Genomic DNA, 72089 nt, shown 5'->3' on the forward strand with positions numbered 1-72089 from the left:
AGGAAAGTTGGCAGGGATCTCCAGGGAGACCCTCACACCCACTCTTGTGTTGGATTCTCTTTCTCATGTGACCTGGGTGTATTGATTGGCTTTTCCCTTCATCTGACCCTGGCTGCAAAAATTGTGCTGAAATGTCTTGGCGGCATGCTTCCCTGAGACTCATGCTGGTAGAACACTTCCCCTCTTATGTGCTTTTCCTGATTTAAGTGGAAACACACGAGAGGTGGAATCAATTCGCTGAGTCCATTTGCATATGGTACCCTAGCAGCCAGGCCTCTCCACATTTCCTATCTGCCAAGTTCCCTCATGTACCAGCAGGAGAACAGGGGAGAAAGAGTGAAGAGTCATCTTATGAGGATCCAGGACACTTGTTTTGCTACTGTCTCTACTGCTATCTCACCAAATCAGGGTCCCTTTATTTTCTAATATGCGTAAAGCTGAGAAGCCAATGAAACCAAAGATACAAACACCTTTTGTCACAACAGCCATATCTAGCCAGCTGCAGAAGTGTATATACAATTGATTCTTTGGTGGCCAAACACACAATAGAAACCAAATTTTCAACCTATTTTGGATGCATGTGTTATTTAGTGGCTAAGTCTTATCCAACTCTTTGAGACCCCATGGACTGTAGCCTGCCAGGCTTCTCTGTTCATGGGACTTTGCAAGCAAGAATACTGGTGTGGGTTGCTATTTCCTCCCCCAGGGGATTTTCCCGACCCAGAGAAAGAACCTGCGCCTCCTGCATTGCAGGCAGATTCTTTACCAATGAGCCATCTGGGAACAGTCTGACTTAAAGGATCATGAGGGTAAATCAGTAAGTTTTCCCAGGATGATCACACCTAATGATTGCAATGTTCCTTGTATCAATTCTAAAATTTTACTTAATTTTATTTTATTAAAGCCTTTTGTGAAAAACTTTCCTTGCATGATCATGACCGCTCTTGTGGGTTTTACAGAAGTAATACCATGAATAGGTTGTTGCTAAAGGGTAATTTAGTCAGCATTCTCATAAATCACACATGTTTTCTGTCTGATTTGCCAAGAAGGAAATGTCTCAGGACACAAAGAGCGTCCTCCATATTTTAGTTTGATTTCTAGGCCTAATTATGTTTGCTTAAACTCAACACAGTTGTGATTCCACAAAGAGGATGTTGTTGTATGATGTTATTTCAGCTTTTTAAAATGTCTAAAGTTGATTTCCTTTCCTGGAAATTGAACTCCTACTGTCCTCCAAAGATATAGGCATCTAGGGGATCTTACTTTGATCACATATGAAAGAAAAGATTCTGTCATACAGAGTGAAGTAGGCCAAAAAGAGAAAAACAAATATCATATGTTAACGCATACATGTGGAATCTAGGGAAATGGTACTAATGAACCTATTTACAAAGCAGAAATAGAGACAGGGAGGCAGAGAACAAACGTATGGACATCCAGGGAGGAAGAGGAGGTGAGATGAATTGGGAGATTGGGATTGATGTATATACACTACTATGGATAAGATAGGTAACTAATGAGAACCTGCTGGACAGCACAGGGAACTCTACTCAATGCTCTGTACTGACCTGAATGGGAAAGAAATCCAAAACAGAGGGGATTCACAAAGTGAATAACTGGTTCTCTTGGTATACAGCAGAAACTAACAAAACATCGTAAAGAAACTATATGCCAATAACAATTGATTAAAAATAAAAAGTAAAATTAATACTCCTAAAATGAGACAAAAAAAGGAAAAGATTTAACGTGAAGTTGATCAATTTAACCATAGCCTTTTGCAAAAAATTATAATGGAATATATAACTAGAATTACCAAATAAGAGCAATAGATTAAAAAGGGCCAACTCTTGTCAGTTCTTCCACATACACAAGCTTACATCCTCTCCCAAAAGGCATCAGTTATTATCACAAAAGATTTTCAAATCCTGTCAATTTCTTTTGAAATGCATTGCACAACTTCTCAGACCTTTTCATTACCAAATTCTATATCAAACCTTCAGTATTTTTTGCAAGCTTGAACTATTACAGCATCTTGTATTTCCTCTGTCGTCTCTCACCTATTAATCTATCCAACTCCTAAATCCTCACTTTTGTTAAGTTTCCTAATTAAAATATCCATCATCATCTCCCCAGTCAAAATCTTCTCAACACTGGTTAATTCCAGTGTACCAGATCCACAACTGAGGAAGTAACGTGATGATGGGTGACAGAGCAGTTGCCAGAAAACAGACAGGGTCTGCATTTTCCATGACGAGGGGGAACTGCCAGAACTCTGAGCTGCAAGGCTTCAGGAACCAATGTTTCATTTCCTTGGTCTTAGTCATGTTCAGAAACATGAACTCAAACTCCAGGAACTGCCCCGCTGAGATCATTCCAAGAGTCAAAGAGTAAGGAGAGGTCACGGTAACCGGAGTCTCATATTACAGTTTGAAGCCAAAAGTTAAGAAGAAAAGGCAGATTACCAGAGTAAAGCCTTTTTCTTGCATCTCCCAGATGTGCCCAACCAGGAGGGTATAGGGTAATGCTATTTTTGAAATCACATCCACGGAAATAAGGGTTGAATAGTACAGCACTTGCTCATGCCCTTTCGTTCTTAGAAAGTGGACAAGAAAATATTTAATTTTTCAACGAGAATACATATGGAAACCACCTGGAAAACTGGGACATATGCTTACTTAGTGTGAGTCAGCTGGGGCTGCCACAGCAGAATTCCACACATGGGGTGGCTTAAAAAGCAGAGATTTATTTTTCACAATTCTGGAGGCTGTAAATCAGATTGAGGTGTTGGGCAGGTTTCATTTCTTCCAAGCCTCCTCTCCTTGGTTTGCCAATTCAGGACACACAGATGTGGTTTTGATCCCTGAGTCGGGAAGATCCCCTGTAACAAGAAATGGCACTCCATTCCAGGATTCTTGGCTGGGAAATCCCATGGGCAAAGGAGACTGGCGGGCTGCAGTCCATAGGGTTGCAAAGAGGTGGACATGACTGAGCAACTGAGCACTCAGCACGCACAGCTTCCCACTATATCCTCACATGGTTTGTGGGTATGTGTGTCCCATTCTCTTTTTATTTTTTATTTTATTTATTAGACTTTTTATTTTGTATTGGTGTATAGCCAACTGACAGTGTTCTGATAGTTTCAAGTGAACACTGAAGGAACTCAGTCATACATATGCATGTATCCATTCTTCCCCAAATTCCCCTCCCATCCAGGCTGCCACATGACGTTAAGCAGAGCTCCCTGTGCTATACAGGTCCTCGTTGGTTATTCTTTTTTATTTTTTATTGAAGGATAATTGCTCTACAGAATTTTTTTGTTTTCTGTCAAACCTATCAGCCATAGGTATACATATACCCCCTCCCTTTTGAACATCCCTCCCATCTCCCTTCCCATCCCACCCCCCTAGATTGATACAGAGCCCCTGTTTGAGTTTCCTGAGCCATACAGCAAATTCCTATTGGCTATCTATTTTACATTTGGTAATGTAAGCTTCCATGTTACTCTTTCCATATATCTCACCCTCTCCACCCCTCTCCCCATGTCCTTAAGTCTATTCTCTATGTCTGTTTCTCCATTGCTGCCCTGTAAATAAATTCTTCAGTACCATTTTTCTAGATTCCATATATATTTGTTAGAATACGATATTTATCTTTCTCTTTCTGACTTACTTCACTCTGTATAATAGGTTCTAGGTTCATCCACCTCATTAGAACTGACTCAAATGCATTCCTTTTTTATGGCTGAGTAATATTCCATTGTGTATATGTACCACAATTTCTTTATCCATTCATCTGTCAATGAACATCTAGGTTGCTTCCACATTCTAGCTATTGTAAATAGTGCTGAATGAACAATGGGATACATGTGTCTTTTTCAATTTTGGTTTCCTCAGGGTATATGCCTAGGAGTGGGATTGCTGGTTCTTCATTTTAAATAGGGCAGTGAGCACATGTCCATCCCAGACTCCCTAACTATCCCTTCCCCCCTCCTTCTTCCCAACAAATTGTTTTCATGGATTTACAGTTTCATCAGGTAGATGACAAATGACATTATCAGAGAGGAAAAAAAGTCTCAGATCCCTCATACTAGTATTTCAGGAGTCAAATCTTACACCTGTTGGGGTGAACAGTAACTTCTCACTAGTTATCTATTTTATACACAGTATCACTAGTGTACATGTGTCAATCCCAATATCCCAGCTCACCCCACCCCCTCACTCTTGGTGTCCATATGTTTGTTCTCTACATCTGTGTCTCTATTTCTGGTTTTATGAGGACATCAGGTTAGGTTAGGGTCCACACTAACGGGCTCTTCTCATTTTACTTTTATTGCCCCTTTAAACGTCTTATCTCCAAATACAGCCACATTGTAAGGTGTTGGGGGTTAAGACATATGAACTTGGAGAGGATACAAATCAGCCCATATCATGAAGTTAGAGGTGGTGCTATCAGAGCTGGTATCCTGAAATAAAAATCATGCCAAGATGGGCATCAGTTATAAAACAGACTCAGCTTGAAGCATTCAAGCCTTGAAGGATGTGTCCCTAAGATTTGCCTAAATTGTCCCAAATCTGTTTTTATTTTCATAATCTCAGAGGCTAAATCATCAAAATGTCATATGGTAATATGATTGTAGTGCCTTGATTAGCCTTCAATGCTAATGTGTTTATAGAATTCCGTTTGGGGGTATTTGATTCATGAGTTTTTAAATTCCTAAGCACATGGTGCATATTTCATTATCATGGTGTTATTACTGTCAAGTTTCATTGCACTACGATGACACAATGTGTCCTGTATGAAAATAATTATTTTAAATGTGTTGAGGCTTGCTTTATGGCTTAGGACTTATCTGAATTTTGTAACTGTTCCTTGTGTATGTGAGAAAAATTGTATTCTTTGTTAGATGCAAAATATGTCCATTGAAATCTACCTGATTAACTGTGTTAGCAAAGCATTCCATTTGTGTGATGTATGGGTGTCTATGTGTGTCTGTGTGTCTGGCTTACAAATACTACTGATATGGGCAGTGAAAATGTCCTAATATAATGATGAATTGGTCACCATTTCCTTATAATTAGTTTTAAATCAGGGAGAGATAATTCTAAGCATAATCAGAAAATACATATTTTGATGCAATTTTAGGTGATAGTGTTTAAAATTATCTCTCTCTCATGAAGTGACACTTTTTGTCATTCGTTAGTAATATTCTACACTTACTGACATTTTGTCTTGAAACCTTTTTTGTTTGATATTAGTAGTCATCAGCTTTCATTTGGTTAACATTTGCCTGGGGTATCTCTTTTCACCCTTTACTTTTGCTATTTCTGTCATTTCAATGTCCTTGCCGGGAGAAATATCAATAACCTCAGATATGCAGATAACACCACCCTTATGGCAGAAAGTGAAGAGGAACTAAAAAGCCTCTTGATGAGAGTGAAAGAGGAGAGTGAAAAAGTTGGCTTAAAGCTCAACATTCAGAAAACGAAGATCATGGCATCTGGTCCCATCACTTCATGGCAAATAGATGGGGAAACAGTGGAAACAGTATCAGACTTTATTTTGGGGGGCTCCAAAATCACTGCAGATGGTGACTGCAGCCATGAAATTAAAAGATGCTTACTCCTTGGAAGAAAAGTTATGACCAACCTAGACAGCATGTTGCAAAGCAGAGACATTACTTTGCCAACAAAGGTCCATCTAGTCAAGGCTATGGTTTTTCCAGTAGTCATGTATGGATGTGAGTGTTGGACTGTGAAGAAAGCTGAGAGCCGAAGAATTGATGCTTTTGAACTGTGGTGTTGGAGAAGACTCTTGAGAGTCCCTTGGACTGCAAGGAGATCCAACCAGTCCATTCTGAAGGAGATCAGTCCTGGGTGTTCTTTGGAAGGAATGATGCTAAAGCTGAAACTCCAGTACTTTGGCCACCTCATGCGAAGAATTGACTCATTGGAAAAGACTGTGATGCTGGGAGGGATTGGGGGCAGGAGGAGAAGAGGACGACAGAGGATGAGATGGCTGGATGGCATCACCGACTCGATGGACGTGAGTCTGAGTGAACTCCAGGAGTTGGTGATGGACAGGGAGGCCTGGCGTGCTGTGATTCATGGGGTTGCAAAGAGTTGGACACGACTAAGCAACTGATCTGATCTGATCTGATGTGGTATTTTAACCTTTTATAGTCAGCAGATAGCTAAATTTGGTGTCTTTTTAATCTTATAGCAGAATTTGTGCCTTTTAACATATGGGTTTAAATCCTTCATCTTTTTAAATTTTTAGTTATTTATTTTTGTCTGTGCTGCGTCTTCACTGCTGCGTAGGCTCTTCTGTAGTTGCAGTGAGTGGGGCTACTCTCTAGCTGTCGTGTGTGGGCTTCTCATTTCGGTGGCTTCTCTTGCTGCAGAGCTCGGGGTCTAGGGCATGTGGACCTCAGTAGTTGCAGCCCCAGAGCTCTAGAGCACATGGTTGTGGTGCATGGGATTAGTTGCTCCTTGGCATGTGGGCTCTTCCCAGATTAGGGATGCAACCTGTGTCTCCTGCATTGGCAGGTAGATTCTTTGCTGGGGAAGCCCAAGCCCCTTCATCTTTTTATGTTACCAATTGTTTAGTTGTATTTATCTGAAAATATTTTGTTATGCTAATATTTTAGTGCTCTTTTCTTTTTTGCTTTCATTCCATTCGTCGCCCACATGCACACTCATTTTACCGTCTTTTGTCTGTGTGCTGTGTTTGGTCTCTCAGTCGGGTCTGACTATTTGAGACCCCATGGATTGTAGCCCACCAGGCTCCTCTGTCCGTGGGGATTCTCCAGGCAAGAATACTAGAGTGAGTGGCCACGTTCTCAATACTGGAGTGGGTTGCCACCCTCCTCCAGGGGACCTTCCCAACTCAGGGATCGAACCTAGGTCTGCCACATTGCCAGCAGATTCTTTATCATCTGAGCCACCAGGGAAGTCCAAGAATACTGGAGTGGGTAGCCTATCCCTTCTCCAGGTAATCTTCCTGACCCAGGAATCGAACCGGGCTCTCCTGCATTGTAGGCGGATTCTTTACCAGCTGAGCTACCAGGGAAGCCCCATCTTTTGTCTACTGTTGGAAAATGTATACACTATTTTTATTCTTTTAAGAGTTCTGCCAATCCTCAAATTCATAGCAGTTGGTTTGGCACCTTTTTTTGTTTCTGAGGTTGTTCTTGGCTAAATTACCTTCCGGGAACCCCGAGGGCTCTGAGTGGAACATCCTTTTCTCCAGAGAGGATCTGCCTTTGCTTCTGTTTAGTGCCAAGGCCACTACCCGATACCACTGTAATTTCATTTTCTTAGCTGGGAATTGTCATGGCCCTGCCGGCAGCGACTATTCACACCCCAAGTTCTAATGAGGTCTCCCTTTGGGTTACAATTTTTCTGAGTGGAAACGGTTGTTTTGAGTTTTGGTTTCTTGTCTGTCTGTTTGTTCTCTGTCATCCGGAGCCTTGTGGAGATGAGCAGATTTCCTCGCTGACGCTCTGCAACAGCAGGCAGACCCTGACGTGTCAGGTTCATCTCCCTTCCTCTTCGTGCAATGTATTAATCTCTTGTTCTCCTCTTTGCTGTCCTCAGGGATTCTCCCAGGTCTGTCCATTCTTATAACCTGGATTCAGTCTCCACTAGGGAAGCTTAACCCTTTAGTTTCTGGAAAGTTCAGCAGTGCTTGTACAATATGCTCGTTCTCATTTATCCGGCAACTAGTTTATTTTGCAATAGCAGAAGTTTTCTAGTTTCTAGACCACCATACTGATGGAGGCAGAAGTGTAAGAAGCAGACTTTTTTGATGATGAATTCATGTTGATGTATGGCAGAAACCAACACGAGATTGTAAAGTAATTATCCTCCAATTAAAAATAAATACTTTAAGAATTAAAAAAAAAAAACAGTGTAAGAAGCACTTTTCATCAGGTTGGATATTAAATCTGATCAAATGCCTTTTCATCCTCTATTGAGAGAAGTTTCCTCCCCTTCCATCGACTAATTAATTATTAATAGCAAATTACTTATTCATTATTCATTAATAATATTTATAGAGAATTTACAATGTGCAAGGCACTGTGCATTGTGGCTTATGTGGTCTATCTTATCTAATCTTCAAATCCTCAAAACCTTGAAAGGAAGTCACAGATCATTATTCTCCAGAGATGGGACTGGTTTCCAGGCATTTCTTGGCCAAGACCTTTTATTTCCACAATAATCCACACAACTCAGTGAAGGAGAAATGCAGAATGAGATGGCCTCAGAACCAGTAAGAGCCTGAGAAAGCTTCCTTGAGATACTGACAGGTGATTGTTTCCAGCTCATCTGGAAGGCTGTTAGGATGCCATCTGCAATGTACAAGACTGTAAATGCAGACAGAATCCACGGCATTTCCCACCCTTTCTGGATTGGTGAGTTAGTGGAGGTTCCATGTGGTTGTGCAACTCCAGATAAAATAGCAAAATAAACCTGAGATTGTGACAACCTGACTCTGCTCTTATTGAGCCCAGATATACTTTTTTTCAGGCTTCCCCAGTGGTCCAGACAGTAAAGAATCCACCTGCAATGCGGGAGACCTGGGTTCAATCCCTAGGTTAGGAAGATCCCTTGGAGGAGAACATGGCAACCCACTCCAGTATTCTTGCCTGGAGAATCCCCATGGACAGAGGACCCTGGCAGGCTACAGTTCATGGGACTGCAAAGTGTCAGACATGACTGAGTGACCAAGTACATACTTATTTTCATAGAAGTGTACAACTTTTGTGCAACTGTTCATCAGCAGGAGTCTTATGCCTTTGGATTCTCTTTTTCATCACTATTCAAAAAATGTTCCATGGCTCCATTGCCAGAGAAAATGTATTCTTTTAGATTATAGACAATCCTCTCTTGTTACACGCTATCTTTTGCTAAGGCATAACTCAGTTATTTATGTGGATATTTATTCGCTGGCAATGGCTTTGATCCCAGACCATGTTTTAATCCAATTTCATAGCCAGAAGAAAATAAAGAAGTGAACCAGCCTATCATTCACTCTTTCATTCAATCCATCCTGAGCCCTCTTCAATATGCCCAGGCTGGAAATACAGGAGGAGACAGACTAAAGTATTCCTGCCTGCTGCAACCATAGACTCTAGGAATATGAGGCAGACACATATAAAATGATTTTTTTTTACTTTGCAAAGAGCTAGATGAAAACAAGAAGGGAATGAACCTAGAGAGTGTCATGTGCTAAGTCAATTCAGTTGTGTCCAGTTCTTTGCGACCCTATGGACTGTAGCCTGCCAGGCTCCTCTGTCCATGGGATTTCCCAGGCAAAAATACTGGAGTGAGTCACCATGCCCTCCTCCAGCAGATCTTCGTGACCCAGGGATCGAACCCACATCTCTTATGTCTCCTGCCTTGGCAGGCGGGTTGTTTACCACTAGCGCCACCTGGGTCAAGTAAGTCAGAAAGAGAAAAACAAATACTGTATATTAACATATATATGCGGAATCTAGAAAACTAGTACAGATGAACCTTTCTGCAAAACAGAAATAGAGACACATATGTAGAGAACAAATGTATGGATACTGGGGGAAGCAGGCAGGATGAACTGGGAGACTGAGACTGACATATATACACTATTGATGTGTGTCCGTACCTGTTCAGTTGCTTCAGTCGTGTCTGACTCATTGTGACCCTATGGACTGTTCCTCTCCAGGCTCCTCTGTCCATGGGATTCTCCAGCCAAGCATATTGGGATGGGTTGCCATGCCCTCCTCCAACACTACTGATACTATGTATAAAACAGATAACTAATGAGAACCTACTGTATAGCACAGAAAACTCTACTCATTGCTTTGTGGTGACCTAAATGAGAGAGAAATCCAAAGGAGAAGGCAATGGCACCCCACTCCAGTACTGTTGCCCAGAAAATCCCATGGATGGAGGAGCCTGGTAGGCTGCAGTCCATGGGGTCGCTAAGAGTCAGACATGACTGAGCGATTTCACTTTCACTTTCCACTTTTATGCATTGGAGAAGGAAATGGCAACCCACCCCAGTGTTCTTGCCTGGAGAATCCCATGGACGGAGAAGCCTGGTAGGCTGCAGTCCATGGGGTCGCACAGAGTCGGACACAACTGAAGCGACTTAGCAGTAGCAGCAGCAGCAAATGAGAGAGAAATCCAAAACAGGGGATATATGTGTACCAAGAGCTGATTCATTTTGTTGTACAGCATAAACTAACACAACATTGTACAGAAACTATACTCCAATAAAAATTAATTTTAAACACACACATACACACAAAGGAAATAAGGGAGACTGAGACGGTAATGGAAATCATTTTAGAACAGTCAGGAGTGATCTCTCCAGTGAGGTGACCTGTGAACTGAGAGATGAGACGGAGCTAGGAAACATGCCAGAGATGGCACCTTCCAGGAAGATCTTCCCTTGCATGCTGGGGTCTGGCTGTGACATGTGACAAGTGTCTTGGTGTTACAGAATTCAACCACGAATGTAGGATCAAAGGTGCTGACACTGCTGAGCAGTGGAGGGGACCTTTGACTGTACCTGTGAGTCGCTAGCATATGACTTCTTCATGGAAGGCCAGATGTGCAGTATAGCAGGGGCAGGGTGCAGGTGGGGGTGCCTCTTTGGTTTCTTTGGGTAGAACCTATGTCTGCAAGATCAGCTTATAACTGGGACTTCCCTGGTGGTCCAGTGGCTAGAACTCCAAGCTCCCAATGCAGGGGGCCCAGGTTCAATCCTTGTCCAGGGAACTGGATCCCACGTGTTGCAACTAAGAACTCATATGTCACAGCTAAAGATCCCACGTGCCACAGCTGAAAAAAAAGACACAAAAATCCACATGCCACAATGAAAATCGAAGACCCTGTGTGCAGCAACTAAGGCCCAGCATGCTCAATGGATTTGGTTGTGTCTGACTCTTTGTGACCCCTTGAAATGCAGCTCACCAGGCTCCTCTGTCCCCGGGATTTTCCAGGCAAGAATACTGGAGTGAGTTGCTATGTCCTCCTCCTGGGGATCTTCCTGACCCAGGGACTGAACCCAGGTCTCCCACACTGTGGCGTTCAGCCAGGCCTCTTCCTTCGTGGGTTTAGGAGGTAGAGTGCAGGTCTCTGAGACAGAGTGTGTGCAGGTTGATGCAGTCAAACTCACCCTGTAGTTAGTCAGTCATCCGCCAGACCTGTCACCACCTTCAGTTTTCAATCTGGTCTTTTCCCGCCACATGATAAACACACCATAGCAGGACTTGTTATCTCAAAAGAGAAGAAATCACAGGAAGTCTAAATTTGTGTAGACCTTTTGTGTTGCTGCTTTTCTAGCAGATGTCTTTGTACATCTGACTACCGTGCAACAAGAATGTCCATAAGTCAGCTCTGCAGTGACAGATCTCTGAGCACTTCCCCAAGTGTGATTCAAAGAGAGTAGAGAGAATCCACGACTAGAGATTAGGGTTGGGGTTTTTTGTTTGTTGGTTTTTTAATAACATAACAATCTTTATTGAAAACTGCAGTATTAATGGCTTCCATGGTAGCTCAGTGGTAACAAATCCACCTGCCAAGGCAGGAGACGCGTGCTCAATCGCTGGGTCAGGAAGAGCCCCTGGAGGAGGAAATGGCAACCCACTCCGGTATTCTTACCTGCAGAATGGCATGGACAGGGGAGCCTAGAAGACAACAATCCGTGTGGTTGTTGTTGGCAAAGAGTCGACATGACTGAGCAACCAGGCACACAATATTAATATATACATTTCTTGTTACGATAAACATGCTTTTAAGAAGTTTAAGTCTGAGCTCATCTACTTGTCAGACTGCATAAAATATTAAAATGGCATGAATTTACACATAATGGAATTGGCTCAGGACGGTCATTCCATTGCTTTGTACTGACTGACACCTTAAGTTCAATGCAGAGGTGAAGACAATGCTGACTGAAGTACTAAGACAAGATCCTTTCAGTTTCCTGATGTGGATGAAGTGTGATGATTTCTTCTTCAAGAAATGTACATCCTAATTCCCACAAGAGGGTGAGCCCCCTGTCCAACGATGAGAGACCCTGCATGTGTGTGACCTGTGCCTCCTGGGAGACCAGCCCTAGACTAGTCTGAACCTGACCAAGTTCCGTCTACATGGTAGATTTAGACCTCTCCAAGTCCTGTCTACACTGATGATGTTTAGATGAGACTGTGTGCTTTCTGCAGTGAGAACATTTAGACCTGACCTTGTACTCTCTGCACTGGGACATGGAGACCAGGGTAGAGACCAGGCCTGGCCTCTGTCCTGGAAAACTCCATGCCTGCATTTGAATGTCAGCACTCAGATGTCTGGGGTCTGGGGCTGGGTGGGCTTCTCTGGGTGACCATACTCTCCTCTGCGTGGGCTTCCCTGGCCCTCCCCGGGGGTTAGCGCTGTGGTCGGGCTCCTCGTCTGTTCCCTGCCAGATTCACCTTCCCTGGGGCTCCTGGAGACCCCTCAGGGGCTACCTGGTAATCATTCCAATTTCCCATCACATTCAGGTTGAGTAGGGAGGCAGGTTCACCTGGTGAATTGATTCCAGGGTGCAGGAATCCGGCAAAAAGTCAATGGGCAGCAGGTGAGGCTGCGGCTGTGGTCTCCTTCCTGTCGACTCTCTCCTCCTAAGAGAACTGAGCTGCCCAGCTCTCCTGTTTTCTCAACACCTCCGTGGGACAAGAAAGACAGAGCCTGCCAGAACCAAGGCAGTGTGTTCACCTCTAGCATGAGCTTTCAAACCAGCAAAAAAAATCACACAGAACCAAAGTGAAAAACAGGAGGGGCCTGACTTCTCAGGGACAATTGAGGGGAGATGAGATGGACCCTACACTTCTTTCTGGGGTCCCCAGAGGTCCCAGGGACCTGGCTTGTTTATACATTGCGGGCCAGCTGATCATAGCCATGGTGTCCTGACTGAGGGGACGCATGACCCCAGGTGGGGCTCTGGGGACTGCGTGAGTCTCACCTGTCTGCATGGGTCAGGTCATGTGTATGGAGGGACCACACACATACAAAGATATGAAAATGGGCCGAACACATGAGAGCGTCACTTGTGTTTAGGAATTAATGCTTTACAGTGTTCACTTTATATCAGCCTGTGCCTGTCTGCCTCTTTATCCCCGCAAAGTTCACCCTCCCTGGGGCTCCTGGAGACTCCTCAGGTGTCTCTACCTGGTAAGTATTCCATTTTCCAGCACGAGCATGGCGGGAAGGGAGGCAGGTTCACCTGGTGAGTTGATTGCAGGGCACACGGATCAGGCAAAAAGCCAATGGGCAGCAGGTGATGCTGCTGCTGTGATCTCCTTCCTGTCGACCATCCCTACTCAGCAGAGACCAGACCTGCCCTTTGCCTTTCAGCCCTGTGTCTGGCGTGTTTTCTCCACACCTCGGTGGAACAGGAAAGAATCAAGCCTGCCAGAACCAAGGTAGTGTGTTCAACATTTATCATGACAGCTATAAAACAGTTAGTATCGCATAGAACCAAAGGGGAAAAAGGAGGGCTTCCCTGTGACAAGAGTGGGGAGAGGAGAACGGCCCTACACTTCTTTCTACCATCCCAGAAGGAGCCCACTCGTTTCCACCTTAGGGGCCCAACCAGCAGAGACCTGATGTCCTAACCAAGGGTCGTGGGACCCCAGGGGCAGGGTCTGGGGATTGTGTGGGTCTCACCCCATCCACGTGGGTCAGGATCCTGTACCTGGAGACTATATATCTGCTCTTTACCTGTGTGCCTTGTCGCCTCTGAGACTCCCAGTGTCTGAACTGAGGGTGTTGCCTGATTAACCTGTGGTCCTTTTTCTTCTGTTCACATTGTTGCATTCACGTGAGGTCAGGCACCTTTGGGTGGGTCGCTGCTCTGTGTTCTGCTGAGTGACAACCTTTGGAGGTGCCATATAAATATCACAGCATATCACATGTCTAATTCATAGGTCACCACTGTCTGGTTTCCCCAAGACCAAGCTCAGGTCATTTAATTTGTAATTTAATCTTTATTTTATAGTGAAGTAGAATTGATTTCCATTGTTTCATTGGTTTTAGGTGTACAGAAATTTGACTTGATTTTTACATATAAGTATATCTGTTCTTTTCCTGTTTTTTTCCTCATATAGGTTACTACAGTTTTTTCAGTTGAGTTCCCTGTTCTATTATTCAGTAAGTTCTATTTGATTATCAATTTGATAAACATTAGTGTTTATATATTAATCAAAATTCTTAATTTATCCCTCCCTCCTAATTTTCTGGTGATAATCAGAATTTGGTTTTCTCAATCTGTGAGTCCGTTTCTGTTTAGGACATTAGTTCATTGGTATGAATTTATAGATCTCACCTGTGTATGCTATCTTAGGCTGTTTGTCTTTTCCTCTCTGACTTACCTCACGTGGTTTGAAAGTTTCTCAGTCCATCCATGCTGCTGCCAATATCATTATTTCATTCTCCTTAATGGCTGAGTAGTAGTCCAGTGTATAGATATACCACGCAGTCTTCATTTTTCTGTCAGTGGATCATTTTTTGTGGATTCTATGTCTTGGCTGTCGTTAATAGTGCTAGCCTGAAAATTGGGGTGCACATGTCATTTCGAATGATGGATTTCTCCAGATCTAAACCTGGGAGTGGGATTGCAGGATCATGTGGTACCTGTATGTTTAGGGTTCAAGGAAACTCCATGCCGTTTTCCATAGCGGCTTCACCAGTTACATTCCCACCAAGACTGTACGATCCCCTTTCCAGGACCCCTTTTCTGTACATCCTCTGCAGTATTTATTCTTTGTAGATCTTTTCAATGATGGCCATTGTGACCAGCGTGAGGTGATACTTCACTCTAGTTGTGATTGCCATTGACTGAATGATTACTGATGTGGAGTGTGTTTTCATGTGCTTTTGTTATTTTTTTGTTATGTGCTTTTGTTATTTGTTATTTTACACCTTGTGAGTACAATTTACTTCTTGAATCTGCTTTCCTGAAAGTTGTCGCTGTATGGAATTCTTTTCCAATGATTTACCCCAGGACATTTCTTGAGGGCGGGTGTCATTGACAGCCCTTTCAGACTTGTGACTGTTAAGAACCCTTCAGCACCTTTTTTATGGTTTATATATTAATCTGAACCAGCTAATAGCTCTCTGCCCCCTGAAACTTTCTTCTTTGGTAACCATAAGTTTCTTTTTTAAGTCTCTGAGGCTGATTCTCTTGTAAAAAGTTCATTTGCGTCCATTTTTAGATTCCACAGAAATGAAATCCTATGATACCTGTCTTTCCTTGTCTCACTTAGTTCACTTAGAATGATCATCTCTAGTTTCTTCACTGTAACTGGAAATGGCATTATCTCATCCCTCTTTATTTCTGAGTATTACTGCATTGTGCATATGTACCCCGTCTTCCGTATCCATTCATCTGTCCTTGTACACTTAAGTTGCTTCCCTGTCTCTGCTATTGTACCTAGTGCTGCTGTGATCGTTAGGGTGCAGGACTCTCTTAAAATTTTGGTTTTCCCTGGATCTGTGCCTAGGTATGGAATTGCTGGGTCACTTGGTACTTCTCTGTTTAGTTTTTATGTTTAGTTGGAGAACCTCCATATTGTTTTGTTATGTTATGTTATTATGGAGAACCTCCATCATGTTCTCCCTAGTGGATGTACCCATTTATATTCCCACTAATGGTGGTAGGGTTTTCTTCTCTCCACACCTCCTGCAGAATTTATTGTTGTAGATTTTTTGAGATGGTCATTCTGATCAATGTGAAGTGATACCTCATTAGACAACTGACTTGCCTTTCTCAAAGAACTAATGATGCTAGAATCTTGTCTTGTACTTCATGGCCATCTCCATGACTTCTGTGGAGAAATGTGCATTTAGATCTTTGGCCAATTTTTTATCGGATTGTTTTTTGATATTGAGATGTACAAGTTGTTTGTATGTGTAGAGAGAAATTCCCTGTGGCTATCTTCATTTAAATGAATTTTTCCCATTCTTGGTTGTCTTTTTTCTTTCACTGATGGTTTCCTTTGTTGTGCAAATGCTTTTAACATCTATTAGGTCCCATTTGTTTATTTTTGTGTTTTATGTCCTGATTTTTAGAGGTGGATCAAAAAAGATCTTCCTGCATTTTATGTCAAAGTGTGTTCTGCTTTTTTCCCTCAAGAGTTCCACTGTATCTGTCCTTTTATTTAGACCTTTAATCTACTTGCAGTTTATTTTTGTGTATGGTGTTAGGGAATCATCTAATTTCAATCTCATTTTCGTGCTAAGGAAGCTGCCTGGTGTCCTCCACAGTGGCTGCTCCCAATTTCCATTCCCAGCATCAGAGTAGGAGGGTTCCCTGTACTCTACACCCTCTCCAGGATTTACTGTTTGTAGTTTCTGCTTATGGCCATTGTGACGGGTGTGAGGTGATACCTTGTTGAAGTTTTGATTTGCACTTCTCTCATATTTAGTGAACGGAGAAGGCAATGGCACCCCACTCCAGTACTCTTGCCTGGAAAACCCCATGGACGAAGGAGCCTGGTAGGCTGCAGTCCATGGGGTCACTAAGAGTCGGACACAACTGAGCGACTTCACTTTCTCTTTAAACTTTCATGCATTGGAGGAGGAAATGGCAACCCACTCCAGTGTTCTTGCCTGGAGAATCCCAGGGACGGGGGAGCCTGGTGGGCTGCCGTCTATGGGGTCGCACAGAGTCGGACACGACTGAAGTGACTTAGCATAGCATAGCATATTTAGTGAAAGTGAAAGTCACTTTCACTTTTCACTTTCATGCATTGGAGAAGGAAATGAAAACCCACTCCAGTGTTCTTGCCTGGAGAATCCCAGAGACAGGGGAGCCTAGTGGGCTGCCGTCTCTGGGATCGCACAGAGTCGGACACAACTGAAGCGACTCAGCAGCAGCAGCAGCAGCATCTTTGCATGTGATTTTTTAAGTATGAGTTAAACTTACTCAAACTGACTTCTTGAATGATTTCCTTGCTTTAGTATTTTCCCAATGACCTCCCCTAGGATGTTTCTTGAGGGCAGGTATTTTTTACTTACAGCCCCTTGGGCCTTGTGAATATTAAGTCCCCATGAACAATAGTTTCAAAGTTGTTGTTATGAGAAATGGCCACAAGGCGGCAGCATGTCTTTATGCCCAGTTCTGGTTACTGGGAGAACCACCAGAGCCTTGGGAAAATCCTGTTCCTGGACTGTCAGTTAGAGTGGAATGTGCCATAAAAGGCACTTAAAGCTTGTAGCCCATTCCTTCTTCCTTCCTTACCCCTGTCACCTGGACAAATCCTAATTCTTGCAACAGCACTCTGGGGAGGGTGCTTTCATCCATATGTGGGGTGACCCTAAGGAAGGAGGCTGGAGGCGGAAACCCCAACACCAGGAGACAAGGGGCCCACTGGGCTTTTCAGAGTTCTTCCAGCCCAGAGGTTGCACATCCTTTGGATGCAGTAGGTGTAGTTTCGCTGCAAGAGGACGTGCCTGCATCTGGAGACTGTGGGCTGATGCAGAGGGGAAGAGGCTCGCCAGGTCCATGGGGCAGGGCTCATTGGCTGGCACACCCTCCCCAGCTCCATCAGCCCTGTGACAGCCTATCCTTGGGAACCAAGCCTGCCCAGGCTTCAGGGATGTGACAGCAGCCCAGGTCACCGAGGCCTGAGGGGAATAGAGATGACATTCACTCTTTGTAATTTGTATTTTGTATTGGTATGTAGGTGACTTACAATGTTGTAGGGTGTTTTTGTTTTTTGTTTTAGGTGGACAGCAACATAATTCACTTACGCATAGACATGTACATGTCATTTTTGGGGTTCTCTTCCCATATAGTTTATTATGCAGGGTTGCGTAGGTCTCCTCGTTGGTTATTTATAAAGAGTGGTGTGTGTGTGTTCATCAGCACCTGCTCATTTCTCATCGCCCACCACATTTCCCTTTTGGTAACTATAAGGCTTTGCTATGTTGTGAGGCGTTTCTGTTTGGTAAAGGAGTTCATTTGTATCCATTGTTAGAATTTACCACCAAGTGATATCATATGGTATTTGTCTTTGTCTCGCTTCACTTACTATGATCGTCTCTACTTCCTTCCCTGTTGCTGGACATGGCGTGATGTCACCCTTAGTATGGTGAGTAATGCGGCACTGTGTGCATGTACCCCATCTTGTTTACCCATTCATCTGTCCTTATCTGCTTAAGTCGCTTCCATGTCTTGGCTGTTGTATATAGTGCTGTCATGAACATTGCATGCAGCTTTCTTTCAAAATAATGGTTTTCTCTGAATCTATGCCCAGGAATGGGATTGCCGGGTCCTATGGTATAGGAGCGGTGGCTGCGCGGGCGCAGGAGGGCCTAGAAGATCTATCCCACGTTGAAGGTCAGGAAGGGCAGCGGTGAGGAGATACCCCTGGTCCAAGGTAAGGAGCAGCGGCTGCGCTTTGCTGGAGCAGCCGTGAAGAGATACCCCACGCCCAAGGCAAGAGAAACCCAAGTAAGAAGGCAGGTGTTGCAAGAGGGCATCAGAGGGCAGACACACTGAAACCATACTCACAGAAAACTAGTCAATCTAATCACACTAGGACCACAGCCTTGTCTAACTCAAAGAAATTAAGCCATGCCCATGGGGCAACCCAAGATGGGTGGGTCATGGTGGAGAGATCTGACAGAATGTGGTCCACTGGAGAAGGCAATGGCAAACCACTTCAGTATTCTTGCCTTGAGAACCCCATGAACAGTATAAAAAGGCAAAATGATAGGATACTGAAAGAGAAACTCCCCAGGTCAGTAGGTGCCCAATATGCTACTGGAGATCAGTGGAGAAATAACTCCAGAAAGAATGAAGAGATGGAGCCAAAGCAAAAACAATACTCAGTTGTGGATGTGACTGGTGATAGAAGCAAGGTCCATTGCTGTGAACAGCAATATTGCATAGGAACCTGAAATGTCAGGTCCATGAATCAAGGCAAATTGCAAGTGGTCAAACAGGAGATGGCAAGAGTGAATGTCGACATTCTAGGAATCAGCAAACTTAAATGGACTGGAATGGGTGAATTTAACTCAGATGACCATTGTATCTACTACTGCAGGCAGGAATCCCTCAGAAGAAATGGAATAGCCATCATGGTCAACAAAAGAGTCCGAAATGCAGTACTTGGATGCAATCTCAAAAACGACAGAATGATCTCTGTTCGTTTCCAAGGCAAACCATTCAATATCACAGTAATCCAAGTCTATGTCCCAACCAGTATCATTGAAGAAGCTGAAGTTGAACGGTTCTATGAAGACCTACAAGACCTTTTAGAACTAACACCCAAAAAAGATGTCCTTTTAATTATAGGGGACTGGAATGCAAAAGTAGGAAGTCAAGAAACACCTGGAGTAACAGGCAAATTTGGCCTTGGAATACGGAATGAAGCAGGGCAAAGACTAATAGAGTTTTGCCAAAAAATGCACTGGTCATAACAAACACCCTCTTCCAACAACACAAGAGAAGACTCTACACATGGACATCACCAGATGGTCAACACCAAAATCAGACTGATTATATTCCTTGCAGCCAAAGATGGAGAAGCTCTATACAGTCAACAAAAACAAGACCAGGAGCTGACTATGGCTCAGATCATGAGCTTCTTATTGACAAATCCAGACTTAAATTGAAGAAAGTAGGGAAAACCACTAGACCATTCAGGTATGACCTAAATCAAATCCCTTATGATTATACAGTGGAAATGAGAAATAGATTTAAGGGACTAGATCTGATAGATAGAGTGCCTGATGAACTATGGAATGAGGTTCGTGACATTGTACAGGAGACAGGGATCAAGACCATCCCCATGGAAAAGAAATGCAAAAAAGCAAAATGGCTGCCTGGGGAGGCCTTACAAATAGCTGTGAAAAGAAGAAATGTGAAAAGCAAAGGAGAAAAGGAAAGATATAAACATCTTTATGCAGAGTTCCAAAGAATAGCAAGAAGAGATAAGAAAGCCTTCTTCAGCGATCAATGCAAAGAAATAGAGGAAAACAACAGAATGGGAAAGACTAGAGATCTCTTCAAGAAAATCAGAGATACCAAGGGAACATTTCATGCAAAGATGGACACAATAAAGGACAGAAATGGTATGGACCTAACAGAAGCAGAAGATATTAAGAGGTGGCAAGAATACACAGAAGAACTGTACAGAAAAGATCTTCATGACTCAGATAATCACGATGGGATCACTGACCTAGAACCAGACATCCTGGAATGTGAAGTCAAGTGGGCCTTAGAAAGCATCACTACGAACAAAGCTAGTGGAGGTGATGGAATTCCAGTTGAGCTATTTCAAATCCTGAAAGATGATGCTGTGAAAGTGCTTCACTCAATATGCCAGCACATTTGGAAAACTCAGCAGTGGCCACAGGACTGGAAAAGGTCAGTTTTCATTCCAATCCCAAAGAAAGGCAATGCCAAAAAATGCTCAAACTACCGCACAATTGCACTCATCTCACATGCTAGTAAAGTAATGTTCAAAATTCTCCAAGCCAGGCTTCAGCAATACGTGAACCGTGAACGTCCAGATGTTCAAGCTGGTTTTAGAAAAGGCAGAGGAACCAGAGATCAAATTGCCAACATCCGCTGGATCATGGAAAAAGCAAGAGAGTTCCAGAAAAACATCTATTTCTGCTTTATTGACTATGCCAAAGCCTTTGACTGTGTGGATCACAATAAACTGTGGAAAATTCTGAAAGAGATGGGAATACCAGACCACCTGACCTGGCTCCTGAGAAATCTGTATACTGGACATGGAACAACAGACTGGTTCCAAATAGGGAAAGGAGTACATCAAGGCTGTATATTGTCACCCTGCTTATTTAACTTATATGCAGAGTACATCATGAGAAACGCTGGGCTGGAAGAAACACAAGCTGGAATCAAGATTGCTGGGGGAAATATCAACAACCTCAGATATGCAGATGACACCATCCTTATGGCAGAAAGTGAAGAGGAACTAGAAAGCCTCTTGATGAAAGTGAAAGTGGAGACTGAAAAAGTTGGCTTAAAGCTCAACATTCAGAAAACGAAGATCATGGCATCTGGTCCCATCACTTCATGGGAAATAGATGGGGAAACAGTGTCAGACTTTATTTCTTGGTGCTCCAAAATCACTGCTGATGGTGACTGCAGCCATGAAATTAAAAGATGCTTACTCCTTGGAAGGAAAGTTATGACCAACCTAGATAGTATATTCAAAAGCAGAGACATTGCTTTGCCAAGAAAGGTCCGTCTAGTCAAGGCTAGGGTTTTTCCTGTGGTCATGTATGGATGTGAGAGTTGGACTGTGAAGAAAGCTGAGTGCCGAATAATTGATGCTTTTGAACTGTGGTGTTGGAGAAGACTCTTGAGAGTCCCTTGGACTGCAAGGAGATCCAGCCAGTCCATTCTAAAGGAGATCAGCCCTGGGATTTCTTTGGAAATAATGATGCTAAAGCTGAAACTCCAGTACTTTGGCCACTTCATGCGAAGAGTTGACTCATTGGAAAAGACTCTGATGCTGGGAGGGATTGGGGGCAGGAGGCGAAGGGGACGACAGAGGATGAGATGGCTGGATGGCCTCACTGACTCAATGGACTGAGTCTGGGTGAACTCTGGGAGTTGGTGATGGACAGGGAGGCCTGGCGTGCTGCGATTCGTGGGGTCGCAAAGAGTCGGACACGACTGAGCGACTGATCTGAACTGATGGTACTTCTCTTTAGTTTTTAATGAACCTTTGTTCTGTTCTCCTTCATGGATTTCCTACTTTTATTCCCACCAACAGGGAGGAGGGTTCTTTTTCCTCTGTATCCTCTCCAACATTTATTGTTGTAGATTTTTTTGTGCTGACCATTCTGACCTGTGTGAGGCGATACCACATTGTTCTTCTCATTCACAGTTCTCCAATACTTACAGGTGCTGAGCATCTTTTCAGGTGCTTTATGGCCACCTTTACGTCTTCTTCAGACAAACGTCCATTTAAATCTTGTGCCCCTATTTGCTTGGGTTGTTTCTTTGATACTGAGGTGCATACGTTGTTTGTACATCTTGGACATGAATTCCTTGTCGGTGTCTCTGTTTACCAATATTAATTTCATTATGAGGGCTGTCATGTTTATGGTTTCCTCTGCTGTTACAACACTTTTAAGGTCCCATTTATTTTTGTTTTATTCTTCATGATTCTAAGAGGTTGGTCAGAAAAGGACTTGCTGCATTTTATGTCAAAGCGTGTTCTGCTCTTTTCCTCAAGACTTTGATTGTAGCCATCTTTTTATTTAGGTCTTTACTCTATTTGGAGTTTATTTTTGTGTATGCATCAGGGAGTATTCCAATTTCATTCTCCTTATCATTTCTTTAAAAATCTGCACACCATTCTCCATAGTGGCTGTTTAATTTACCTTTTCACTAACAGTGTAGTATGGGTCCCTTTTTTCCAGTTTTTCTAGAATTTATTGTTTGTCAACTTTTGGACTGTGGTGATTGTGAATTATGTGAGGAAATACCTCATTGGAGTTTTGATTTGCGTTTCTTTAATATTTAGCAATGGTGACATCTTTTAAAGTGATTTTTTTTAAGGGAATGAGTTAAGCTTACCACCTGAAATTGGCCACTTGGACACCTGCCTTGCTTTGAATTCTTTTTCAATGACCACTCCTAAGACATCCCTCAAGTGTACGTGTATTTTTCTTACAGAGCTTGAATCCTTGTGAATATTACATGCCCAGCGGCACAACTGGAGAAGGCAATGGCACCCCACTCCAGTACTCTTGCCTGGAAAATCCCATGAACAGAGGAGCCGGGTAGGCTGCAGTCCATGGGGTCGCGAAGAGTCGGACACGACTGAGCGACTTCACTTTCACTTTTCACTTTCATGCATTGGAGAAGGAAATGGCAACCTACTCCAGTGTTCTTGCCTGGAGAATCCCAGGGAAGAGGGAGCCTGGTGGGCTGCCGTCTATGGGGTCGCACAGAGTCGGACACGACTGAAATGACGCAGCAGCAGCAGCAGCAGCGGCCCAACTCTTCATCATGTAATTACAGAAAATGGCCACAAGGTGGCAGCACTTCCTTATGGCACACGGTTTTGGGGGGTCTTTTCTGGGGGGGCTGGTTTACTGTAATTTCCTTGCTATTTTATATTGGAATAGAGCTGATTTCTGGTGTGGTATTTGTTTCCAGTGTACAGGAATTCAATTTAGTTATATATAGACATTTATCTATCCTCTTTCAGGTTCTTTTTTGCATATAGGTGATTATAGTGTGTTCAATAAACTTCCCTCTGCTTTACAGTAGTTCCTTTTGAGATCATCTTTGATATATATTAATGTGTATATGCTAATTCTAAACTCCTAGTTTCTCACGCCCTTATCTGGAGGCTCTGCTGAGGGCAAAGGCACTCTAGGTTCTTTGTGGAGGCACACTGCCTGCCACACGCTCGGAGCTCCCTCATCCCCGACGTTCCAGCCTTGGGACCCAAGCCAGTCAGGCTCCGGGGATGTGACCACAGCCTAGGTCACTATGACCTGAGGGGAACACAGTCAGCGTTTCTTTTTATTTTTCTTTTGATGTTTTTAACTTATAATTTGAACTGGAGTATATAGGTGAATTACAATCATGTGGGTCGTTATTTTTTTTCTTCCTTTTCAATCCAGGATAACTTGATTCACTTCTACATAGATGTATATACATTATTAGATGTATATACATTATTTTTCGGGTTTTTTTATGTGTAGGTAATCACGCAGTGTTGCATATGTTTACCTGAGTTACACAGAAGGTCCTGGTGACTTTATAAATAGTAGTGTGCATATACAAGTCTGAAGCAGCTCGTTTCTCCCTCATCCATAGCCTTCTATGTTGGAGAGCAGTTGTTTCTTTTCTAAGTCTGTGAGGCTGTGTCTCTTTAAGAAAGAAGTTCATTTTCATCCGGTTTAGATTATATCTAGAAGTGATATCATATGATGCTTGTCTGTCCCCGTCTCCCTTACTTCACTTCAAATAATCATCTCAACTTTCTTTTCTGTGACTGGACTTGGCATTATTTCCTACTTCTTTATGGTTGAGAAATATTGCAATGTGTATAGGTACCCCATCGTGTATCCATTCATCTGAAATTTCTGCAATTAGCTTGCTTCCAAGACTTGGCTGTTGCATCTTTGGCCATGATTGCAGGAGTGTCTTTTACATTTTTTTTATTTTCTCTGGATTTATGCCCATGCATGGGATTCCTGGGTCCTAAAGTACTTCTGTGTTATTTTTCAAATGACCCTCCATACTGTTCTCCATACTGGATGAACCTATGTACATTGCAATCAACAGTTCAGGAGGGTTTCCTTGTCTCTGCACCCTCTCCAGTATTTATTCTATTCTAAATAATTTTACTTGCTCATTTGTCTTTGGTTGCACTAGGCCTTTTTTGCAGAAATCCAGCTCTCTCTTTCTGCAGTGAGCAGGGGCTACTCTCTAGTTTCACTGTCAGAATGAGGCTCCTCACTGTGCTGGCTTCTAGTTGCAGAACGCGGGCTCTAGAGCACCAGGCTCCAGGAGCTGCGGTGGGAGGCCTCAGTAGTTGTAGTTCAGGGGCTCTAGAGCGCAGGCTCAGCAGTTGTGGCACATGTGGGCTTAGTGGCCCCACTGATGTGGAATCTTCTGAGACCATGGTTCCAAACTGTGTCTCCTGCATTGGCAGATGCATTCTTAACGCTGCACCACCAGGGAAGTCCTAGCATTTATTCTTTAAGATGTTTAAAGACAACCATTCCGACCAGTGTGAGTACTTAGCTCCTTGGACTCTGATTTGCGTTTTTCTAATAATTAGTGATGCTGAGAATAGTTTCATGTGCCTAAGTGCAATCTATAGACCTTTCTGAGAGAATTAACCATTTCAATCTTTGCCCCATTTTGTTCTTGGTTGTATGTATTGTTGATATTAAGTTGCACAAGCTGTTCCTGTGTTTTGGAGATGAATCCCTTCTGGGTATCTTCCTTGGCAAATATTTTTTCCTATTTCAAATATTTATTCCTGATCTCAAAAATAGCAGAATAATCTCTGTTTCCAAGACAAATCATTCAATATCACAGTAATCCAAGTCTATGCTCCAACCAGTAATGCTGAAGAAGCTGAAGTTGAATGTTTCTATGAAGACCTACAAGACCTTCTAGAACTAACACCCAAAAAAGATGTTCTTTTCATTATAGGGGACTGGAATAAAAAAGTAGGAAGTCCACAGATACCGGGAGTAACAGGCAAGTTTGGGCTTGAGGTACAAAATGAAAGAGGTCAAAAGCTAACAGTTTTGCCAAGAGAACACCCAGGTCATAACAAACACCCTCTTCCAACAATGCAAGGGAAGACTCTACACATGGACATCACCAAATGGTCAATATCAAAATTAGATTGATTATATTCTTTGCAGCCAAAGATGGAAAAGCTCTATTCAGTCAGCAAAAACAAGACCAGGAGCTGACTGTGGCTCAGACCATGAACTCCTTAGTGCTACATTCAGACTTAAATTGAAGAGAGTAGGGAAAACCACTAAACCATTCAGGTATGACCTAAATCAAATCCCTTATGATTATACAGTGGAAGTGAGAAATAGATTCAAGGGATTAGATCTGATAGAGTGCCTGAAGAACTATGGACGGAGGTTCGTGACACTGTACAGGAGGCAGTGATCAAGACCATTGCCAAGAAAAAGAAATACAAAAAGGCAAAATGGTTGCCTGAGGGGGCCTTATAAATAGCTGAGAAAAGGAGAGAAGTGAAAGGCAAAGGAGAAAAGGAAAGATATACCTATTTGAATGCAGAGTTCCAAAGAATAGCAAGGAGAGATAAGAAAGCCTTCCTCAGTGATCAGTGCAAAGAAATAGAGGGAAACAATAGAATGGGAAAGACTAGAGATCTCTTCAAGAAAATTAGAGATACCAAGCGAACATTTCATGCAAAGATGGACACAATAAAGGACAGAAATGGTATGGACCTAACAGAAGCAGAAGATATTAAGAAAAGGTGGCAAGAATATACAGAAGAACTATACAAAAAAGATCTTCATGACCCAGATAATCACAATGGTGTGATCACTCACCCAGAGCCAGACATCCTGGAATGCGAAGTCAGGTGGGCCTTAGGAAGCATCACTATGAACAAAGCTAGTGGAGGTGATGGAATTCCAGTTGAACTATTTCAAATCCTAAAAAACGATGCTGTGAAAGTGCTGTACTCAATATGCCAGCACATTTGGAAAACTCAGCAGTGGCCACAGGACTGGAAAAGGTCAGTTTTCTTTTCAATCCCAAAGAAAGGCAATGCCAAAGAATGCTCAAACTACTGCACAATTGCACTCATCTCACACACTAGTAAAGTAATGCACAAAATTCTCCAAGCCAGGCTTCAACAGTACATGAACCATGAACTTCCAGATGTTCCAGCTGGATTTAAAATAGGCAGAGGAACCAGAGATCAAATTGCCAACATCCACTGGATCATCAAAAAAGCAAGAGAGTTCCAGAAAAACATCTATTTATGCTTTATTGACTATGCCAAAGCCTTTGACTGCGTGGATCACAACAAACTGTGGAAAATCCTTAAAGAGAAGGGAATACCAGACCACCTGACCTGGCTCCTGAGAAATCTGTATGCAGGTCAAGGAGCAACAGTTAGAACTGGACATGGAACAACAGGCTGGTTCCAAATTGGGGAAAGAGTACGTCACCCTGCTTATTTAACTTATATGCAGAGTACACCATGAGAAACACTGGTCTGGATGAAGCACAGGCTGGATTCAAGATTCCTGGGAGAAATATCAATAACCTCAGATATGCAGATGATACCACCCTTATGGCAGAAAGTGAAGAAGAACTAAAGAGCCTCTTGATGAAAGTGAAAGAGGACAGTGAAGAAGTTGGCTTAAAACTCAACATTCAGAATACTAAGATCATGGCATCTGCTCCCATCACTTCATGGCAAATACTTGGGGAAACAGTGAGAGACTTTATTTGGGGGAGCTCCAAAATCACTGCAGATGTGATGTGACTACAGCCATGAAATCAAAAGATGCTTGCTCCTTGGAAGTAAAGCTATGACCAACCAAGACAGATATTAAAAAGCAGAGATATTACTTTGCCAACAAAGATCAGTCTAATCAAAGCTATGGTTTTTTCAGTGGTCATGTAGGGATGTGAAAGTTGGACTATAAAGAAAGCTTAACACTGAAGAATTGATGCTTTTGAACTGTGGTGTTGGAGAAGACTCTTGAGAGTCCCTTGGACTGCAAGGAGATCCAACCAATCCATCCTAAAGAGATCAGTCCTGAATATTCATTGGAAGGACTGATGCTGAAGCTGAAACTCCAATACTTTGGCCACCTGATGTGAAGAACTGACTCAGTTGAAAAGACCCTGATGCTGGGAAAGATTGAAAGTGGGAAGAGAAGGGGACAACAGAGGATGAGATGGTTGGATGGCATCACCAACTCGATGGACATGAGTTTGAGTAAGCTCCAGGAGTTGGTGATGGATGGGGAGGCCTGGCATGCTGCTGTCCATGGGGTCGCAAAGAGTCAGACATGACTGAGCAACTGAACTGAACTGATTTTGAGGATTATCCTTGCCTTTCCTTGAGGATTTCTTTTAGGTATGCAGATGCTTTTAAGGTTAATTCAGTCCCACTCTCTGATTTGCGGTTTATTTTTCATTATTCTAGGAGATAGACCCATAAAGAACTTGCTGCATTTTATGTCAGATTGTGTCCTGTTTATATTTTTCTCAAGGATTTCATAGTGTCCATCATTACATTTAGATATTTATGGTCTCTGGTGTTTATTTTGTGTTTGGTGTTAGTATGTTTTCTAATTTCATTCTCATTTTCATGGTTGAAGGAATCCCCACGGTGTCCTCCCGAGTGGGTGTTCCCCATTTGTATCCCAAGCATCCTGCACACCCTCTCTGCACTAATTGTTTGCAGAGTGTTTGACAATGGCCATTCCTCCTGGTGCGATGTGATACCTCGTTGTAGTTTAGAATTGCATTTTTCTAATGTTTAGTGATGTTGACATCTTTTCATGTGATTTTTTTTAAAAACGTGTGATTTAAACTTACATCTTGAAATTGGATTTTTTAACGCCTGTCTTGTTTTGGATTCTCTTTCGATGACAAAGGACATTTCTGGAGGGCAAGTGTTTTTTACTTACAGCCCCTGAATCCTTGTGAATATTAAATTCCCAGCAGCACAGCTCTGCATGGTGTTATTACAGAAAATGGCCACAAGGTGGCAGCAGTATTTCATGCCACATTCTCTTTTTGTCTGGGGGCAGGAGCGGGTGGTCTGTAAATTCCTTGTTATTTTCTATTGGAATACAGTGGATTTCTGATGTTGTTTTTGTTTCAGGTTACAGGAACTCGATTCAGGTACACATAGACATTTATCTATTCCCTTTAGCGTTCTTTTTTGCATATAGGTAATTATATTGTGTTCAATAAACTTTCCTGTGCTATTCAGTGAGTACTTTAAATTATCTATTTGATATATATTAATATGTATATGTTAATTCCAATCTCTTAATTTATCTCACCTGTCTCTGGAGGTTGGGGGCTCTCCAGAGGGCAACAGGCACTCCAGGTCCATTTTGGAGACACACTGCCTGCTATATGCTCCCAGCTCCCTCAGCCCCAGGACACTCCAGCCTCGGGACCCAAACCAGTCAGGCTCCAGGGATGTGACACCAGCCCAGCTCAGTATTTCCTGAGGGAAATAGAGTCAGAATTTCTTTTTCATTTTTTCTGTTTTCATCCCATCATTTGAACTGTGGGTTGGAAACATCCCCTGAAGGAGAGCATGACAACCCACTCCAGTATTCTTGTCTGGAGAATCCCATGGACAGAGGAACCTGGTGGGCTACAGTCCATGGGGTCACAAAGAGTGAGACACGACTGAGCGACTAAGCGCAAACACAATACAGCGAATTACAATCTTGTGGGTGTTTTGTTTTTTCCTTTTCCTTCTACCACAAATTGTTTCGCTTTTACATAGATGTATATATGATTTGTTGGGGTTTTTTCCCTCATAGATTAATACAGAGTGTGGAATAAGTTTCCTTGTGTTACACGTGGGTCCTGGTCACTTACTTTATCAGTAGTAGTATGCGTATCTTAGTCCGAAGCAGCTCATTTCTCCATGCCCCACATCTTTATATCTGGTGACCGGAAGTTTCTTTTCTAAGTCTGGGAGCCTGTGTCTCCAGGCAATAAGCTCAATTGTATCCCTCTTTAGTTTATACCTAGAAATGATATCATGTGATACTTGTCTTTCCTTGTCTCCCTCACTTCACTTGGAATGATCATCTCTATACTTTCTTTCCTGAAGCTGGACTTGGCATTATTTCCTACTTCTTTATGGTTGAGAAATATTCCGTTGTGTACATGGACCCCTAGATATATTGTCTATAGATATATAGATATATTGTCTATATCCATTCGTCTGTACTTGTACAACTAGCTTGCTTTCCTGTCTTGGCTGTTGTACCTAGTGGGGCCGAAATCGCAGGTTACATGTCTCTATTAAAATTTTGGTCATCTCGACCCAGCTGCCTTGACTCCAGCCCAGTCCAGACATGAGACTCATGCCTGCTCAGGCTCCTGGAATGGGAGAGCAGCCCAAGTCAGGGAGGTCATGGGGGATAAACTAGGCACTGATTTTCTATTCCTTTTCCTTAGTCTCATGCCTGTGCTGTCTTGGAGTATAGTCAATTTGCAGTTTTATGCTTGACTTCAGATTACAGCCACCTGATTCACTTATGACATACATACAACATATCTGTTCTTTTTTCGATCCTGTTGCTATAGAGGTTACTGCAGAAGGTCGAGTAAAGTACCCTGTGCTGACCATCAGGTCCTTCCTGAGTATCTAGAGAGATATATATTTCTGTGTATATTTGGAAGGAAGGAAAGAGATAACCTTCTGGATTATCTATTATAGATACAGATTTCTGTGTATATCTTAGGCCTCACGTCCTAATTCATCCTTGCTCTTTCACTTTTTATTGGGAACTTCTGCTTGTGTTTGAATTCTGAGTCACTATTTTTGTTGTAAATTTGTTCCATTGTATCTCTTTTTGTATTTTGCCTATAAGGCAAAATTGTCTTTCTCCATCCAACTGATTTCACTTAGTCTATGACCCTCCAAGGTCGATCCTTGTGACAATTACTGGCACAATTTCAGTGGCCATTTCTCATGACTGTAACAGTCCATTGTATGTATGTACACATCTTCTTTAGCCTTTAATCCATCGGGTGACACCTGGCTGGTTCTGTGTCTTGGCTCTGGGAAGCAGTGCCGTAGTGAGTGATGGGGTGCCTGTGCCTTTTTCACTGACGGTTTTCTCAGGATACAGGCCCAGGTGTGGGTATGTCAGACCATGGGCTGAGCCCTTTTGAAGCTTTAGTTTCTGGCCTGAGGAGACTGTCCTTTCTAGGGGCTGTTTCCAGTGTCCATTCACACTGACCGCGTAGGGGGGTTTCCTCTCCGCCTGGCTCTCTCCCGCATTTGTTGTTTGTAGATTGGTGAGGATGACCATTCTGACAGATGAGGATTGATTTCTTGTTGTCTTTTAGATTGGCATTCCTCCTGCAATAATTGGGAAGGTTGAGCATCTTGTCCTGTGGCCATTTGGGGATTTGGGGGATGTGAGAAAAATTTACCTGTTGTAGTTGGCTTCTTGAAAGTTCATTGTGTTTGCAATCTATTTCTTCAATAACCGTCCCAGGACCTTTCCTGAGGGCAGCTGTCATTAACAGCCCCACAGACCTTGTGAATTGGAGGTGCCAGTAATCACAAAAGATTGAGTTGTAGTTATAGGGAATGTCCACAAGGTGGCAGCACTTTTTCATGCCCAACTCTGGTTCCATCTGCGACCAGAGCCTTAGGGAAGGCTGGCTTCCTGGCCCAGTGAATTAGAGTGGCATATGTCTGAGCAAACACCCAAGTGCTTGAGTCTCACTACTTCTTCCCCCTAAAGCTTACCCCTGCCCTCAAGATTCATGCCTACCTGGGGCACCGCTCCCTGCTGAAGTGCCTGGGAGGCTGCACTCTCAGGAAGGAGGCTTCCAGGGGACCCCAGCACCAGGGCCCTGGATACTTGGTAGCTTTACCCTGTATCCTCAAGGCCAGCGGACTATGCCGCCATCGTTGGGTGCAATAGGGATGCTTGTCCCAGCCAGAAAAAAACAGACAGTACAGGTTTAATAGGCATCTCTATGAAGGGGGCCCTGCCTGGCTGTCTCAACCCCACCCCAGTGCAGCCCTGGGACTCTAGTCTACTCAGGGTCCAGGGAGGGGATAGCAGCGCAAGTAAGCGAGGTCAGAGGGGATATAATAGGCATTACTTTTCTTTTTCTTTTCTTTAATCTCATGCCAATGCTATGTTGAAGTATAGTCAATTTGCAGTTTTGTGATTCTCAGTGTACAGTCCACTGATTCAGTTAAGACATACATATATATACACAGCATATCTGTTTTTATCCATTCTTTTTCCATAAAGGTTATTGAACAAGGTTGAATAGAATTCCTGTGCTATAAATCAGGTCCTTGTGGATTATCTATTACAGATACAGATTTCTATGTATAAGGTAGTAGTAACAGAACGCGATGACACCCTACTCCAGTACTCTTGCATGGAAAACCCCATGGATGGAGGAGCCTGGTGGGCTGCAGTCCATGGGGTCGCAAAGAGTCAGACATGACTGAGCAACTTCACTTTCACTTTTCACTTTCATGCATTGGAGAAGGAAATGGCAACCCACTCCAGTGTTCTTGCCTGGAGAATCCCAGGGATGAGGGAGCCTGGTGGGATGCCGTCTATGGGGTCGCAGAGTCGGACACGACTGAAGCGATATAGCAGCAGCAGCAGCCTCCTAATATGTACCTGGCACTTTCTTTTCTTTTCTTTTTTTTTTTTAACAATTCTTTGTGTTTGATCTGAGTCTCTTTTTATGTTGTAAATTACTTCCTCTGTATTTCTTTTTTTCAATTTTTCCCTCCAGGGACATCATCTGCTATTTTCTTCCTCTTCCTTCCTTTCTTAGTGTATTTTCCTCCAAAGTCCATGCTTGTGGGGACCACTGGCATAATTTCAGAATTTCAGTGGCGATATTTGAAGTCTGAGTAATAGCCCCTTGTATATATGTACCATATTTCTTTAAGATTTTATCTGTCGGTGGACTTTTTCTTGGGTCTGTGTCTTGGCAGTTGGAGGTACCACTACAGTGAAAGTTGAGGTGCATGTGTAATTTTGAATAAAGGTTTTTCTAAATGTAGGCCCAGGTGTGGGTATTAGAATTCTAGCTTTAGTTCTCTTGACTGTTTTGTTCTGGCCTGCGCAGGCTGTCCCTTCAAAGGGCTGTTGCCAGCGTCTGTTCGCAGGCAACACGAAGGGGGATTCCATCATCTCCTGGCTCTCTCCTCCATGTGCTGTTTGCAGACAGTTAGGATGGCCGTTCTGTCAGATGCGATTTGATTTCTTATTGTCGTTTTGATCGGCATCACTTCTGTAATGATTCAGGATGCTGAGCATCTTGTCCTGTGGTTGTTTGGGTTCTTTTTTTCTTTCCTTAAAGGATATGAGGAAAATTGACCTTTAAAATTGGTTTCTTGAAAGTCGATTGTGTTTGGAATTTATCTCTAATACTTGCCGCAGGACCTTTCTGAGGGCAGCTGGCCTTACCAGCCCCACAGTTCAGTTCAGTCACTCAGTCCTGTCCGACTCTTTGCGACCCCATGAACCGCAGCACACCAGGCCTCCCTGTCCATCACCAACTCCCAGAGTTCACTCAGACTCATGTCCATCGAGTCAGTAATGCCATCCAGCCATCTCATCCTCTGTCGTCACCTTCTCCTCCTGCCCCCAATTCCTCCCAGCATCAGAGTCTTTTCCAATGAGTCAACTCTTCACATGAGGTGGCCAAAGTACTGGAGTTTCGGCTTTAGCATCATTCCTTCCAAAGAAATCCCAGGGCTGATCTCCTTCCGAATGGACTGGTTGGATCTCCTTGCAGTCCAAGGGACTCTCAAGAGTCTTCTCCAACACCACAGTTCAAAAGCATCAATTATTCGGCACTCAGCTTTCTTCACAGTCCAACTCTCACATCCATACATGACCACTGGAAAAACCCTAGCCTTGACTAGACGGAACTTTGTTGGCAAAGTAATGTCTCTGCTTTTCAGTATGCTGTCTAGGTTGGTCATAACTTTTCTTCCAAGGAGTAAGCATCTTTTAATTTCATGGCTGCAGTCACCATCTGCAGTGATTTTGGAGCCCCCAAAAATAAAGTCTGACAGCCCCACTGCTGCTGCTGCTGCTGCTGCTGCTGCTAAGTCGCTTCAGTCGTGTCCGACTCTGTGTGACCCCAGAGACGGCAGCCCACCAGGCTCCCCCGTCCCTGGGATTCTCCAGGCAAGAACACTGGAGTGGGGAGCCATTCCTAATTGCAGGTTCCAGTCAGAACTGGTGGGCAAGTTGTTCTTACAGGAAATGTCCACAAGGTGGCAGCACTTCTTCATGCTCAACTCTGGTTCCACCTTCCACCAGAGCCTTAAGGAAAGTCGACTTCCTGGGCTGTGAATTAGAGTGGAATGTGCCTAAGCAAACACCCAAGTCCTTCTATCTCACCATCTCTTACCCCCTGAAGCTTCACCCCTCCCCTCTAGCCTCATGCTTAACTTGGGCAGTGCTCCCTGCTGGGGTGCCTAGGAGGCTGCACTCTCAAGAAGGAGTCTTGAGCTGGGGACCCCAGCCCGGGGAAACCTGCGATCTGGGCAATTTTCTGTGTTCCTCCAAGTCAGAGGGTCGGGCCATCCGGATTTCAGTTCACTAAGGATTCTGGTCCGAGCAGGACAAACCTGTTCAGCTATCTCGACACCACCCACATCCATCCCTGGTTTAAGCCTATTCTGCTACCAAGATTCAGATAGCATCCTAAGTCAAACAGATTGGAGGAAATAAACTAGATGTTATTTTTCCCTTTATTTCATTGCTGATGCTATGTTGAAGTCCAGTCTATTTTCAGCTTTGTCTTTGTCCACAGTGTACAATGGACGGATTCAGCTATGACACATATATTATGGGCTTTAGTACTTTTTGCTGATTATTTTGCCACACAGTTTATTGAACAAGGTCGAATAAAGTACTCTGTGCTGAACATCAGATCCCTGTGGAACATTTATTAGAGGTACAGTTTCCTTGTACATGTGCAAGAAACGAAGGAAGGAGATAGTCCTTGTGGGTGTTCTATTACAGCTACAGATTTCTTGGTATATGATAGAGATAAATATTTCTCTAGATACGTGCACAGAAGGAAGGATGGAAGGTGGAAAATAATCCTTGTTGCTTAGCTAATACCAATACATATTTCTGCGGGTATATTAGAAACCCTGGAGAAGGAAATGGCAATCCATTCCAGTATACTTGCCTGGGTAATGCTATGGGCAGAGGAACCTGGCAAGCTACCATTTAAGGAGTTTGCAAATTTTCTGACACGACTTAGCAACCAAACAGCAACAATGTTAGAGATACACATTTCAGCACATATGTGGAAGGGAGGAAGGAGATAATTCTTGTGTATAATCTATTACAGATACAGATTTCTGTGTATACAGTAGTAACAACCTTCTAATTCATTTCTGGAACTTTCTCTCTCTCTCTCTTTTTTTTTTTTTTTTTTGGAATATTTGTTTTTGAATCTCAGTCTCATTTTATGATGCAGATTATTTCCTCTGTATCTCTTTTGTTCAATTTTGCCCTCCAGGGACATCATCTGCTATCCTTCTATCTTCCTCTGTTGCTGACTTCACTTAGTGTATTTTTCTCCAAGGTCCATGCTTGTGGGGACCATTGGCATAATTTCATAATCTTATTGGTGATATTTGAAGTCTGAGTAATAGCCCCTTGTATATATGTACAACATTTCCTTAAGATTTAATTTGTCAGTGGACCTTTTCTTGGGTCTGTGTCTTGGCAGTTGGAGGTACCACTGCAGTGAAGGTTGGGGTTCATGTGTCATTTTGAATGGTGATTTTTTTTTTGGTAATATAGGCCCAGGTGTGGGTATTAGAATCCTAGGTTTAGTTCTCTTGACCTGTGTGTTCTGCCCTGTGCAGGCTGTCCCTTCAAGAGACTTGCCAATGTCTGTTCCCAGGGAACATGAAGGGGGGTTCCGTCATCTCCCGGCTCTCTCCTCCATGTGCTGTTTGCCGACAGTTAGGATGGCCATTCTGTCCAATGGGATTTGATTGCTTGTTGTCATTTTGATCAGCATCACTCCTGTAATACTTCGGGATGCTGAGCATCTTGGCCTGTGGCCGTCTGGGTTCTTTTTCTCTCTTTTCTTTCTTTCTTTCCTTAAAGGATGTGAGGAAGATTGACCTTTGAAATTGGCTTCTTGAACGTAGGTTGTGTTTGGTGTTCATTTCTTCAGTACCTGCCTCAGGGCCTTTTCTGAGGGCAGCTGTCATTAACTGCCCCACAGGCCTTTTGAATTGGAGGTGCCAGTCAGCACTGGTGGGCAAGTGTAGTTATAGGAAGTGTCCACAAGGCGGCAGCACTTCTTCATGCTCAACTCTGGTTGCCCCTGCACCCAGAGCCTTAGGGAAAGTCCGCTTCCTGGGCTGTGAATTAGGGTGGGATGTGCCTGAGCAAACACCCAAGGACTTCAGTCTCCCTACTTCTTCTCCCTAAAGCTTCACTCCTCCCCTCCAGACTCATGCCTACCTTGGGTACCACTCCCTGCTGAGGTGCCTAGGAGGCTGCACACTCAGGAAGGAGGCTTCAGCTGGGGACCCCAGCACCAGAGAGCTGGATACTTGGTGCCTTTCCCCTGTATCCTCTGGATACAGGATATCCTGTATCCAGAGTCTGTATCCAGAGTCAGGCCACCATTGCTGGGGTTCGCTAGGGAGTCTGGCTCCAGCCAGAGAAAACCAGACAGTACAGGCTGAAGAGGAGCCTCAGTGCAGGGCGCCCCGCACGGCTGTGTCGGCCCCACCCCAGTGCAGCCCTGGGACTGAGTCTACTCAGGGTCCAGGGAGGGGATAGCAAGTCACAGAGGTCGGAGGGCATAAACTAACACTGTATTTCTTTCCTTTTGTCTCATGCCAGTGCTATGTTGAAGTCTAGTCAATTTGCAGTTTTGTGCTTGTCCTCATTGAGCAACTGAGACTGGTTGGCCTACACAGCTTGTGTGAGTGATGCCAGGGAAACTTCTTAGTGACACAGATTTGGAGTCAGATGCAGCCATGGCAGAAGTGGAGACGCCACGAAAGCAAAATGAGAAGAAAGGTAAAAAAGAGAAGTCAAAATCTAGTAAGACTGAAGAGGAAGCAGAAGAAAAGTAAGAAATTATTTCTCCCAAAGCTAAAAAGGTTAAAAAGAAAGCAGAACCTTCTGAGGTTGATGTGAATTCTCCTAAATCTAAAAAGTTAAAAAAGAAAGAGGAGCCATCCTAAGATGACATTATTTCTCCTAAAACCAAAGTTCAAAAAAATCAAAGGAGGCCTGTGAAAATACAATTGTTTCTCTTAAAACCAAAAAAAGTTATAAAAAATGAAGAGCCTTCTGAGGAAGAATTGGGTGTACCCAAGCCCAAAAATATGAAGGAAGAAAAAGAAATAAATGGAGAAATTCGAGAGAAAAGCCCCAACCTCAAGAATAAATTCCCTGATTCTGGACCTGACTCCAACTCCAAGGAAGCTGCCAGTGAAGAAAACAGTGAGTTAGAGCAGGGAATGACTGTGGAGCAAAAAGAAGGAGCTTTATCTAATTTTCCCATATCTGAAGAAACTATTAAACTTCTCAAAGCCCATGGGGTGACCTTCCTGTTTCCTATACAAGCAAAGACGTTTCACCAGGTCTAGAGTGAGAAGGATTTGATTGCACAGGCGCAGACAGGAACTGCAGAGACATTCTCCTTTGCTGTCCCTTTGGTTGAGAAACTTCTAGGAGAACTGCAAGACTGGAAGAGAGGTCATGCCCCTCAGGTACCGGTTCTTGCTCCACAAGGGAGCTGAAAAGTCAAGTAAGCAGAGACTTCAGTGACATCACAACAAAGCTGGCAGTGGCTTGTTTTCATGGTGAAATGTCGTATCAAAGACCACCTGCAGAATGGCAAGCTAGATCTCACCAAACTTAAGCATGTTATCCTGGATGAAGTTGACCAGATGTTGGCTATGGGCTTTCCTGATCAAGTGGAAGAGATTTTATGTGTGACATACAAGAAAGATTCAGAACACAATCCCCAAACATTGCTTTTTTCTGCAACTTGCCCCTATTGGGTGTATAAAGTTGCTACGAAACACATGAAATCTACATATGAACAAGTGGACCTGACTGGTAAAAAGACGCAGAAAACGGCAATAATTCTAGAGCATCTGGCTATCAAGTGCCACTGGGCTCAGAGGACACCAGTTACTGGAGACGTGGCTGAGTGTACAGTGGTTATCAAGGGCGCACTATCATATTTTGTGAAATGAAGAAAGAAGCCCAGGAGTTGTCACAGAATGTGGCTGTGAGACAGGACGCCAGCCATTACACCAGACATTCCACAGAAGCAGAGGGAAATCACCCTGGAAGGTTTTAGAAATGGTGATTTTGGAGTTTTGGTTGCAACCAATGTTCCTGCACATGGGTTAGACATCCCCGAGGTTGATCTGGTTGTTCAGAGTTCTCCACCAAAGGATGTGGAATCCTACATTCATCATTATGGGCAAATAGGTAGAGCTGAGAGGACCGGGGTTTGCATCTGCTTCTACCAGCACAAAGAAGAATACCAGTCAGCCCAAGCGGAGCAAAAAGCGGGAATTTTTTTTAAATATAAATTTATTTATTTTAATTGGAGGCTAATTACTTTACAATATTGTATTGGTTTTGCCATACATCAACATGAATCCGCCACGGGTGTACACGTGTTCCCCATCCTGAACCCCCCTCCCTCCTCCCTCCCCATCCCATCCCTCTGAGTCATCCCAGTGCACCAGCCCCAGGCATCCTGTATCATGCATCGAACCTGGACTGGCAATTCATTTCATATATGATATTATACATGTTTCAATGCCATTCTCCCAAATCATCCTACCCTCGCCCTCTCCCACAGAGTCCAAAAGACTGTTCTATACATCTGTGTCTCTTTTGCTGTCTCACATACAGGATTATTGTTACCATCTTTCTAAATTCCATATATATGTGTTAGTATACTGTATTGGTGTTTTTCTTTCTGGCTTACTTCACTCTGTATGATAGGCTCCAGTTTCATCCACCTCATCAGAACTGATTCAAATGTATTCTTTTTAATGGCTGAGTAATACTCCATTGTGTATATGTACCACAGCTTTCTTATCCATTCATCTGCTGATGGACATCTAGGTTGCTTCCATGTCCTGGCTATTATGAACAGTGCTGTGATGAACATTGGGGTACACGTGTCTCTTTCAATTCTGGTTTCCTTGGTGTGTATGCCCAGCAGTGGGATTGCTGGGTTGGATGGCAGTTCTATTTCCAATTTTTTAAGGAATCTCCACACTGTTCTCCATAGTGGCTGTACTAGTTTGCATTCCCACCAACAGTGTAAGAGGGTTCCCTTTTCTCCACACCCTCTCCAGCATTCATAGTTTGTAGATTTTTGGATCGCAGCCATTCTGACCAGCGTGAGATGATACCTCTTTGTGGTTTTGATTTGCATTTCTCTGATAATGAGTGATGTTGAGCATCTTTTCATGTGTTTGTTAGCCATCTGTAAGTCTTCTTTGGAGAAATGTCTAAAAAAGCAGGAATTAAATTTTAAAAAATAGCTGCTCCTTCTGCAACAGAGATAATAAAAGCTTCTAGCAAAGATTCCATCAGGCTCCTGGACTCTGTGCCTCCCACTGCAATTGGTCACTTCAAGTAGTCATCAGAGAAGCTGATTGTGGAGAAGGGAGCTGTGGAAGCCCTGGCAGCAGCCCTGGCCCACATTTCCAGTGCCATGTCAGTAGACCAGTGCTCCTTGATCAACTCTGAAGCGGGATCTGTGACCATGATCTTGTGGTGCTCAGTTGAAATGCCAAACATCAGCTATGCTTGGAAAGAACTTAAAGAGCAGCTGGGTGAGGATATTGATTCCAAAGTGAAGGGAATGGTCTTTCTCAAAGGAAAGCAGGGTGTTTGCTTTGATATCCCTACTGCATCAGTAACAGAAGTACAGGAAATGTGGCATGATTCACGGCACTGGCAGCTTTCTGTGGCCACAGAGCAACCAGAGCTAGAAGGTACACAGGAAGGATATTGCAACTTCCGAGGACAGTGAGAAGGCCATCGAGGCTTCAGGGGACAGGTGAGGGCAACCGAGGTGTCAGGGGACAGCAGGAAAGAAGTAGAAGTTTCAGAGGACAGTGATCAGGAGGTGGCAACAAAAGTAACAGATTCCAAAACAAAGGCCAGAAGTGGAGTTTTAAAACTAATACAATTATGTAAAGTTTAAAAATAAAATAAAATTTAAAATAATAATAATAAAAAAAAAGCATTTGGACAGCAATTTGAAGTAGAGGATTTATTTGGCAAAAACAGAACTATGTTCAGCAACGTGGAACTGAACATTATTTTTCATACAAAGTTAAAAGCACATTGTATTTCCTTCCTGACCACTTGACTTGCCCAGTCCCCATCTCTTTGAGAGAGAAAAGCTTCATCTAAATTATTTCATCTGATTGATGACTGTCATTTATAACTTTATTGCTACTTGTGTCTTGGGTGTATGGATTCATTACATATTCTAATGTATTGTCTATAGATTTTAAGATAAAGTCAAGCATGTCTCTGCTGATACTTTTTAAGTTGACCTGTCTTTATACTTAGAAATGTCTCTTAATAGTAGGGTTCCCAGGAGAAGGCAATGGCACCCCACTCCAGTACTCTTGCCTGGAGAATCCCATGGATGGAGGAGCCTGGTAGGCTACAGTCCATGGGGTCGCTAAGAGTTGGACACGACTGAGTGACTTCACTTTCACTTTTCACTTTCATGCATTGGAGAAGGAAATGGCAACCCACTCCAGTGTTCTTGCCTGGAGACTCCCAGGGACAGATGAGCCTGTTGGGCTGCCGTCTATGGGGTCGCACAGAGTCGGACACGACTGATGCAACTTAGCAGCAGCAGTAGGGTTCCGTGGTGGCTCAGGTGGTAAAGACTGTCTGGCAATGCAGGATCCCTGGGTCGGGAAGATCTCCTGGAGAAGGAAATGGCATCCCACTCCAGGAATCTTGCCTGTAGAATTCCATGGACAGAGGAGCCTAGCAGGCTCCAGTCCATGGGGTTGCAAAGAGTCAGGCATAACTGAGCAACTATCACTCACTCAGTGAGCAATGGATTGATTTACTTATGACAGATACATACAGCATATTCATACTTTTTTAAAATTTTTTTGCCATAGACTTTATTAAACAAAGTTCATAAACTTCTCTGTGCTGAATATCAGGTCCCTCTGGACTCTTCATTAGAAATACACATTTTTTGTACATGTGCAAAGAAAAGAAGGAGATAGTCCTTGTGGATTATCTATTACAGCCACAGATTTCTATGTATATGTTAGAGACAAATGTTTCTCTGTATATGAGCATAAACGGAAGAAAGTAAGGAAGGAGATAATCCTTGTGGGTTAGCTAATACAGATACAGATTTCTGTGTATACGTCAGTACTGATCTCCTAATTCCTCCCTAGCCCTTTCCATTTTTTTCCCTGCAGTTCTTTGTGTGTGAATCTCTGAGGCTCCTTTTGTGTTGCAAATTACTTCCACTGTATCTCTCTCTCTCTCTTTTTTTTTTTTTTAATTTGCCTAGAAGGGACATCATCTGCTATTTTCTTCCTCTGTTGCTAAATCCACTTACTGTATGATCCTCCAAGGTCCATCCTTGTGGTGACCAGTGGCTTAATTTCATAATTTCAGTGGCAATTTTTATATCTGAGTAACAGCCGATTGTATATATGTACCACGTTTCTTTAAGATTGAATCTGTCGGTGATGTTTTATTGAGTCTGTGTCTTGGCTATTGGAAGTAGAATTGCGGTGAACGTTGGAGTGCATGTGTCTTTTTGAATGATGATTCTCTCAGGATTTAGGTTCATGTGTGGGAAATCCATATCCTAGGCTTAGTTTTCTGGAAAGTTTTGTTTTTTTTTTTTTTTCTGGCATGGGGAAGCTGTCCTTTCTAGCAGCTGTTGCCAATGTCCATTCCTACTGACCATGCAGGGAGGTTCCCTCTTCTCCCAGCTCTCTCCCACATTTATTATCTGTTGACTTGTGAAGATGGCCATTCTGACAGGTGGGATTTGATTTTTTGTTGTCATTTTGATCGGCATTCCTCTCGTAATATTTAGGGATGTGGAGCATCTTGTCCTGAGGCCATCTGGGTTTTTTTTTTTTTCCTAAAGGATGTGAGGAAATTTTACCTGTTACAAGCTGCTTCTTGAAAGGCAGTTATGTTTGGAATTGATTTCTGCAATACCCACCCCAGGACCTTTCCAGGGGGCAGTGGTCATTAACAGCCACACAGGTGCCAGTAAACACTGGCGGGCAAGTTGTAGTTACAGGAAATGTCCAAATGGTGGCAGCACTTTGTCATGCCCAACTCTGGTTCCACCTGCAACCAGAGCCTTAGGGAAGGTCAACTTACTGGGTTATAAATTTGAGTGGAATGTGACTGAGCGAACCCCAAAGGCCATGAGTCTCACTGCTTCTGCTAAGTCGCTTCAGTCGTGTCCGACTCTGTGCAACCCCAAAGACGGCAGCCCACCAGGCTCCCCCATCCCTGGGATTCTCCAGGCAAGAACACTGGAGTGGGTTGCCATTGCCTTCTCCAGTGCATAAAAGTGAAAAGTGAAAGTGAAGTCGCTCAGTCATGTCCGACTCCTAGCGACCCCATGGACTGCAGCCTACCAGGCTCCTCTGTCCATGGGATTTTCCAGGCAAGAGTACTGGAGTGGGGTGCCATGAGTCTCACTGCTTCCCCCTAAAGCTTTACCCCCACCCCTGCCTCAAGGCTCATGCCTACCTGGGGCATCGCTCCCAGCTGAGGTGCCTAGGAGGCTGCACTCTCAGAAAGGAGGCTTCAACTGGGGACCCCAGCGCCAGGGCCCTGGATACTTGGTGACTTTACCCTTGCCCTCCAGGCCAGAGGTTCAGGCCACCATCAGTGGGTTGCACTAGGGATTCTGGTCCCAGCCAGAGAAAACCAGAGACAGTACAGGATTGAAACAGATCTCAATGAAGGGCATCCTGCCTGGCTGTCTAGACCCCACACTAGCCCAGCCCTGGAATTCAAGCCTAATCACATTCCTGGGATCAAATAGCATTCTTAGTCCAGCAGGTGGGAGGGAATAAACTAGGCATTACTTTTCCTTCCTTTTCTTTAATCTCCTGCCAACGCTATGTTGGAGTTTAGTTGATCTGCTGTTTTGCGCTTGTCTTCAGTGTGTTGCTGGCCAAAAGCTTGGCCTCTCTGCCCACTGAAGCTGAATGAAAAATATGGAGACAGAGTTTGGAGGAAATAGAAAGGTGGCTTTAATTCTCAGCTGGCAGAGAGCGGAACACAGTAGTCTCATGCCTCAAGAACTGCGCCCCCGGCTCCATGAGGTGTCCAGGGGCTTACATAAGATGAGGGACAGGGGTGACAGGATCTTGATTTCTTCCTCGTGCATTGTTTTGTCGACTAAAAAATATAGTCACACCCTGAAAGTAGAGAGTTATTTTATTTGATGCGAATGTTTAGAACTCCAAACCTAGGAGACAGCATCTCAGCAGCTCTGAGAAAACTGCTCCAAGGAGGCAGAGGGTAAGTCAGGCTATATACACATCTGCAACACAGAGAGCAGGCAGTCTGCACATCAAAGATCAGGTATCAGGTTAAGGAATCTAGCATTCTGTGTCTGGGGAGGTGCAGCCTCGGGGTCACTGCACCCACCCCTTTCCCGCGACCTCAGCCATCGGGGCCAGTCCTGTGTCCTTGCTCACCTTGCTTCCTGCACCCCCAGCCCCTCAGCAGTCACCGGGGGGGTGGGGGAGGGCAGCAGCAGCACCCCCTGGATCACAATCTGGGGAGCCCTCATTCACATTTGGGGGCCAGAAATCACTGATGGCGGTGACATTTCTTGTTCATTAATATGGCAGGAGATATTTTCATTTAACAATTTCAAAGACAGTCACAGGCTGGAGTCAGCAGCTCAGTCATTGAGTCTGGCCATTCAGTGGCTCTGTGGCCTTCTTTCCGGTGTGTAACACAAGGGCAAGGGTGTCGTAAGCAGATAGGGGATGTATTTAGCATTGAGTCTAAAGAAAAATGTGAACTGTAACGCCTGCAGAGTTAGGCTGCAGAAAAGCAGACTTACAGACATGCAGAGTTAGGCTGCAGAAAAGCAGACTTACAGACATGCAGAGTTAGGAGCAGTTAAAGTAAAAAAAGTAGGAATGTTCAGGCCTGCTCACTGTTCTCTTTATCTTCTTTGTTCTCAGGAAAGGGAAAGAGAAAAACTCATTCCTTTTTTTTTCCTTCCACTGCAACAAGTGTACAACAGACTGATTCAGTTATGACTTAATCATACAGCATATTTGTACTTTTTATTGATTCTTGTGCCATAGAGATTATTGAACAAGGTGGAGTAAAGTTCTCTGTGGTGAACATCAGGTCCCTGTGGAGGAACTATTAGAGATACAAATGTTTTTATATGTGCAAGGAACGAAGGAAGGAGATATTGCTTGTGGATTATCTACTATAGTGACAGGTATTTATTTATATGTTAGATATAAGTATTTCTATGTATATGTAAATAGAAGAAAGGAAGGCAGGAGATAATCCTTGTGGATTAGCTAATACAGATACAGATTTCTGCGGGTATGTTAGAGATCCAGATTTCAGTGCACAGGTGGAAGGAAGGCAGGAGATAATCCTAGTGGCTTATCTATTGCAGATACAGGTTTCTGTGTTTACATTAGTACTGGCCTCCTAATTCATCCCTAGCCCTTTTCCTTTTCTGGATTCTTTTTTTGTATTTGAAGCTCTGAGTCTCCTTTGGTGTTGTAAATTACTTCCAATGTATTTCTTTTTTTAAACTTTGCCTACAAGGGGCATCATCTGCTATTTTCTTCCTCTGTTGCTGACTCCACTTAGTGTTTGATCCTCCAGGGTTCAACCTTGTGGTGACTAGTGGCATAGTTTCATAATTTCAGTGGCGGTCTTCACGTCTGAGTAATGGCCCATTGCATATAAAGATTTAATCTGTCTGTTGTAAGTAGCGGTACAATGAAGGTGGGGGTTCACATGCCTGTTTGAATGGTGGTTTTCTCAGGACATTGACCAGGTGAGGGAACGTCAGATCCCAGGGTTAGCTGTCTCAAGGGGCAGTCTCTATCCCACCCTAGTCCTTCTTCCTTCCTTATTTATTATCTGTTTATCTTTTTTCCCCCAGTTTTGTGTTTCAATCCTCGCCAAATTTTAATGGAGCTGTTTGGTATAATTTGAGTATAGATCCTTTATCTGATATGTGTTTTGGAAATAGTCTCTTTCAGTTTGTGATTCATTATTTGATTTTCTGAATAAGGTATTTCATAGAGTAAAAGTTTTTAATTTAATAAATAATTTTATAATTTTTATTTTTTCTGAGTAAGTTTTTACTCATATGAAAGTGAGTAATTGTAAGGAAGTGAGTAATATGAATGTTATTAGTTGTATGAAAGTTATTAATTTTATGAAAGTTATTCAATTTATGCCAGTTATTCAATTTATGAAAGTTATTTTTATGGAAGTTTTAATTTTATGGAATATTGATCTACATATATATAGATAGATAGATAGATATTTATCTACCGAGAGATATAAATATCTATGTACCCAGAGATGTTAAAATCTACACATAGATATAAAAATTATATCTTGATAAAAATATCTGTGTACATATCTGTTTATATTCTTTGGCTAGGTGTGTTTTTCAGTCTTTACCAAATGTGAATGGGGCTGTTTGGTCTAATTTGAGTACAGATCCTTTATTCGATATGTGTTTTGGAAATGATTTCTTCCAGTCTGTGGTTCATCTTTTGGTTTTCTGAATAAGGTGTCTCCTGGAATAGAAATTTTTAATTTTATAAATAATTTTATAATTTCAATATTATGAGGAAGTTTTTAATTTGATGAAGCAGTTTTTAATCTCACGAAGTTTAAATTTTCAGAAACTTCTTCATTTTATGAACCTTTTTAATTCTTTGTTGCTGTTCAGTTGCTAAGTTGTGTCCAACTCTTTGTGACCCCATGGACTGCAGCACGCCAGTATTCTCTGTCCACTCTCTCCTGGAGTTTGCAAATTTATGTCCATTGAGTCAGTGATGCCATCCAACCATCAGATCCTCTGCTGCCCCCTTCTCCTCCTGCCCTCAATCTTTCCCAGAATCAGGGTCTTTTCAAATGAGTCAGTTTTCATGTCAGATGGCCAAAGTATTGGCGCTTCAACTTCAGCATCAGTCTTTCCAATGAATACTCAAGGTTGATTTCCTTTAGGATTGACTGGTTTGATCTCCAAGATGTCCAAGGAACTCTCAAGAGTCTTCTCTAGCACCACAGTTCAAAAGCATCAGTTCTGCAGTGCTCAGCCTTCTTTATGGTCCAACTCTCATATGCATGCTACTGCTGCTAAGTCTTCAGTCGTGTCCGACTCTGTGCGACCCCATAGACGGCAGCCCACCCGTCCCTGTGATTCTCCAGGCAAGAACACTGGAGTGGGTTGCCATTTCCTTCTCCAATGCATGAAAGTGAAAAGTGAAAATGAAGTCGCAGAGTCGGGTCCGACTTTTAGCGACCCCATGGACTGCAGCCTACCAGGCTCCTCCGTCCATGGGATTTTCCAGGCAGGAGTACTGGTGTGGGGTGCCATTGCCTTCTGCATACATGACTACTAGAAAAACCATAGCTTTGATTATACAGACCTTTTTCAGCAAAGTGATGTGTCTGCTTTTTAATACTCTGTCTAGGTTTGTTTAGCTTTTTTTCAGAAGAACAAATGTCTTTTAATTCCATGCTGCAGTCACCATGAAATTTGAAGTGCAGTGATTTTGGAGCCCAAGAAAAGAAAATCTGCCCCTGTTTGCATTTTTTCCCCATCTGTTTGCCATGATGTGATAGCACTGGATGCCATGATTTTAAGTTGAGTTTGAAGTCAGTTTTTTCACTCTCTCTTCCACCCTCATCAAGAGGCTCTTTAGTTCTTCTTAGTTTTCTGCCATTAGGGTGGTATCATCTGCATATCTGAGGTTGTTAATATTTCTCCCATCTGTCTTGATTCCAGCTTATGATTCATCCAGCCAGGCATTTAGCAAGATGTACTCTGCATATGGCCTTTTATACAGTTCGTGAGGTTCTCACAGCAAGTATACTGGGGTGGTTTGCCATTCCCTCCTCTAGTGGATCATGTTATGTCACAACTCTCTGCTATGACCCGTCCATCTTAGGTGGCCCTGCATGGCATGGCTCATAGCTTCACTGAGTTATGCAAGCCCCTTTGCCATGACAAGGCGGTGATCCATGAAGGGGATCCTTCATGTTGCTGACCCTTTTTCAACAACACAAGGGATGACTTTATACATGGACCTCACCAAATGGTCATTACTGAAATCAAATTGATTACATTCTTTGTAGCTGAAGCTGGAGGAACTATAATCAGTCAGCAAAAACAAGACTTGGAGCTGACTATGGCTCATATCATCAGATTCTCACAGAAAAACTCAGGCTTAAACTAAAGAAAACATGGGAAAAACACTAGACCAGCCAGGTATGACTTAAACCAAATGCCATATGGATTCACAGTAGAGGTAATGAATAGATTCAAAGGACTAGATCTAGAGTGTGCCTGAAAAACTATGGACACAGGTCTGTAATATTGTACAGGAGGTGGCAAACAAAACCATCCCAAAGAAAAAGAAAAGCAAGAAGGCAAAGTGGTTATCCAAGGAGGCTTTACAAATAGTGGAAGAATGAAAAGAATCAAAAAGCAAGGGAGAGAGGGAAAGGTACATCCAACTAAACGCAGAGTTCCAAAGAACATCTAGGAGAAACAAGAAGGCCTTCTTCAATGAACAATGCATAAAGCTAGAATAAAACAACAGAAGGGGAGAGACTAGAAATCTCTTCAGAAAAATTGAAAACATCAAGGGAGCATTCCACCCAAAGATGGCATAATAAAGGATAAAAATGGTAGAGAAGACAATGAAGAGATCAAGAAGAGATGAATACATGGAAGAACTGTATAAAAAAGATCTTAATGAACTGCATTACCACGATGATGTGGTTAGTCACCCAGAGCCAGACATTTGGGAGTGTGAAGTCAAGTGGGCCTTAAGAAGCACTACTGTTAATAAAGCTAGTGGATGCAAAGAAATTCCAGCAGAATTATTCAAATCCCTAAAGGATGATGCCATCAAGATTTTGCATTCATTATATCAGCAAATCTGGAAACCCAGCAGTGGCCACAGGACTGGAAAAGGTCAATCCTCATCCCAGTTCCCAAGAAGGGTAGTACCAAAGAATGTGCTAACCGTCTGACAGCTGCACTCATCTCCCATGCTAGTAAGGTCATGCTTAGAATCTTGCATGCTAGGCTTCAGCATTATGTGAACCAAGAACTTCCAGATGTCCAAGTTTGGTTTAGAAATGGAGGAGAAACTAGAGATCAAATTGCCAACATTTGCTGGATTATAGAGAAAGCAAGGGAATTTCAGGAAAACATCTATCTCTGTTTCATTGACAACACTAAAGCATTTGACTATGTGGATCATGACAAACTATAGAAAGTTCTTAAAGAGATGGGAATACCAGACCATCTTATCTGCTGAGAAATCTGTGTGCAGGTCAAGAAGCAACAGTTAGAACCCTGTATGAAACAACTGATTGGTTCAAGATTGAGAAAGGAATACGACAGCGCTGTCTGCTGTCACCCCATTTGTTTAACTTATACTTTAAGCACATCATGAAAAAGGCTGGGCTGGATGAGTTACAAGCTGGAATCAAGATAGGCGAGAGAAACATCAACGCATCAGATATGTGGATGATACCACTCTAATGGCAGAATGTGAAGAGGAACTAAAGAGCTTCTTGATGTGTGAAGGAGGAGAGTGAAGGAGCCAGCTTAAGACTAAATATTAAAAAAACTAAGATCATGGCTTCCGGCCTCATTACTGCATGGCAAATAGAAGGGATAATGTGGAAGTAGTGACAGATTTCCCCTTCTTGGGCTCCAAAATCACTGCGGTCGGTGACTGCAGCCATGAAATCAGATGATGACTGTTTTGGCAGGAAAGCAATGACTAACCTAGACAGTGTGTTGAAACGCAGGCACATTAACTCTGCCAAGAAAGGTCCATATAGTCAAGGCTATGGTCTTCCCAGTGGTCACATGCAGTTGTAACAGCTGGACTGTAAAGAAGGCAAAATGCCAAAGAATTGATGCCTTCAAACTATGGTGTCTGAGAAGACTCTTGAAAGTCCCTTGGACAGCAAGGAGATCAAACCAGTCAATTTTAAAGGAGATCAACCCTGAATATTCACTGGAAGGACTGATGCTGAAGCTCCAGGATTTTGATTATCTGATACAAACAGATGACTCAGTGGAAAAGTCCCTGATGCTGGGAAAGATTGAGGGTAGAAAGAGAAGAGGGTGTCAGAGGATGAGATAGCTGGATGGCGTCACTGATGCAAAGAACATGAACCTGGGCAAACTCCGGGAGATGGTGAGGGACGGGGAGGCCTGGTGAGCTGCAGTCCACGGGGTCACAAAGAGTCAGACACGACTGGCAACTGACGACAACAACACTGCGTGTAAGTTAAATAAGCGGGGTGACAATATACAGCCTTGACGTACTCCTGTCCCAGTTGGAACCAGTCCATTGTTCCACGTCCCATTCTAACTGTTGCTTCTTGACTTGTATCCAGGTTTCTCAGGAGACAGGTAAGGTGGTCTAGTGTTACCATCTCTTTAAGAATTTTCCCCAGTTTGTTGTGAGCCACACAATGAAAGGCTTTAATTGTTTGAAAATGTTTAATTTATGAACTTTTTTAATTTTATGAAAGTTTTAAATTTTATTATATAAAATATATATCTCTATTTTCATATATGAGATATGGACTTATATTGTCATAAAAGATGTACCAACATTTTCATATGACATACATATCTATATTGCCATATATGAAATATATATAGAATATTACTCAGCAAAATAGCAAAATAAAAGTGGGAGATGTTTTAAAACAGAAGATTCCATTAGGAAACTAATTTTGATGAGAATTTTTAAAAATCACATAAAGTAGTTTTCCTCTTAATTTTTCCTTTACAAAGAATTTATCAGTTAAGTGTAGCCAATGAATCTAATTACAGGATCAGTTCAGGTCAGTCGCTGAGTCATGTCCGACTCTTTGCGACCCCATGGACTGCAGCACACCAGGCTTCCCAGTCTATCACCAACCCCTAGAGCTTACTCAAACTCATGTCCACTGAGTTGGTGATGCCATCCAACCATCTCATCCTCTGTTGTCCCCTTCTCCTCCTGCCCTCAATCTTTCCCAGCATCAGAGTCTTTTCTAACAAGTCAGTTCTTCACATCAGGTGGACAAACTATTAGAGTTTCAGCTTCAGTCCTTCCAATGAACATTCAAGACTGATTTCCTTTAGGATTGACTGGTTGGATCTCCTTGCAGTCCAAGGGACTCTCAAGAGTCTTCTCCAGTACCACAGTTGAAAAGCATCAATTCTTTGGTGCTCAGCTTTCTTTATAGTCCAACTCTCACATCCATACATGACTACTGGAAAAACCATAGCTCTGACTAGATGGACCTTTGTCGGCAAAGTAACGTCTCTGCTTTTTAATATGCTGTTTAAGTTAGTCATAGCTTTTCTTCCAAGGAGCAAGCATCTCTTAATTTGATGACTGCAGTCACCATATGATCCAGCAATCTCACTCCTAGCCATACATCCTGACAAAGCTATAATTTGAAAAGATACATGCAATATTCTAAAAGAATGTGTGCATACCAGCTGCATATCTGACAGGTAACGTTTACTCTCACATCTGAGATATCAAATTTGTCTTCACATATTGCCTGCTATATGTAGACCCTTGGTTCACACTCTATGTAACCACATACTGTCATAATTAAATCCTATTTGAATTTTAGCTTTATTTTTAGGATGTGCTTTCCCTCTAACAGCAGAGGAGCATTCCCTCTTCTCCAGGCCATTTTTCCCTGGTATGACATTTCAACCCTCAAAAATGTTACCTGTTGATATGAATATCAATTTAATTCTAGCTCACTTTGAACAGAGAAGCAAAAAATCAGGGGGCCTATGTTTTCTGTTTTCTTTATGGAGAAAAATGAAACTGCTAGAAGAAAAAGTTCCTGCAGCTCATGTGCTCCTTGAATCACTAACTGTTGGCAGGGACTTCCTTTTAAGTGTGACCCTTCATTCATAATATAACAAATAACAGAATTAGATGAAAGTAGTTTGAAATGATGGCTGGCTGCTACCTAGAAAATCTGAAACAAAGAAAACAATGGAAATCGCAAAGATGAGGGTGTCAAGCTTCTAAGAATATTTTAGGTTTGCAAGTAATAAGTTGTATGCTTGAAATTTCAACAGTATATTTTTATACTGATAAAGAAAGTATTTTCCAAAAGACTTCCAGTGTGGTCACCTCCTGCTGGAAGCCTGGGATGCTGGAATCTGGCCACTTCCTGTCTGTCTTTACAGGACACTGGGCTGCACTCAGGAGTTTCTGGATCTCCCCTGGATCCTGACCATCATGTGACCAGAGAAATTGCTAACACTGTTGTTTTGCCTGTTGAAATGTTTAATGACACAGATCCTTTCAGTTTCCTGATGTGGATGAAGTGTGGAGCCCAGTGATGATTTCTTCTTCAAAAAATGTACATCCTAGCTCCCACACGAGGGTGAGCCCCCTGTTCAACAGTGAGACCCCCTGCATGGGGGTGACCTGTGCCTCCTGGGAGACCAAGTTTGAACCTGACCAAGTTCTGTCTACATGGTAGGTTTAGACCTCTCCAAGTCCTGTCAACACTGATGATGTTTAGGTGAGACCGCACACTTTCTGCAGTGAGAACATTTAGCCCTAACTGTTCTGTGTGCACTAAAACATGGAAAGCCGGGTAGAGACCAGGCCTGGCCTCTGTCCTGGGAAACTCCGTGCCTGCGTCTGAGCATCAGCACTCAGATGTCTGGGCTCTGGGGCTGGGTGGACTTCTCTGGGTAACTGTGCTCTTCTCTGAGTGGGCTTCCCTGGCCCTCCCAGGGGTCAGTGCTGCGGTCGGGCTCCTAGTCTTTCTCTCCCAGATTCACCTTCCCTGGGGCTCATGGAGACCCCTCAGGTGGGCTACCTGGTAATCATTCCAATTCACCAGCACGAGCATGGTGGGAAGGGAGGCAGGTTCACCTGGTGAATTGATTGCAGGGCACACGGATCAGGCAAAAAGCCAATGGGCAGCAGGTGAGGTTGCTGCTGTGATCTCCTTCCAGTGGATCGTCCCTCCTCAGCAGAGACCAGACCTGCCCTTTGCCTTTCAGCCCTGCATCCGGCGAGTGTTCTCCACACCTCGGTGGAACAGGAAAGAATCAAGCATGCCAGAACCAAGGTAGCGTGTTCAACATTATCATGACAGCTTTAGAAACAGTTAATATCACACAGACCCAAAGGGAGGAGAGGAAGACTTCTCTGGGACAGTGTGGGGAGAGGAGACCAACCCTGCAGTTCTTTCTACCATCCCAGGGGGTTACAGGAACCCACTCGTTTCTGCCTTAGGGGCCCAACCAGCAGAGACCTGAGGTCCTAACCAAGGGTCGTGGGCCCAGGTACAAGGTCTGGGGATTGTGTGGCTCTCACCCCATCCACATGGGTCAGGATCCTGTGTACACAGAGACCACACATCTGCCCTTTCCCTGCAGTGTGTCTTGTCCCCTCTGAGATTCCCAACGTCTGAATTGCGGGTGCTGCCCTGATTAACCTGTGGTCCTTTTTCTTCACCTTGTCACATTCATAAGAGATCAGGCACCTTTGAGTGGCTTGCTGCTCTGTGTTCTGCTGAGTGAAAACCTTTGGAGCTGTCATATTAATATCATAACATATCCCATATCCAATTCATAGGTCACCACTGTCTGGTTCCCCCTACACCAAGCTCAGGTAATGTAATTGTTATTTTGTATTGGAGTGAGTTGCTTTCTGATGTTTTTGTTTGTTTTGGATGTACATGAGCTTGATTCAGTTACACACAGACATATATCTGTTCTTTTATTTTTTCCCTCATATATGTTACTACAATTTTTTCAGTACAGTTTCTTGTTCTATTCAGAAAACTTAATATATTATCAACTTGATATATATTAGTGTGTATATTTTCATCCCAAACTCTCTTCTAACTTTCTTTTGATAATTGGAATTTGGTTTTCTCAGGCTGTGGGTCTGTTCGGTACATTAGTTCACTGGTATGAATTTATATATTCCACCTGCACACGTCACATATTTGTCTCTCTCTCTGACTTCCCTCACATAGAATTACAGTTTCTTGGTTCATCCATGCCACTGCCAATATCAGCATTTCGTTGTGCTTTATGGCTGAGTCGCATTCCAGTGTATAATGTACCACACAGTCTTCATACTTCTGTCAGTGGACACTTTGGTGGATTCTGTCTTGGCTGTTGTAAACAGTGCTGCCCTGAATATCAAGGTGCACATGTCATTTTGAATGAACACTTTTTTCTGAACCCAAGTCCAGGAATGAGATTGCAGGATCATATGATACCTCTACGTTTAGTGTTTCAAGGAACCTCCATGCCGTTTTTCACAGTAGCTTCACCATTTACATTCCCACCAAGATGGTAGGAGGATTCCTTTTTCCGTATGTTCTCTACATTATTTATTCTTCATAGATCTTTTCAATGATGGCCATTGTGACCCATGTAAGGTGATACCTTATTGGAGTTTTGATTGGCATCAATTTAATGATTATTTATAAGGAGTACCTTTCCATGTGCTTTATTATTTTACACATCGTGAGTACACTTTACCTCTGGAAACTGGCTTCTAGAAACCTGACCCTGTTTGGAATACTTTTGCGATGACTTACCCCAGGACATTTCTTGAGGGCAGGTGTCATTTAAAGCCCCATGGAACTTTGAAGAGCCCTGCACCACCTGTTTTACGGCTTCCCTCTTGGCTCGGTGGTAAGGGATCTGCCTACAATGCAGGAGACATGGATTTGATCCCTGGGTGGAAGATCACCTGGAGAAGGAAATGGCAATCGATTCCAGTATTCTTGCCTGGAAAATCCCATGAACAGAGGAGCCTGGCAGGCCACAGTCCATGGAGTTGTAGTCAGATGAGTGACTAAATTGAATGACTAAACAACAGCACCTGTTTTAATGTGTACATGTTGATCTGAACCAGCTAATTACTCCCTGCCCCCAGCCACATTTCTTTTTTGGTAAACATCAATTTCTTAATCTGTGAACCTGTTTCTCTTTTGTAATAAAGTTCATTGGTATCCATTTTTAGATTCCGCCAGTAGTGATATCCCACGATACTTGTCTTTCCTGTCTCACTTCACTTAGTATGATCACCTCTGGTTTTTTCCCTGTAACTGGAAATGTCATTGTTTCATCCTTTATTTCTGAGTTTTTTTTTTTTTTTTTAATTTTATTTTATTTTTAAACTTTACATACTTGTATTAGTTTTGCTAAATATCAAAATGAATCTGCCACAGGCATACATGTGTTCCCCATCCTGAACCCTCCTCCCTCCTCCCTCCCCATACCATCCCTCTGGGTCGTCCCAGTGCACTAGCCCCAAGCATCCAGTATCGTGCATCGAACCTTGACCGGCAACTCGTAAAACCAGTGGCTTTTATTTATTTTTTTTTTTAATTTTATTTTATTTTTAAAATTTACATAACTGTATTAGATTTGCCAAATATCAAAATGAATCCGCCACAGGTATACATGTGTTCCCCATCCTGAACCCTCCTCCCTCCTCCCTCCCCATTGTGTTGTGTATATGTACCCTGTCTTCTGTATCCATTCATCTGTCTTCATACACTTAAGTTGCTTCTGGGTCTTTGCTGGTGTACCTAATGCTGCCATGATTTTTGAGATGCACGTGTCTTTTTTTTTTCCCACATTGTTTCTTTTTTTTTAAATAAATTCATTTATTTTAATTGGAGGCTAATTAATGCACGTGTCTTTTTAAATTTTGGTTTCCTCTGGATCTACACCTATGTATGGTATTGCTGGATCACTTGGTACTTCTATGCTTAGTTTTCTAAGAACCACAATGCTCTCCCTGGTGGGTGTACTAATTTACACTCCCACCAACAGTGTAGGAGGGTTCCCTTCTCTCCACAGCCTCTGCAGAATTTACTGTTGTAGGATTTTTGATATGCCATTTTGATCAATGTGAGGTGATACCTCATTGTATATTTGACTTGCTTTTCTCTAAGAACTCGTGAGGCTGAGCATCTTTTAGTGCTTTATAGTCATCTCTACACCTTCTTTGGAGAAATGTGCATTTAGACCTTTGGTTGACTTTTTATTGGATTGTTTGTTTTTTGATATTGCACTGTACACATTGTTTGTATGTGTTGGAGATAAACTCCTCGTGGGTATCTTTGTTTGCAAGAATTTTTTCCATTCTGAGGGTTGTCTTTTTTCTTTCACTTGCGATTTCCTTTGCGGTGCAATTGCTTTTTAACATTTATTAGGTCTCATTTGTTTATTTTTGTTGTATTTTTCATGATTCTGAGAGATGGATCACAAATGCTACATTTTATGTCAAAGTGTGTTCTGATTTTTTCTTCAATAGTTTCACATTATCTGTCCTTTTATTTAGATCTTTAATCTATTTGCAGTTTATTTTTGTGTATGGGGGTAGGTTGTAGTCTAATTTTGTTCTCATTTTCATGCTAAGGAACCTGCCCCGTGTCCTCCACAGTGGCTGCTCCCAGTTTCCATTCCCAGCATCAGTGTGGGAGGATTCCCTGTGCTCTACACTCACTCCAGCATTTATTGTTTGTAGAATTTCTGCATATGGCCATTCTGATCAGTGTGAGAGGTGATACCTCATGGAAGTTTTGATTTGCCTTTCTCTCATATTTAGTGATGTTGACATCTCTTCACGTGTTTTTTTTTTTAAACAATGAGAGTTAAACTTATTCAAGTTGGCTTCTTGAATAAATATTCAAAACATCTTCCCTGTTTTGAATATTTTTCCAATGACCTCCCCTAGGACATTTCTTGAGGGCAGGTATTTTTCACTCACAGCCCTGCAGGCCTTGGGAATATTAAGTGCCCATGAGCAATGGTTTCAAAGTTGTTGTTATGGGAAATGGCCACAAGGTGGCAGCATGTCTTTCTGCCCAACTGTGGTTACTGAGGGAACAAGAGCCTTGGGGAAAGTTTGGTTCCTGGACTGTCAGAATGGAAGGTGCCAGAAGAAGCACTTAAGGCTTGTGTACCATTCTTCTTCCTTCCTAACCGTATCCCCTGGACACATCCCAGTTCCTGCAACACCACTCTGGGGAGGGTGCTTTCATAGGTAAATGGCAGGACCCTAAAGAAGGAGGCTGGAGGTGGGAACCCGACCACCAGGAGACAGGAGCCCACGGGGCTTTTCAAAGCTCTTTCAGCCCAGAGGCTCCACATCCTTTGGGTGCAGTAGGCGTAGTTTCACCGCAGGAGGGTCCTCCTGGATCTGGAGGTTGTGGGCCTGGGCAGAGGGGAGCAGGCTCACCTGGACCATGGGGCAGGCACACCCTCCCCAGCTCCATCAGCCCCGTGACAGTCCATCCTTGGGAAACAAGCTGCCCAGGCTTCAGGGATGTGACAGCAGCCCAGGTCACCAAGGCCTGAGGGGAATAGAGTCAGCATCTTTTGCTGTTTATTCTGTTTTTATCCTGTCATTTGAACCCTCCGCTTTGATTCAAACTTTGTCCCATTTTTTTCTTGTGGTGTATGTATTTTTGATACTGAGTGGCAGGGGCTGTTTGTATATTTTGGAGATGAATTCCTTATGTTCGTGTTTCATTTTTTATTTCCTTTGGTATTCAAGTGCTTTTAAAGCTAATCAGTCCCTTTTTCTGATTTGTAGTCTATTGTTCATTATCCTAAGATATGGATCCACAAAGAATTTGCTGTAATATATGTCAAATCATGTGCTGTTTATATTTTTCTCAAGAATTTCACAGTATCCATCCTTACATTTAGATATACTTCAGTTAAGTCGCTCAGTCATGTCTAACTCTTTGTGACCCCGTGAACCGCAGCAAGCCAGGCCTCCCTGTCCATCACCAACCCTTGGAGTTTACCCAAACCCATGTCCATAGATACCATCCAACCATCTCATCCTCTGTTGTCCCCTTCTCCTCCTGCCCTCAATCTTTCCCAGCATCAGGGTCTTTTCAAATGAGTCAGCTCTTTGTATCAGGTGGTCAAAACATTGGAGTTTCAGCTTCAACATCAGTCCTTCCAACGAACACCCAGGACTGATCTCCTTTAGGATGGACTGCTTGGATCTCCTTGCAGTCCAGGGGACTCTCAAGAGTCTTCTCCAACATCACAGTTTAAAAGCATTAATTCTTCTGCGCTCAGCTTTCTTTATAGTCTAAATCTCACATCCATACATGACTACTGGAAAAACCATAGCCTTGACTAGACAGACCTTTTTTGGCAAAGTAATGTCTCTGCTTTTTAACATGCTGTCTAGGTTGGTCATAACTTTCCTTCCAGGAGTAAGTGTCTTTTAATTTCATGGCTGCAGTCATGAAATTAAAAGACACTTACTGCAGTGATTTTGGAGCCCCCAAAAAATAAAGTCTGACACTGTTTCCCCATCTATTTGCCATGAAGTGATGGGACCAGATGCCATGATCTTAGTTTCCTGAATGTTGAGCTTTAAGCCGACTTTTTCACTCTCCTCTTTCACTTTCATCAAGAGGCTCTTTAGTTCTTCTTCACTTTCTGCCATAAGGGTGGTGTCATCTGCATCTCTGAGGTTATTGATATTTCTCCCAGCAATCTTGATTCCAGCTTGTGCTTCATCCAGCCCAGCATTTCTCATGATGTACTCTGCATATAAGTTAAATAAGCAGGGTGACAATATACAGCCTTGATGTACCCCTTTCCCTATTTGGAAACAGTCTGTTGTTCCATGTCCAGTTCTAACTGTTGCTTCCTGACCTGCATACAGATTTCTCAAGAGGCAGGCCAGGTGGTCTGGGATTCCCATCTCTTTCAGAATTTTCCACAGTTTATTGTGATCCACACAGTCAAAGACTTTGGCATAGTCAATAAAGCAGAAATAGATGTTTTTCTGGAACTCTCTTGGTTTTTCGATGATCCAGCAGATGTTGGCAATTTCATCTCTGGTTCCTCTGCCTTTTCAAAAACCAGCTTGAATATCGGGAAGTTCACAGTTCATGTATTGCTGAAGCCTGGCTCGGAGGATTTTGAGCATCACTTTCCTAGCGTGTGAGATGAGTGCAATTGTGTCGTAGTTTGAGCATTCTTTGGCATTGCCTTTCTTTGGGATTGGAATGAAAACTGACCTTTTCCAGTCCTGTGGCCACTGCTGAGTTTTCCAAATTTGCTGGCATATTGAGTGCAGCACTTTCACAGCATCATCTTTCAGGATTTGAAATAGCTCAACTGGAATTCCATCACCTCCACTAGCTTTGTTCATAGTGATGCTTCCTAAGGCCCACTTGACTTCACATTCCAGGATGTCTGGCTCTAGGTGAGTAATCACACCATCATGATTATCTGGGTTGTGAAAATCTTTTTTGTACAGTTTTTCTGTGTATTCTTGCCACCTCTTCCTAATATCTTCTGCTTCTCTTAGGTTCCTACCATTTCTGTCCTCTATTGAGCCCATCTTTGCATGAAATGTTCCCTTGGTATCTCTAATTTTCTTGAAGAGATCTCTAGTCTTTCCCATTCTATTGTTTTCCTCTATTTCTTTGCACTGATTGCTGAGGCTTTCTTATCTCTCCTTGCTATTCTTTGGAACTCTGCATTCAAATGGAAATATCTTTCCTTTTCTCCTTTGCTTTTCACTTCTCTTCTTTTCACAGCTATTTGTAAGGCCTCCCCAGACAGCCATTTTGTTTTTTTGCATTTCTTTTCCATGAGGATGGTCTTGATTCCTGTCTCCTGTACAATGTCACAAACCTCCGTCCATAGTTCATGACGCACTCTGTCTATCAGATCTAGGTCCTTAATCTACTTCTCACTTCCACTGTATAATCATAAGGGATTTGATTTAGGTCATACCTGAATGATCTAGTGGTTTTCCCTACTTTCTTCAATTTAAGTCTGAATTTGGCAATAAGAACTTCATGATCTGAGCCACAGTCAGCTCCCAGTCTTGTTTTTGCTGACTGTATAGAGCGTCTCCATCTTTGGCTGCAAAGAATATAATCAATCTGATTTCGGTGTTGACCATCTGGTGAGGTCCATGTGTAAGTCTTCTCTTGTGTTGTTGGAAGAGGGTGTTTGCTATGATGAATGCATTCTCTTGGCAAAACTCTATCAGCCTTTGCCCTGCTTCATTCCGTACTCCAAGGCCAAATTTGCCTCTTACTCCAGGTGTTTCTTGACTTCCTACTTTTGCATTCCAGTCCCCTATAATGAAAAGGACATCTCTTTTGCGTGTTAATTCTAAAAGGTCTTGTAGGTCTTCATAGAACCATTCAACTTCAGCTTCTTCAGTGTTACCAGTCGGGGCATAGACTTGGTTTACCGTGATATTGGGGGTTTGCCTTGGAAACGAACAGAGATCATTCTGTCGTTTTTGAGATTGCATCCAAGTACTGCATTTCAGACTCTTTTGTTGACCATGATGGCTACTCCATTTCTTCTGAGGGATTCCTGCCCACAGTAGTAGATATAATGGTCATCTGAGTTAAATTCACCCATTCCAGTCCATTTTAGTTCGCTGATTCCTAGAATGTCGATGTTCACTCTTGTCATCTCCTGTTTGACTGCTTCCAATTTGCCTTGATTCATGGCCCTAACATTCCAGGTTCCTATGCAGTATTTCTCTTTACAGCATCAGACCTTGCTTCTATCACCAGTCACATCCACAACTGGGTGTTGATGTACTTAGATATACGATTTAGAATTTATTTTTGAATACGGTGTCAGGGTGTATTCTAACCTTATTCTCATTTTCATGGCTGAAGAAACCTTCAGAGTGTCCTTCATAGTGCCTGTCACCAATTTACATCCCAAGCATCAGTAGAGAAGGGTTCCCTTTGTTACCACACCCCTCCAATACGTGTTGATTGGAGAGTGTTTGACAAGGGCCATTCCTCCCAGTGTGATGTGATACCTCACTGCAGCTTAGACCTTCATTTCTCTATTATTTAGCAATGTTTCCATCTTTTCACGGGATTTTTTTTTTAATGCTGTGAATTAGCCACTTGAAGTTGGGTTCTTGAAGGCCTTCCGCATTTTGAATTCTTTTTTCAATGACCACTTTTAGGACGTTTCTCAAAGGCAGGCGTTTTTTACTTACAGCCCCTGGATCCTTATGAATATTTAATACCCAGCAGCACAGCTCTGCATGGTGTTGTTACAGAAAATGGCCACAAGGCGGCAGCACTTCTCCATGGTACAATTTTTCCTTTTTTTTTTTTTTCCCCCCGTAATTTCCTTGTAATTTTATGTCGGAATATAGTTGATTTCTGATGTCTTTGTTTCAGGTGTACAAGAACTCGATTCAATTATACATAGCTGTTTATCTATTCTCTTTCAGGTCCTTTTTCACTTTTAAGTGATTACAATGTGTTCAATAAACTTCCCTCTGCTTTTTGGCGGTTACTTCTGGATCATCCGCCTGACACATATTAATGTGTATATGTTAACTCCAAGGTCTTGATTTCTGCTGCTTGTATCTGGAGGTTAGGGGCTCTGCAGAGGGGAAGAATACTCCAGGTCCATTTTGGAGGTACACTGCCTGCCACACACTCCCAGCTCTCTCGGTCCAGGACTCTCCAGCCTCGGGTCGCAAGCCAATCTGGCTCCAGGGATGTGGCACCAGCCCAGATCACTATTGCCTGGAGGGAATAGAGTTAGCATTTCCCCCCCATTTTTTCTGTTTTTAATCTATTATTTGAACTAGAGTATATAGGTGAATCAAAGTGTTGGTTTTTTGTTTTGGTTTTCTTTTTCCTTTTCAATGTGCTGCAACCGGTTCACTTCCACAGAGATGCATGTTTTGGGGGGGATTCTTTTCCATATAGGTGATTACATTAGTGTTGTGTAAGATTCCTTGTGTTACACAGTGGGTCCTGGAGTCTTACTTTAGAAATAGTTATGTGCATATGTTAGTCTGAAGCAGCTCATTTCTCCCTGCCCCACATTCTTGGTGACTGGAAGTTTCCCTTCTAAGTCTTTGAGGCTGTGTCTCTTTTTGAAAGACGTTCATTTGTATCCATTTTTAGATTACACCTAGAAGTGATATCACGTGATACTGGCATCTCCCTGCCTTCCTTCCTTCTCTTGGAATGACCATGTCTCCTTCCTTTTCTGTGGCTGGACTTTGCATTATATCCTACTGTCTATGGTTGAGGTATGCTGCACTGTGTACATGTACCCCACCTCCTTTATCCATTCATGTGCGCTTCTATAATTAGCTTGCTTCCCTGTCTTGGCTGTTAGCTTTGACTACAAAGACCTTTGTCGGCAGCATGATGTCTGCTTTTGAAAACACTGTCTAGGTTGGTCATAGCTTTCCTCACAAGGAGCAAGTGTAGTCCGCCAGGCTTCTCTGTCCATGGAATTCTCCAGGCAAGAATACTGGAGTGGGTAGACATTCCCTTCTCCAGGGGATTAGCTCAACCCAGGGATCGAACCCAGGCCTCCCGCATTGCAGGAGGAATCTTTACCAGCTGAGCCACCAGGGAAGCCCAAGAATACTGGAGTGGGTAGCCTTTCCCTTCTCCAGGGGATCTTCCTGACCCAGGAATCAAACAGGGGTTTCCTGCATTGCAGGCAGATTCTTTACCAGCTGAGCTACCAGGGAAACCCCCAGTCCAACTCTGGTTCTTCAGGCAAACTGAGACTTCAGGAAAGTCGGCTTCCTGGGCTGTGAATAAGAGTGGAATGTGCCTGAGAAACACCCAAAGCCTTGTGTCTCACTGCTTCTTCCCCTTAAGGCGTCACCCTTCCTTTCAGACTCATCCCAACCTGGGACACTGCTTTCTGCTTAGGTGCCTAGGAGGCTGCACTCTGGAAAGAGATTTCAGCTGGGGAGCCCAGAACCAGCAGACCTGGAGGCTAGGTGACTTTTCCAAGGTCCTTGTGGCTAGACCGTCAAGCCACCATCCTTTGGATGCACTAGGGTCTATGGTCCCAGCCAGAGAAAACCAGATGGTCAGGTTTAAGAGGGGCTCAATTAAGGGCACCCACCCTGACTGTCTCAACCCCTCTCCAGTCCAATCATGGGGACCCAAGCCTGGTCAGATTCCAGGGATTGGAAAGCAGCCCAAGTCAGGGAGATCATAGGGGATAAAATAGGCAATAGTCTTCTCTTTTCTTTAATCTCATGCCGATACAATATTGACCTATATTTGTTTTGCAGTTTTGTGCTTATTGTCAGTATACAGGCTCCTGATTCAGTTATGACATATACATACAGCATTATGTTCTTTTTCAATTTTTTGCCATAAAGATTTAACAAAGTTGAGCAAGCTCCCTGTGCTGAATATTATGTCCTTCTGAAGTATCCATTCTAACTGTATGTGACACCAAGGACTGCAACCCTCTGGGTTCCTCTTTCCATGGATTCTCCAGGCATGGAAACTGGAGTGCGTAGCCATTCCCTTCTGGAGATCTTTTGGATCCAGGAGTTGAAGGCAGGCTCCCACATTGCCGTCATATTATTTACCTTTGAGCCACCAAGGAACCCCTAGTATCTATCAGAGATACAGATTTTTTGGTATATGTAGAAGAAAGGAGGAAGAAGATAATCCTTTGAATTATCTATTTTTTTTTTTTGTTCAGTCACTCTGTCATGTCTGACTCTGCGACACCATGGACTGCAGCATGCCAGGCTTCCCTGTCCTTCACCATCTCCCAGAGCTTGCTCAGCCTCATGCCCATTAAGTTGGTGATGCCATCCAGCCATCTCATCAGGTACAGATTTGTGTATATGTGGAAGGAAGGAAGGAGATATTCATTGTGAATCATCTATTACAGATACGGTTTTGGGTATATATGTTAGAGATACAGATTTAAGTGTATATGTGGAAGGAAGGTAGAAGGAAGGAGGGAAGGGAAGGAAGGAGATAATCCTTGTGAAATATGTCTTACAGATACAGATTTCTGTATATACATTAGTCCTTAATTCATGATTCACCCCTGGCTATTTATTCTTTTTTTTGGTAATTCCTTGTTTCTCTTTAAAATTTTAGAGTCTCTTTTGTGTTGTAAATTAGTTTGTATATATCACTTTATTTGCCTAGAAGGAACATCATATGCTATTCTCTTCCTACCTGGCTGAATACAGTTAGTGTATGATCCTCCAAGGTCTATCCTTGTGGTGCATAATTTCATAATTTTAGTGCTGCTTTTGTGTTTCTGACTAGTACAAATGTATTTATGTACCACATCTGCAATAAGCTTTATTCTGTCAGAGGACATCTTGTGGTTCTGTGTCTTGGCTACAGTAAGTAGTGCAGCAGTGAATGTTGGGGCGCATATGTCTTTTTGAATGATGGTTTTCCTGGGGATATAGGCCCAGGCGTGGATGTCAGATACTAGGCTGTGCTCTCTTCAATGGTTTATCTTCTGGCATGAGGAGGCTGTCTTCTCTAGAGGTGATGGCAACGTCCATCCCCACCAACCGTGTAGTGGAGTTCAATCATGTCCTGGCTCTCTCCCACATTTACAGTTTGTAGACCTTTGAGGGTGTCCATTCTGACTGGTGGGATTTGATTTCTTGTTATTGTTTTGATTGTCATTCCTCCTGTAATAATTAGATGCTGAACATCTTGTTCTGTGGCCATTTGGGGTCATTTTTTTCTTCTTTCTTTTCCATAAAGGATTTGAGGAAATTTACATGTCCCAATTGACTTCTTGAAAATTTCCAAACACATTCAGTTTTTCTGCAGTGCCCACCATAGGACATTTCCTAAGGGCAGCTCTCATGAAAAGCCCCCTTGGTCTTCTGAACTGGACTTGCAGTTAAGCACTGCTGGTCAAGTCGTATTTATAGGAAATGTCCACAGGACAGCAGCATCTCTTCATGCCCAACTGTTGTTCCTGGAGCACAGAGATCCGTAGGAAAAACTGGCTTCCTGGGCTGTGAATTATGGTGGAAAGTGTGAGCAAACGCTCAGGGCTTGTGTCTCACTACTTCTCCCCCCTAAAGCTCCACCCGCCCCTGTAGACACCTCCCCACCTGGGCCCCAGCACCCTGCTGAGGTGCCTAGGAGGCTGCATCTCAGGAAGAAGGCTAGAACTGGGGAGCCCACCATGAGGAGATCGAGAGGTGAGGTGAATTTTCCACAGTCCTGGAGGTCAGAGGACTGAGCCACCGTCTTTTGGGTGCCCTGGGGACTTTGTTCCCAGCCAACCAATTCAGACAGTATGGGTTCAAAAGTGAGATCAGTTAAGGACACCCTGCCTGGCTGTCTCATCCCCATCTAGTCCAGCCATGGGACCCAAGCCTACTCGGGCTCCAGAGATGGGTTAGCAGGCCAAGTCGGGAATTCGGAGGGAAGAAAATAGGCATTTCCTTTCTTTCTTTCAATTTTCTTTAATCTCTAGTTTTTTGCTTCAGGTTAGTGGACAGCCACCTGATTCAACATACACAAACAGCATATCTCTTGTTATGGGACCTCTCAGCAAATGCTGACCACATGTTTGACTATAAGGCTTCTAGGCAGATGCTCAGCTCGTGTTTATCTAGAGACCTCAATGCTCTTGCTCAATTTGTGTGCGTCTATGAGGCCTCAAGGCAGACACTCACCTCATCTGTGACTATGAGGCATCTAGAAAGGCTCTCAGCTCATGTCCTCATCTTGTTGTGTAGGCACTTGGGTTTTTCTTTTTTTTTTTCCTTTTCTAAAAGGGTGCAAGGAAAGTTGACGTTTGAAATTAGCTTCTTGAAAGTCAGTTGTGTTTGGAATTCATTTCTGCAACACCTGCCCCAGGACCTTTCCTGAGGGCAACTGTCATTTGCAACCCCACAGTCCTTTTGAATTGGAGGTGCCAGTCAGTACTGGTGGGCAAGTTGTTGTTACACGATATGTCCACAAGGCGGCAGCACTTCTTCATGCCCAACTCTGGTTCTACCTGCAACCAGAGCCTTAGGGAAAGTCGACTTCCTGGGCTGTGAATTAGAGTAGAATGTGCCTGAGCAAACACCCAAGCCCTTCTATCTCACTTCTTCCCCCCTGAAGCTTCACCCCTCCCCTCTGGCCTCATGCCTACCTGGGGCACCACCCGCTGCTGAAGTGCCTAGGAGGCTGCACTCTCAGGAAGGAGTCTTGAGCTGGGGACCCAAGCACCAGGAGACCTGGGAGCTGGGTGATTTTCCGTGTTTCTCAAAGTCATAGGGTTGGGCCAGTAGGATTTGGGTTCACTAGGGATTCTAGTCCAGGACAGGACAAACCAAATTGTACAGGTTTAAGAGGAGTATCTATGATGGGCCCCCTGCTGTGCTGTCTCTACCCATCCCCAGTCCAGCCCTGGGACTCAAGCCCACTCAGGGTCCAGGAATGGAATAACAGCCCAAGTCTTGGAGGAGGCAGGGAATAAAGTAGGCATTACTTTTCTTTCCTTTTCCTTAGTCTCATGCTGATGCTGTGTTGAAGTCTAGTCCTTTTGCAGTTCTGTGCTTGTCCTCAGTGTACAATGAACTGATTCAGTTATGACAGATATATTCAGCATATGTGTAGTGTTTATTTGTTTTGATTTTTTTGCCATAGAATTTATTGAACAAGTTTCAGTAAAGTTCTCTTTTCTGACCTTCAGGTCCCTGTGGAGTATTTATTAGAGATACAGATTTTTTGTACTTGTGCAAGGAACCAAGGAAGCAGTCCTTATAGATTATTCCAGCAATAGATTTCTATGTCTAAGTTAGAGACAAATACTTCTGTGTATATGTGCATAGAAGTGAAAAGTTGCCACTATGAGCCATGAACAACGTCAGGATTCTTGGCCTCCGGAGGAGAGGAATTCAATCCGGGGCCAGAGACAGGCTTGATCACTCAGAGCTTTTGTGTGATAAAGTTTTATTGAAGTATAAAAGAGATAGAGAAAGCATCTGACATAGACATCAGAAGGGGACAGAAAGAGTGCCCCCTTGCTAGTTTTTAGCAAGAAGTAATATACCTATTAGCAAGCTGCTAATTAAAGAAAGGAAATGTCTCAAAACCCAGAAAGTGGCACCAGGCCCCACACCCACAACATGCATTCTGAGATAACATTGGCACAAGGTGAGTCATCCAGGGCCATAAAACAACTGATGTGAATCTTGATGAAAGGCAGTTTTCTGAGCAAATACATAGTTTCATTAACATAGCGTAAGAGAACATTTCCATGAGTGAAACATACTGGCTTGTTAAGTCATTATTGGTTCTGAGTCTCAGGCAGAACTGACTTGAAAGAGTCTAAAGTAAGTACATAGTTCATTAACGTAGCTTAAGTAAAACATTTCCATAAGAAAAAGGCACTGGTTAGCTCCAGGTTTGAGAAAAGTTAAGTTCAGGTGGAACCAGGTGTCATCATGGCAACACAGAATTTTAAAAGAAACCTTTTAATTTTGTAGAGCCGAGGGGGAAAACAGTCTGACGCTTGTAGTTTGTTTCCTCCTGCCACTTAAGAGAGAGGTAAAAAAAAGTCTGACACTTGCAGCCTATGTCCTCAGTTTGGGGACCCTAGCCTTCCTGCCTGTAACCCTCTCAGAAGGAAGCAAGGAAGGAAGGGAGGAAGGGAGGATATAATCCTTGTGGATTAGCTCATACAGATACAGATTTCTGGAGGTAGGTTAGGTATACAGATTTCAGTGCCTATGTGAAAGGAAGGATGGATGGAAGGAAAGGAGGAAATAATCCTGTGGATTATCTACTACAGATACAGGTTTCTTTGTATACATTAATACCAACCTCCCAATTCATCCCTGGCCCTTTCCTGTTTTTTGTCGTGTTTTTTTTGTTTTTGGGGTTTTTTTGAACTCTTAGTTTGTGTTTGCAACTGAGAGTTTCTTCTTACGTTGTAAATTACTTCCTCTGTATCTCATTCTTTCAGTTTTACCCTCAAGGGACATCATCTGCTCTTTTCTTTCTCTGTTGCTAACTTCTCTTAAGTGTATTTTCCTCCAAGGCCCATCCTTGTTGGGACTGTTGGCCTAATTTCATAATTTCAGAAGTGGGGTTTCAAGTCTGAGTAATAGCCCTTTGTATATATGTACCACATGACTTTAAGATTTCATGTCAGTGGACCTATTCTTGGGCCTGGGTCTTGGCAGCTGGAGGAAACACTGCCGTGAACGTTGGGTGTGTGTGTCATTTTCAATGGCGGTTTTTCATGACATAGGCCGAGGCGTGGGTATGAGAATCCCAGGTTTAGCTCTTGTGACATAGGCCGAGGCGTGGGTATGAGAATCCCAGGTTTAGCTCTCCTGAGATGTTTCGCTCTGGCCTGGGGCTGTCCTTGGGGCTGTCGCCCGTGTGTGTTCACAGGGAACGTGAAGGGGGTTCCATCATCTCGTGGCTCTCTCCTCCATGCACTGTTTGCAGACAGTTAGGATGGCCATTCTGTCAGACAGGATTGGATTTCTTGTTGTCATTTGATCAGCCCTGCTCCTGTAATAATTCAGGATGCTGAGCATCTTGTCCTGTGGCCATTTGGGTTCTTTCCTTTTTTTTTTTTTCTTTCCTTAAAGGGTGTGAGGAAAATTGACCTTTGAAATTGGCTTCTTAAAAGTCGGTTGTGTTTGGAATTTCTGCAATACCTGCTGCAGGACCTTTCCTGAGGGCAGTTGTCTGCTTAGGCCTCTGGCCATAGGTCCAGCTCAGCGTGTCCACGAGGCCTCGAGGCAGATGCTCAGCTCCTGTGTGTCTGTGAGGCTTCTAGGCAGATGTTCAGCTCCTCTCTAAGATGGCTCTCATCAGATGCTCAGCTCCTGTGTGTCTATGAGGTCTAGGCAGATGCTCAGCTTGTGTGTGTCTCTGAGGCCTCTAGTCAGATGCTCAACTCCTGTGTTTCTATGAAGCCTCTAAGCAGATGCCCAGATCGTGTGTGTCTATGAGGCCTATAGGCATAAGCTCAGCTCATGTGTATATATGAAGCCTCCAGGCAGGTGCTCAGTTTTTGTCTATAAGGCCTTTGGCCATGCACTCAGCTCAGTATATCTATGAAGTCTTCTAGGCAGACACTCATGTCGTGGACGCCTGGAGTCCTTTAGGCAGATGCTCAGCTCATGTGTGTCTATGAGGTCTAGGCAGATACTCAGCTCATGTCTATGAGGCCTCTGGCCATGCACTCGCTCAGTGTAGCTAGGCAGACACTCAAGTCGTGTGTGTCTTTGACACCTCTAAGCAGACCCTCAGGTCTTAGGTGTCTACAAGGCCTCTAGGCAGATGCTGAGCTCATGTGTGTGTATAAACCTCTAGGCAGATTCTCAGCCTGTGTCTCTACAGTGGCCTCGCACTGACACTCAACTTCACTGTGACTATTAGATCTCTAAACTAATGTTCAGCCTGTGTCTACATTGAGGCCTCTAGGCTGATGCTCAGGTTGTGTGTGTCTATCAAGTCTGTAGGCTGACACTTAGCTCGTGTTTATCTAGAGATCTGAAAATAATGCTCAACCAGTGTGTATGTCTGAAACTTCTATGCTGACACTCACCTATTGATTGTCTATGAGGCCTCTGGTCAGACTCTGAGCACAAGTGTGTGTCTGTGAGGCCTCTAGTCAGATGCTAAACCTCCTGTGTTTCTATGAGGCCTCTATTCAGACGCTCAGCTCGTGTGAGTCTATAAGTTCTCTAGGCACATGGTCAGCTCGTGTAAGTCTATGTAGCCTCTAGGCAGATGCTTAGACTTTGTCTATATGCAGGCCTCTTGTCAGATGCTCAGCTTGTGTTTATCTTTGAGGCCTCCAGGCAGACGCTCATCTCGTGTGTGTCTATGAGATCTGTAGGCAGACACTCAGCTCCTGTCTAACTACAAACCTGAAGACTGACTCTCATCTCGTGTGTGTGTTTGAGGCCTCTAGTCTGATGCTCAGCTCATGTTGTCTATGAGGCACCTGGGCAGATGCTCAGCCTGTGTCTAACTAGAGGTCTGTTTGCTGACACCCAGCTCGTAGGTGGCTATTGAAGCCTCCAGGTAGATGCTAAGCTGGTCTGTGCCTATGAGGCCAGATTGTTTAATTTTGAGCCCTTCAGGGGCTTTGTTCTCCTGATCTTAACATATCTAATGTGAACCCCATAGATCTTACCTTTGGGATAGATGAGAGTTTTCCCACTTTCATCAGCTGTATAATGCCAAAGACAGAAGACACAGACAGATTCCAACAAAACCGGCACAGATTCTAGCATCAATGTATCCAGATGAACTGATTCCCAGATCGGGTAATAAATTTACCTTGTAAAATGAAGTAATTCCAACTAGGTTACCCACTCCCACAAGACTTACCTCCTAAATGAACTGGTTCCAACTGGACCAGTTCCCAAATCAGGTAAATACATTTACCCTACAATTGAGTTACTGGCAACTATAGTGGGCATGCCCCACGAGGACTAGTTCCCAATGAACCTGTTCAAGGTAGAGTCCAACAACACCTCCCCTCTGCAAATGGGTACCCAACCAAATTTGCTTATCCTGTAAAGGAAAAGCCCAGATTGAGGGGAAAATATGTTTCTGTCAGGCGAGTGTAATCTCCTTGGTTCTCACCAAAGTTTGAAGCAACGGACATTAAAGGCCTCGGCACGTCACAGCTCTTGGACATACCATGTTATAGCTCTCCTTTCTTGAACAGACCATGTTATAGCTCTTAGATGAGCATTACAGCTCAGTTTTATAGAAAATAGCAGGAAAATACATCCTCAAGGCATGAGAGCATGTCGACCCAAAGACACAAAGAGAAGAGAGAGCACCCTAGCCCTATCGCTCCTCTTTTTATATGTTTTTTCCTCCCCCTGGGCCTGTCCTATGTAAATTGGGCTAGCCAGGAGTGCTGTTTGGTCTACCTGAGGTCCTCACTCTGGTCCTTGGGCCTTCCTTTGACCTTCCTTTGTTCTATTTTCGCGAGCTTTTCCCTTCCTTGACTTTTCAGTTCAGATCAGTCGCTCAGTCGTGTCCGACTCTTTGTGACCCCATGAATCGCAGCACGCCAGGCCTCCCTGTCCATCACCAACTCCCAGAGTTCACTCAGACTCAAGTCCATCGAGGCAGTGATGCCATCCAGCCATCACATCCTCTGTCGTCCCCTTCTCCTCCCACCTTCAATCTTGCCCAGCATCAGGTTCTTTTCCAATGAGTCAATTCTTCGCATGAGGTGGCCAAAGTATTGGAGTTTCAGCCTCAGCATCAGTCCTTCCAATGAACACCCAGGACTGATCTCCATTAGAATGGACTGGTTGGATCTTCTTGCAGTCCAAGGGACTCACAAGAGTCTTCTCTAACAACACAGTTCAAAAGCATCAATTCTTCCACACTCAGCTTTCTTCATAGTCCAACTATCACATCCATATATGACCACTGGAAAAACCATAGCCTTGACTACATGGACCTTCGTTGGCAAAGTAATGTCTCTGCTTTTTAATATGCTATCTAGGTTGTTCATAACTTTCCTTCCAAGGAGTAAGCATCTTTAATTTCATGGATGCAATCACCATCTGCAGTGATTTTGGAACCCCCAAAAATAAAGTCTGACACTGCTTCCACTGTTTCCCCATCTACTTCCCATGAATTGATGGGACTGGATGCCATGATCTTCGTTTTCTGAATGTTGAGCTTTAAGCCAACTTTTTCACTCTCCTCTTTCACTTTCATCAAGAGGCTCTTTAGTTCCTCTTCACTTTCTGCCATAAGGGTGGTGTCATCTGCATATCTGAGGTTATTGATATTTCTCCCAGCAATCTTGATCCCAGCTTGTGATTCTTCCAGCCAAGCATTTCTCATGATGTACTCTGCATATAAGTTAAATAAGCAGGGTGACAATATACAGCCTTGATGTACCCCTTTTCCTATTTGGAATCAGTCTGTTGTTCCACGTCCAGTTCTATCTGTTGCTTCCTTGCCTGCATATAGGTTTCTCAAGAGGCACGTCAGGTGGTCTGGTATTCCCATCTCTTTCAGAATTTTCCACAGTTGATTGTGATTCACACAGTCTAAGGCTTTGGCATAGTCAATAAAGCAGAAATAGATGTTTTTCTGGAACTCTCTTGCTTTTTCCATGATCCAGTGGATGTTGGCAATTTGATCTCTGGTTCCTCTGCCTTTTCTAAAACCAGCTTGAACATCAGGAAGTTCACGGTTCACAGATTGCTGAAGCCTGGCTTGGAGAATTTTGAGCATTACTTTGCTAGTGTGTGAGATGAGTGCAATTGTGCAGCAGTTTGAGCATTCTTTGGCATTGTCTTTCTTTGGGATTGGAATGAAAACTGACCTTTTCCAGTCCTGTGGCCACTGCTGAGTTTTCCAAATTTGCTGGCATATTGAGTGCAGCACTTTCACAGCATCATCTTTCAGGATTTGGAATAGCTCAACTGGAATTCTATCACCTTCACTAGCTTTGTTTGTAGTGATACTTTCTAAGGCCCACTTGACTTCACATTCCAGGATGTCTGGCTCTAGGTGAGTGATCACACCATCGTGATTATCTGAGTCATGAAGATCTTTTTTTGACCCCTCGTCCAAGGTAAGGAGCAATGGCTGCGCTTTGCTGGAGCAGCTGTCAAGAGATACCCCACGCCCAAGGTAAGAGAAACCCAAGTAAAACGGTAGGTGTTGCAAGAGGGCATCAGAGGGCAAACACACTGAAACCATACTCACAGAAAACTAGTCAATCTAACCACACTAGGACCACAGCCTTGTCTAACTCGATGAAACTTAAACCTGTACTGTCTGTTATTTTTCTGGCTGAGACCAGAATCCCTAGTGCACCCCAACAATGGTGGCCTGACCCTCTGGCCTCGAGGATACAGAGTAAAATCACCAAGCGTCCAGGGCCCTGGTTGGGGATGCCAGCTGAAGCCTCGTTCCTGAGAGTGGTGCCCCAGGTAGGACATGAGTCTTCAGGGGAGGGGTAAAGCTTTAGGGGTAAGAAGTAGTGAGACACAAACCCTTGGGTGTTTGCTCAGTCATATTCCACTCTAATTCACGGCCCAGGAAGCCAACTCCCCTAAGGTTCTGGCTGCAGGTGGAACCAAACATGGGCATGAAGAAGTGCTGCCACCTTGTGGACATTCCTGTAACCACAACGTGACGACGGTTCTAACTGCACTTTGAATTCACAAGGCCCGTGGTGCCCTCAGGAAAGGTCTTTCAGCAGGTTTTGCAGAAATAAATTCCAAAAACAGCGAACTTTCAACTAGCCAATAACAACAGTTAAATTTTGTTCACACCCTTTACTGAAAAAAAAAAAAAAAGACCCAAATCCGATCAGCCAGAACTAAGAATGCTCAGCAACCCTAATTATGACAGGAGGAATGGCAATCAAAATGACAACAAGACCTGGAGAAGGAAATGGCAACCCACTCCAGTATTCCTGCCTGGAAAATCCCATGGATAGGAGCCTGGCAGGCTGCAGTCCTTTGGGTCACAGGAGCTGGACACGACTTAGCGACTAGACCACCACCCCTATAAACACTGAAAGTAGTGAAACAAGTGAAATATTTATTACAGCACGTGTGGAGAGACACACGGCAGGCTCAGGGTTAGGCCCTCCGGTAGTTTGAATCATTTACAGCCAAGATGGACTCCAGTAAAAAGGACTATGGGTAGACTTGACGTCATCCCTCTTTTGACCTCCAA

General features: G+C 43.3%; 1 long non-coding RNA gene and 1 pseudogene across 1 annotated transcript; both read left to right on the plus strand.

Moving 5' to 3' along the window:
- The first annotated feature begins 13293 nt into the window (after positions 1 to 13293).
- On the plus strand, positions 13294 to 39718 carry LOC102393051 (annotated as a pseudogene).
- An 11863-nt stretch (positions 39719 to 51581) lies between these two features.
- LOC123330759 lies at positions 51582 to 53595 on the plus strand. Its single transcript, XR_006640367.1, has 3 exons — positions 51582 to 51686; positions 52196 to 52231; positions 53198 to 53595. It is a non-coding gene; the product is annotated as an uncharacterized LOC123330759 (long non-coding RNA).
- Positions 53596 to 72089: the final 18494 nt, after the last annotated feature.

This window comes from Bubalus bubalis, chromosome 20 (assembly GCF_019923935.1).
Source record: "Bubalus bubalis isolate 160015118507 breed Murrah chromosome 20, NDDB_SH_1, whole genome shotgun sequence".
NCBI classification, from domain to species: domain Eukaryota; kingdom Metazoa; phylum Chordata; class Mammalia; order Artiodactyla; family Bovidae; genus Bubalus; species Bubalus bubalis.